The sequence below is a fragment of the Lagopus muta genome, chromosome 1 (assembly GCF_023343835.1).
Source record: "Lagopus muta isolate bLagMut1 chromosome 1, bLagMut1 primary, whole genome shotgun sequence".
In the NCBI taxonomy this organism is placed as follows: domain Eukaryota; kingdom Metazoa; phylum Chordata; class Aves; order Galliformes; family Phasianidae; genus Lagopus; species Lagopus muta.
This window is the reverse complement of record NC_064433.1, coordinates 110,391,622-110,456,083: the sequence shown is the minus strand read 5'-3', so window position 1 is coordinate 110,456,083 and position 64,462 is coordinate 110,391,622. Positions and strand designations below refer to the sequence as shown.

General features: G+C 40.0%; 1 protein-coding gene across 1 annotated transcript; it reads right to left on the bottom strand.

The window, feature by feature from the left end:
• Positions 1 to 7,959: 7,959 nt before the first annotated feature.
• Positions 7,960 to 59,242, bottom strand: LOC125698044 (amine oxidase [flavin-containing] B-like). The gene is made up of 15 exons (XM_048955892.1): positions 59,139 to 59,242; positions 41,710 to 41,804; positions 40,598 to 40,735; positions 27,413 to 27,517; positions 26,314 to 26,405; positions 23,551 to 23,692; positions 22,117 to 22,266; positions 21,296 to 21,455; positions 19,827 to 19,923; positions 18,986 to 19,039; positions 14,625 to 14,682; positions 13,561 to 13,658; positions 12,262 to 12,373; positions 11,096 to 11,158; positions 7,960 to 10,684 (listed from the first exon to the last, which is right to left on the bottom strand). The coding sequence occupies exons 1-15, from the start codon at positions 59,182 to 59,184 to the stop codon at positions 10,529 to 10,531; spliced, it is 1,566 nt and encodes a 521-aa protein (XP_048811849.1). The 5' UTR covers positions 59,185 to 59,242; the 3' UTR covers positions 7,960 to 10,528.
• Positions 59,243 to 64,462: the final 5,220 nt, after the last annotated feature.

Sequence of the window (64,462 nt, the reverse complement as noted above, 5' to 3'; positions counted from 1 at the left end):
ATAAACATCCTCTTTGCATATGTACAAAGGAGACCCAGAGTAATCTGCCATATACCTGTGAGCCAACACCATTCAACTTCACTCTTCACCTCGCTCATGCACGTTTCCATTGCAATTTGCTTGTATTTTGAAGAGCAAGGGCAAACCACCTGAACAAGTAGAAGACGGGGCCTGTGTTGCTCACCGCTTGGGGAAGGGACACATTTCACTGCAAGTGGGAGCAACAATCAGCAAACAAAGGAGGGTGATTAAAAGCGGCATTTCTGAAACTTGTGCGGCTCCCAGGCACTGTGCTTCTACAGGAGAGGGCGGTGTTTGTGGCTGTCAGAAATCACCGACCAGTTTCCATTCTGCTTCTATGCCTCTTTTGATTATCAGAACAATTGCCCGGTTTAAACATTAAATGTCTGGCTTAAATATTAAACATCCAGGCATCTTTCTTAAACCAGTTTTGAAAGAGTATGGAACAGAGTTTATTACCACTGACAGCTCTCAAAGAAACAAGCCGCTGCCATCATGAAAAAGGCTGAAAACAGTGGGAACACCTCTTTCCACGAGAAACAGTGCAGAGTTCTCACCAGGCCACAGGGTGGAAGAGCCTTTGTTTTGCTGCGTTGGAGGTTGGGGTCCAGCTTCATGGACTGTAGTCAGAGAGCCCTGCATCCCCTAGCAGAAGTAGGGGATGTTCTGTTTTCTCAAAGTGAGGGGTGAAGTGGGAGAGGTGGGCACCAATGAGATGGCCAAGGCCCACACTAAGTCCATCCACATCTCGATGGGAACTGAACTGCATTTACAAATTTTTAAGAGCAGGTGTAGGCAGCATCCTTCTATCCGTGCTCCCTGTACTGGGCAAGGAGGAGGTCTGACCAGGTTCCAGGATGCTAATGGCAGAACATCCAGTCTTAGAGACCACGCTGAGCAAACAAATGGTTGCAACCTTCAGTCTGGTCCATTAATGATCATTCATCAGCAATACTTTCCAGTCCATGTTTGATTCAACATCCAGTTTCATGCTGTTTTATCTCCTTTTTTTCAGAACCAAGCATAGCTCCAACCATAGGCACAAATTAGCATCACATACTTGAACAACAATACCACACAGAGGGATGTACTAGTTAACTTTTCACAACGTGTAGGTTTCTCCCTTGCTGGTGCCCACGTGCTATTGATCAGGTATGCTGCCTAACAGCATGTGCTTTTCTCTGGCAAGAAATAATGCCATGGGCAAGCTGGATCCTGGTTTTATGTTCTTTATACAGAGTACAGCTTCCATTTCTTATCAGCAGCACCAACAAATAGAAAAATGGACAAATCCAGTGAGTCCATTGCTATGGGAAAAAAAAAAAAAATTGTTGTTGGCTATCCTATTTTACTTCTAGGCTTTTCCACAGAGATGTTTAAAACAACCGTTTTTGCTCTCTAAATGTTCCCTGCTTAGTTGCTTCCTACAAGTGCACAGAAAGCAAATTTCACCTTGGTGAAAACCCAGAAAGGGAAATTAAATGTGTGCATTGATAGTGAACCACAACTTTTTCTTTGCCTGCTGAGCTCCCACACTTGGCAATCAACATTTCATTTCCAGTTTTATTTGCTGTTTTGCTCTTTATTTGTAACGCTTGGCATCTGAGTTTCTGTTCTCTGTGTGCCTCTCTTTAAATTTTTTTTTCCCTATCTTATGTAGCAGAGAGAGAATAACCTGGGATACATAAGAGTAGCAAGGAATCATAGAATTATAGAATGGCTTAAGTGGGAAGGGAGCTTAAACACCGTCCAGTTCCAACCCCTCTAAGCCATAAGCTTCTTGGGCAGCCTATGCCAGGGCCCCACCGCCCTCTGGGTAAAGAATTTCCTCCTAACATCTGACCTAAATCTCCCCTTTTTTAGTTGAAAACCATTCTCACGTCCTATTACTATTAGACCATGTAAAAAATCAGCCCCCTCCTGGTTATTTTCTTTGGAAAAAAAGTTTCCTAAGAATGAGCACATTTCTTGTTAAAGAAAAAAGCTCCACTGCTATTCACAGTGAAAAAAGATAGCTATTTCTCCGTCTGGGACAGAAAATGAAGGAAAGGATGTAATTATTACTTTTGCTAGGATTTTAACTTCTATGGCCACACAACTCACTTGAAAACTCAGTTATAGCCTGAGCACCATCATTTTCATCTAAATATGAGGTAAATCCAGTCTGACTGAGGTTAGAATATGTGGGAAACAATTCCTCATACATAGCAGCTTCTGACAGGAGTGCCAAGCCTATGGCTGCCCTCTGTACAACAGTACAGCGTGATGGGGAGTGGCACTGAAGTAAAGGCTGCCATCTTCTGGCTGCATGATTTTATCATCTCAGACAAAAGCTGAACACTTGGACTTGCAAAGGTCTCTGGATTTTTCTGTACTGGTTCTTAACAGTCCTTATGGGTAACCAAAATGTATAATTCCAGAATCAAAACACTGATACAAGTTTCCAGCTTCAAAACTTCCCCAAAAGGGACAGCTTAAGTCTTGGCTGATGCTTGGCAGCATGACGAGCCTGAAATAAAAATGTGAGCATAGACCTCAATATTCCTGAACAACTCCCTCCTCTGAAAAAGGATTTCTGTGAGGCATTTTGGTTTATCAAGATTGATAAATCTCTCTACAATGACGGTATGGAGGCTGTAGTGAGATGCGGGGCTAGCCTCTTCTTCCAAGTAACAGTGATAAGATGAGAGCTAATGGTCTCAAATTGCATCAGGGAGAGTCCAGGAGGGATGTTAGGAACCATTTCTTCTCTGAAAGAGCAGTAAGGCAGTGACACAGGCTGCCCATTGAGGTGGTGGAATCACCATCCCTGGAGGTGTTCAAGAGCCGTGTGGATGTGGCACTGAGGGACGTGGGCAGTGGCCATGGTGTGATGGATTGGTGGTGCATCTTGGTGATCTTAGAGGTCTTTTCCAACCTTAATGATTCTATTATTCTATAGAAGCATTAATTCAAATACACTATCTCCAAGAAAGCACTCTGGCCAAGCTCCAGCTCATAAAGAAACAATTGGAAAATAACAGACTTTTTAATTTAGTTTAATATTCTCATTCCATTTGGGGCCGAACATGCTGAAGTAACATCTCTCCTTAATTTTGATTAGGTACAAGCACACACTTTGATTGTTTCAGATAATGACTGCACAGCACGATGGAACTCAGCTCTGGAATAGTAGTTTCCACATCTGAAATTATAATGTAATTTCTGTTAAATGCAACACTGCTGTGCAAAGTGTTTTGTTACAACGTGGAGCATATGCAGATTGTTAGTAAGCAGCCTGAGAGCTGACAAGGATGCCTCAATGCATTACTAATGCCCTTTCCTCCCTTCCTTCCCACCTAAGCATTAGAGAATATACAAATGTGGGGTTGAGTGCCACGAGATGGTAGTACAAGAGCAGACTGAGCTGTCTACAAACCCAACCAAAGGTCAGTGATTCTGCTGGATACTGCTTTATATAATCATGGAATCATTTGAGTTGGAAGGAACATTTAAAAGCAATCTGGTCCAACTCCCCTAGAATGAACAAGGATACCTACGGCTACATCAAGTTGCTCAGTGCCTGGTTCAGTTTGACTTTTAATGTCTCCAGGGATGGGGCATTCATCACCTCCCTGAGCAACCTGTGCCAGTGCTTCACCACCCTCACTGTAAAAAACCTTCCTTTTATCCAGTCTAAATCTCCCTTGTTCTACTTTAAAACTATTTTCCCATGTCCTATCACAACAGACCCTGCTAGAGAGTCTGTCCCCTTCTTTCTTACAGCCCCCTTTAGATACTGAAAGGCTGCTCTCATGTCTCCCTGAAGCCTTTTCTTCTTCAGGATGAACAGACCCAGGTCTCTCAGAGGTGTTCCATCCATTGGATCATTTTTATGACTCTCCTCAGGATGTGCTTCAACAAGTCCATGTTTCTCTTGTACTGAGGACTCCCCATCTGGACGCAGTACTCCAGGTGAGGCATCGCCAGTCCAAGGCAGATAGGCAGGATCACATCCCTCACCCTGCTGGCCACACTTCTTTGGATGCAGCCCAGCATATGATTGGCTTTCTGTGCTGCAAGGGCACATTGCTGGCTTGTGTCCCACCTGCCATCCACCAGTTTACCCCTCGAGTACTTTTTGTCAGGGCTGTGCTCCATCCTTACATTCCCCAGCTTGAATGCTTCATCAAGTCTTGCTGTTCTACAGAAATGGAATCAATTAGACCCCACAAAGATACAATTGGCTTTCAGTGACCAATTGCATCCATATGCAGATGAGACTGGGCTGTATGACTCTGTCCCACTCTGCCATAGGTCAGGTAAACAGATCACTTGAAGATGGATGAGACTTTTTCCCCTGCAAAGCTGGGGTCTGGAGTCTACAGAACTTGCTGATGACAGATGAAATGGGGCTGGATAGGTGGCAATTATTTCACTAGAGCCTTTCCACTACTGGGTGATTATAAAAATTCCTAACAGAAAACTGTTGCTTACCAAAATCAAAACCTGAGTGAAAGTTTAATAGCCCATCACTTCTAAAGTAGAAGAGGTCTCTGTCACGTTCAGTGAAAGCACAGCAAGGCCAACTTTGATCTACAACAGATGTAAGAGCTGAAAACAATTTTGCTTGCCCCTTTTGGCAATGCAAGGAAGAATGGAAAAGCAGTGATGAGCACTGGGTAAGAACCCAACGGACAAGACCTTTAATGTGTATTTTGCAATTTATCACAGTTATTTAAAATTCTTTTTTGAGATTTTCCTAGCCCAGCTTCAGAATATATTACTGCTGCCATCCATATAAATCATGCAAATGAACATCAGCTTGCAAGCCCTCTTACACAGTTGTATTTTTGTACAGCTTAACTTAGCACTCAGCTGCTCACTGACTGCTTTTCCAGCAAGCACAAGTACCCAAACTTACTAGAATACCATGCCTTTGTTTTCCTTTCCAATGACCAACAGAATCATTGCATAACCTTTCTGTGTGAAGGACAGCCATGTGCTAATATCCTGTATGTGTAGCTACCTCTTAGCATACAGTACATTAACTCGCATCATAGAAGATTTACAGGACCCACAGTACGCCTGCTTGCATTTCTCCAAGGCTAAATATCCCAACAAAGCAGTTTGGTGCCTAATTGTCATCAGCATTTAGAGGGAGGTAGAAGCTGCCTTATTTTATATGCACAGCACATTTGTGCCATCTGCATGAGGTTGGTTGGTGACAGTCTCAGGAAGACCTTTGGCCTTCTGACTCAGCATCTGGAGGTGAGACAAGTTGCCCTCAGCTGTCTGAGTGGCACCAGACAACAGTTTCAGTGCCCAAATTGCTCTCTAGGTGGGTAGTTATCACCTGTTCATTGAAAATACCTAACTTGGCTGCTATTAAAGTCTTTGCAGAAGATATGAGACCTCCACAGGCCTCCTGCGGTCTGACGCAGACTGAGGCTTCACCCCATCAAGCTGTGATGCATTGCTGGTTCTGATACATTTCTTCAGGGATATATATATGCTTTATAGTGCATATAGTGGATTAGTGGAGTGTATTTGCCTTCACGGTATTTGTGTTCCTACATAACTTGCTTGTAATTCTGGTGGTTCAGCCTGCAGAAGGAGCACTGCATGCTTTCAATACGTTTCTCACATAGATGGTTAAGCTTTCTCCAGTACTCACAGACTACCTCTCTGTAGCACTGATACAGAGCTGCTGGATAAAATTACACCATTGTTTTAGCCTCTCTTTTCTTCCATTTATTTAGTTAGTTAGTTACATTTACGCCATGCAGTATTTCGCATAAGGATCGTTTCTTCCCACGTTCAGATGGAGACACCCTAAATCCACCTGTAGCAATACAAAATACTTCTGAACTGTGAGATAGCTGGCTACCTATATGTCAGGAAGAATTACAGACAAATGTCATTCTCTTTCTTTGCAGAGAAAAATTAAAGATATCTCACATGAAATGTTATGTTAGTAAGTAATACCCTCCATCACAGCCAAATCTACAGGGAGGTTCTGGGTCTGCAAAAGAAAAGCCTTAAACATTTATGTGACATGACGATATTTATTGATTCTAATTAAGGTTAAAAAAAAGGTTCACAGCTGTCAGATAAAAATATCTGCAGAGCCTACTGAAAAGGGAACTTAAGAAGGAAACCAAGGGAGACAGTCACCACAGAGGCACTTGAGAAAATGCTACAGTTATAAAAGGCACAGACTCATCACGCACACAGCATACATATTCCTGCAAAGCAAAGTCACTTTTTTTTCCTTTTTTTTTTCCAAAACGCAGAGGCAAGCATCACTTCACATCGACCCGCACATGGTCACAAGAGACACACTAGAAGCAGCAGTCTATGACAGAGCCTAAACAATTTCACTGTAGAGATGCTCTGAAAGCAAGTCTGCTTTGGCCATCTCATTTTTATCTCTATTTAAGAATGGATGGTTAGATCAAGGTGATCTTAAGGTGGAGAAGTGAGAGAGAATGTGAATATATTTAAACACAGGTCAGGTTTATTCATGAGCATTTGTAATCTGCAATTTAAGTGGATTTGTTTCATGCCTGAGAGCAGTGGCAGTTTTGTTGTCATTTAATTCTTGGTCCCTTTTGCATCCAAGTACTTCTGTAGCACACACAATTCCTTCTTCCTCAAAAACATTTTGCTTTCACGTCTCAATAAAATAAAATAAAATAAGATCATAAATTCTGGACATTTGTAAAATCAACCTAAAGGAGAAATAGTCCATTGAGGAAAGAGGGAGACTATTTTAATAGAAACCCCTGGCTTCTCCACCAGGTCTTGGGATCCAGTCATGGACAGTGCTTAGACATATACTTAAATGTGATTAATGTATTCGTCTTACTGACAGCAGATACGCTAATTGCAATCAAGAATTGCGTTGAGAAGAAAAATGTAGTAGTTAAAGGAAAGACAAGGGGGTACCTCAGACTGCTCACTTCCCAGTTACTATTGAACAGCCTGTACAATTAACTTCCCAGTACTCTGGTTAACACGGATTTTTATGCCACATCTTGATGTCCTGTGCAGTAAGCAGTTACTATTACAACAGTTGACAAGCAAGTAAACCTTTTTTTTTTTTTTTTTTTTTTTGTAGCAAACTCTAAAGATCCTTAAAATATATACAATTACACAAATTAGTTTATAAGAGACAAATACAGTTGTTTCCATAGTTGTGCCCATAGTGCATCTTACTAAGCTGGTAAACTCTGGAACCTTCATGATTAACAGATTTCTCATCAAACATATTAACAAGAATATAGCATAGCACTACCAGCTGCCTATTAAATGAGACACAATCCCTCTCTTTGAGGGCTGGCATGAAAGAACTTTCAAGGGTACGCTAGTGCTAACGGTTCCCTCTAGCCGTGCGAAAGCAGCTTCATTCTCTACCTGTATTTGTCATCAATGAGTTTTCTCGTCACACTGACATACACAAGGCGCCACATTCATTTTACATGAAAGATGTTGAGGAAACAACAGCAAACACTTCTTATCACACAGTGGCAACAAGTTCCACAGCACAATAGGAAGACGTGGCTATGGAGACAAAGAGACCAGTCCTAATACTTTGGTAGTCTGGGAGGAAGAAATCAAAGACTTTGCTGTGCTAATACACGTGCAGCAAAACAGACCTGCCAGCTCTGTAAGTAATGGCTAGAAACCTCACGGGATCCAAACTTTCAATTTCATGTCAATCCATCTGAAATGCTTTGTGGTTTCTTTTGATGGTGTTTTGTTTTTTGCATTTGTGTTTCATTTTAAAACTAAGAATGAGAAAGCTTTATACCAATACATACTTTTTTTTTTAATGATCAACCTCATGAAAAGCTTTTGTTGTTGTATAATTCAGTTCAAACTACACCTAAATTTGTTTTTTCTTTGACTTTTCTGCTCCTATGGCAGATACAGAGCAATTTCTTGTTAGACTAGAAAAAAAAAGTAACAGATGCAGGAGAAAAAAAGAAAAATGCACATTTTGCACATAAATAAAAACAATTTACCCTCATTAATCTCATAGATTTACTCCCCTTTCCAGCCACGCAGACTATTTCTAGGGCAGAAATCGGACTTGAACTCCAGTGCTGGCAGTGAAATGATCTGCAAAGGTAACTCCTCCTTATATGTTAAGCATTTGTTCACTATACAATGCTTAGAAATATTGGCCAAGACTTCAAGAACATCTCCCCAGATTTAGGTTTCCACACTTATTTTCAGCCCGATAATCATCTGAGTTGCAAAAGCTCTGAACTCACACAGCTCCCATTCTCTGGGTTTCTAATTCATTTCGTAAATAATTCACAGAGAAAGAAAGCCCATGCAGAAACACTCTGTGGTAGGCAAATGTCCTCGCCAATTAGTGCTTGCTGCGATACAACGAGGAAGGCCGTATGTACAGTGCTGCACTGTTCTTCTGACTTAAAGATCTTTATGTCTGAAAAGTTCCCCCGTGTATTTTAAAAGGCTGTTATGAGGATATTCATTTGTGATAAAATCCAAGTTGCTGCTACAAGAAGATTTTTAACTGGCACATCAAGATAAAAAGAATGAAACCTAAGGGCCAGAAACCAATGCACTGCTCACAACTATTACAGCTTTATAGGTAGTTCGGTGGATTTCCATGGGACTATTTGGAGAGCAAAGTACTACTCAGCACAAGCAAGGACATCAGACGCTGGCCCAGAAAGTCTGCGTGAGACTGATGGTAAATTTCCTCTACTGTCTGTTCATTCCCCTTTGCTGAGTATATCATTATACTTTATACTTCTCTTCACAGCTTTTTACTGAAATGCAATTGGACTTTTTTTTTTTTTTTTTTGCAAATAAATTGCCATTGATTGAACGCAGAAGTGCAGCATGGACTCAGAAGAATTCCATCCAATTTTTCTCATGTACCATGCCAAATCCTTTTCTTAATTATAACTCTGACTTCCTCTTTTGTCACGCACAGATGTTAAACAGTAGAAATAGTAGAAATACTGAGATGGCAGGTTGGCATCTAAGGTACTGCTGGGGTTGATGGGTTTGTTTCTCTTCTGGCTTTTTTTTTCCACTTGTTTCTTGCCCTTCTTGCCCCCTTTCTTTTTGTTTCGCATTGTTTGAAAGATGTCAAGCTAGGAAGGGCAGAAGCACTAGTATGTGACTGTCTGACCCATGGTTCCCTTTGATCTTTTCATCATTGAGATCCCTGATTAGTCACCAGCAGCGCGCAGTCAGTACAACACTGCACAGCAGGCAGAAATGGAAGTGCTAATCACGTCAACATGGTTGTTAGGAGAGACTGGAACTCTGAATCAGCTGAGCTGTGTTTAGCATGAAGCAGTGCTGAGGGACAGATAAGGGTATTATTTGTTACGCTAAAACTATATTTCTGAACCCATTGTGCTCTACTAGGCAAGAGCTACCTTCAACGTGTTTGAAGTATAAATTTAAGCAGTTGAAAGAAAAGAAGGAGATAAGAAAAGTGGTAAAAGTGTTGTATGGACAGCTCTACAGCTTTCAGGGATAAGCAGAAGTTGCTTGCTGTCTTGCAGTTCCCTTTAGGGAGCTGAAAAGGTAAGGGAGGCTTGGAGTCAGAAAGAAGTCAGATGGTGACAAAGGTTCAAAATGCTTTGTCTGTATTATCACATTTAACCTAAGGCCCCTGGTTCACACTCAGGCCCAACAGCCTGACCAGCCATGCTGCTCACTATATCGGGTGTTGTCTGGAGTCTGTTGGTTTTCCAGGCCAAGAAGGTCTGATCCTGGACAGGGATGAACTCAGGCACAGATAGGAAGCCTGAAATTCATCTTCACTGCAAGAGGCAGTAGAAACATTCTCCTTCAACTTACTATAGGACAATGACACCATTGGAAATACTAACAACCCGAGGCCACACTTGCATAGCTGGAATGAATGCATTTAGACCACCATTTGAAAAGGTAGCCTGACTTCTTGTTTAGGTACTACCTGGGCTCTGGACATTTGAGAGAGAGAAAAAAAATCACTAAAGGGATTCTCACAAAAAATTTACATTAACTGATCAATTATTCTTTGAGCTATGGATTTATTTTCTCAGTCTACCACAAAGGAGGGCAGAAATGTTTTTTTGGTTTTTTGTTTTTTTCAACTAAAGATGGAAGTGCCAAGAAGACTCATAATTCAGGGTCTGGTTATGATATATGTGTAAAAATCACTGGAAATCTTCTCAAAACAGGTATTATCAAGGCATTCTGTCACCTGTATTCTGAGATCTGGATAAAAATCTCAAGGTGATAATTCTTTGCAAGGTTTCCTAGAAATTAAAAAACAACAAAAAAAATACTGCTAGAAGGAGGCCTGGATTCAAGGGGCTCTTTTTGAATATGGATCCCCTTCATTTACCCTCCCCTCTAGAGTCTTCTCTCTACTGTTTTCTCCTCTTCCCTAATCCTGGCCTGTCTTTGAAGGCAGGGAAGTACATGCCAAAAAAACCTCATAGAAAAAGAAGTGTGAGTGTGAGGCTTTGCACTGGCACATTTTTCAGTTTCGAACCAGAAGTCCCCTTCTGTAGGCAAATAACCCTGCAGCAGCCACAGAGGTGAAGAAAGTGGAAAACCCAATCAGCTTTAGCAGTCCTGGTACAGATGGCAAGTTTCTCTCCCAAAAGGTGGTTGTGATGGGCAAAGCTGGAACATCCTGTAGAGAGAACACATCCATTACCAACATAACGTCTCCATGGTTAGAGGCAGGATACATATAAAAAGATTCTTGAGCAGAAATAGAACTGGGCTGAAGCCATTCATGTTATTAAGAAGTACACAGTATGCAAGTTTTGTACTCAGTTAAAAGGAATAGGAACAGGCGCATTAAAAAGATTAATTGACCAGTTAAGAAGCGCAATTCTTTCTGATCTGATGTTTCAGAGTTGCCAGATGGATGACTTCTCTTAGTTTCTCTTACTTTCCTGTTAGAGAAGAGCAGTTTTGTCAAGTAAAAAAAGATTATTGTGGCTTTGATTTACAAAGCTTAAAAAAAGCCACTATTTTTTTTCTCATCCACAATACCAAAGATTAAATCATAATCCATTTAATCCACATAAAAACTTACAATCGATTCAGGTTCTGGCTTCCAAATTTCAGTGTCTGGGATTTTCCTCATAGCAAACAGTACCTGAAAGTAAATAGAATTTCCTAGTAAGCACCACTTGTTCTTTGAAGGGGAAAAAGGCTGGCTTTCAGTGTTCGTTTTAAAATAGCATGATTAAGACAACAACTCAGCACATAAATCTCTGTGTACTTAAATTTTCAAGAAAATGTGATCTTTTTACAACACATTTCTGGGGAGGCCAAATATTTAATAAGACATCCCTCTTAGTAGAAAACAGAAAACATAACAGAAGAAGCTCTCAGTGTTTAGCTGCTCCATGTCAGATACCTGAACTTGATTAGTCTTATGTGACTAAGGTGATATGAATATGACTAAGAGTTAAGTAAACACTCACAGGAAAGTAAGATGTGCATACACAGATACAACAAGAGCAGCCAATATTGTCTTGAGTGGTTTGTTTATTAAGTTTTACCATGATGTAGGGAGAGGAACACCATCCTATAATGAAACACCACTGCTTTCAGCCAGAAAAAAAGTAAGATTAAACAGGAAACCTTCACAATGAAAAAGTAACCATTCATAGTATCAAAGACACCAGATACAAATAGGAAAGCAAAGACTGTCTGAATTGAGAGTAATAAAAGACAGCAAGATGAACTGCTACAGTAAAATGAAACGGAGGTGGTGATATTAACGTTCTTCCTGTTCCAGTCACTTGTAGATTTAACAAGATTTGCTGTGTTTTACAATACGCTTTTATTCTAGACAAGATTCAGGAATGCTATCAACTTTTCAATAAAATAGAGTGGGAAACATCCCTGTACTGGATTTTAAACTTACTTTCCATCCACAAGTAAATGAGGGAATGAAAAACATCACATTTTTACTGATCAAGCTCTCTTGCCAACTTCTCTGCTACCATCTGTGGAGGTTGTGCTGCAATTCTTACATTAAAGAAGTCATGAAGCACAATCTATGGGGGTTTTCAAAGAGCCTTTCCTAAGCATTCCAAGTCTAATGTTTCTTCATCCTTTTTGCACTCTATCATCTTTTCCAGAATGTCTAAAAATGTTAATGCTCAGGTCCCATTTTGCCTCCAACCAGAATATATTTCATCTTCCATAGAGTATTTGACAGCACCCCCAGTTTTGGGCTTGTGCCTCTACCTCTCTGGCTGCTCTTTCTCCAGCCTGTATGGCCCCCTCCATGTATCCACTCCATTCTGTGGCTGTCTCAGTGCCAGCAAAGTAGATCCTGCCAATGGGCTGTCGAAGAATCCTTGAGGGAAAACAAGCAATAAATCACATCAGCCATATCAGATAAGACAACGGAATCTTAGGATTAACATTAGAATAAATGTGTTTTAAATAATAGCAGTTACTTAGAGATACTAACTTTGAGCGAGTTGAGTTGGATGGGTAGTTGGCATTGCAAGGCATTTCTTAGGGTAAACAAATCAGTGTTCATGTTTTCTAAACTTTCACAACGCAGTTCTTGCAGCGCTATTTCTAGATGTGAATCTAGTGCTTGTGTAGATGTAAAAGACAATTAGTTTGAGATGAGACTTTTTATATCTCATAATTTTATCCAGTGTCTTAAATACCAGGGATTGGTGATACTGGCTCTTCATACTTCACAGTGCAGCATTCTGAAATATATCCCCATAATATCTAAGTAACAACCAGGAAATAAAAGATTTTATGCTGCATTTTTCCATAATTTACAATAATTAGTGTCATTAAAATTACTTTAAAAACTAAGGACCACATATGTTCTTCATTACAGCTGTTTTGTTGGCTTCAGGTTTTTTGTTTGTTTGTTTTAATTGTGAAAACTTATATTTCAAGTAAATTAAGAACTATGTATCTGAAAGCCAATCACTGCTCTGAGCAGCAAACCCTTTTCTTCTTGGTAAATTTTATTTTCATGCAAAAATGTTTGCCCAGGAGGACCATATACAATTGCACACTGTTTAAGGTATTAAGCTTTGCCTGCTAAAAGGAACTGTCCAAAGAAATGACCAGAATGTCATTGTTGATAGGAATTAACTCTCCACAAGTATTTACAAAACACCAGCAAAAGATGGTCTAGAAATGGTAACACTGATCTCAAATACCTGTCTGTTTTGTAAACAGAAGCTGAAGACTTCCTAGTTCACTTCCAAAAATCTACTCAGTTGCATTCACCAAATAACCAAAAGAGGAAAAAGAAATAACAGCAAAAAACAACAACAACAACAAAAAAAAAACAACTCACACAACAACCCTAACGATACTGTAGTCATCCATCATAAAGCCCAACTGAGACAAGTGGAAGGTTATAAGATATATGTAAAATATTCTCTAGCAATCTCAAAGGTATAAAGCCAACAGAGTGACAGAGGATTTATAACCCTTCCTAAGATTATTTATTAACTTGGTCTTATCTTGCTACTCCGAAGCTCACTATAAATAGACACACTGTACCTTCCGTACTGAGTCATTACGCCTGGTGGGAAGTAGGCTGTGTAGCAGCCTCCAGAATACTGCTCTTCACACCAGTTCTTCTCTTCATAATGCACTGGCTGTAAAACAGACATTAATTCACTCAAGGAAAGGATAAAGTCCCAGAGAAGCCAATAAGAGAAAGGAGGAGACAGCAGTGAAAATAGCCTACGATTGTTGCATGACAATGTCTGACAAGATGAATGCATTTAACAAGTCTGTTAATGCAATATGGATCAGACACAATAAACCTTAATTTTAGACACTGCTAGCTGTTTAAAAAAATAGACAATCTGAGCACTGCAGAAGATAATCCTCTTAATCTGGTCCATGTAAATTTATGCTCTGAGCACAGATTTATGCTTTGAGCAATGAAAAGCAAAATTAACCTCTGGTATAAACTGGTGTAATATTTGTAATGTGTACATTGGGTACAAAAGCATAATGTTAAAAAATGCAAAGTGTGGTACTTGCATGGTTTGACCTACAGTATTGCTATGTTTAAAATGATGTAATCTTGAGATTGGTGTCTACAACATTTAGCTCATGTAAAATTGCCCTTGAAGGATAAAGGGCTTTGATCACATAACCTAAGTCAGAGATGACAAAAATCCTATCAGTTATTTACCATTACAGAGAAGAGAATGGAAAGCAAAGACAAAAAGAAAAATATGTGTAGTAGTGGATCTTAGCATCTAGTAAGAGAGAAGAAACATTATGCTCAACATGGATTAAGATGGAATCTCAGAACTGTTGCTATTTATGGTAGTAAACACAATGAATCCCACCCTCAGCAATGCAGAGAATGAGAATATGTTTGTCTTTTTACTGCTTCATGAAAGTATTCATATCCTCTCTGTCACAAAACAAGACTTGCTGTAACATTCTCTCCACTTCTCCAGAGAGAGCAGCAAAACCTCCTGTAACATGAGCCACTTCCCAAATAGTGCTGTGCTCCAACATACTGGTGCATTCCAGTCCCATTCTGCCCTTCCCAATTGCAGCAATACTGATGAGAGACACCAAGATTTAGATTGTGTGCTTACATGTAAAGCTTCCTCTGATCCCAAAACTTTTGCATAGAGTTCACACAGCCTTGTCTTCCTGCAAGAGAAAAAGAACAAAAGGCTTCTGGGTAAGAAAAGAGAAAATACACTGCTCCTAAAATGTTCAAGTTTCAAGATAGTAAGTGTAAGGATTTGCTCAAACTTGAGGTTCCACTTTTGGGATCTATTCTAATTGCTCAGACTCTGGAGCAGCTCACTTTAGGAATATCTTTCACTCAATAAACTTCTGTGCTGCATAAATGCCAATTTTACCAGCAGTTATGCAAGCTGTTCCCTTAAGATAACTCTAGCAGCCCAAGTTCATATATTACCCAAAGGTCCTCTAGGCTGTCAGGAAAAAAAAGAAGTAAGGGATTGCACTTTTTTTCTTGGCACGTAGTCCAAGATAAAATTTGTTCTTACAAAGATGCAGGTATTGATAGCCTGAGGCTCTCAGAGAAACAGTTCTTTATTTCTGTATCTATAAAATCTCCTCCTGTTTTAGTTTATGAGTCTATAAACCCATGAATATAGTTCATTCTGTAGCAAGCCCCAAGTGCAATTAAGTTTGTTCTTATAAGCTTCTGGGTCTTACATTTAGCTGCACTGCACCAATCTCCAAAAAGAAGATGAAAATGAAATAATAGTTAAGCCATTATGAAAACCAAACAGACACAAACACAACACTGAAAAGGTGTTTACTTCTAGAAGCAAACCCTCTGCTCCACAAAAAGCCACGCTGGCCACAAGTCACAGCAATGCAGCAGTCCCAGCTCCGTATCTGCACGGGTCTCATTTCCAACCCTATGAGAGTATGAAAAAATCCTACTGATAGTGCCCTAGGATGCAGCCCAGCTATACCCACAGGCAGCTGAACTCAAGAAATAGTATAAAAAGAGGATGAGAAAAAGAAGAGGAAGGTCTGAAGGCCCTTGAAGAAGGTGTCCTTCTGTGCAAGCTAGGGTAGAGTTGTGGGCACAGGGTGTTGTTGCTGCTGGAAGGCAATGAGCCTAGTGGCAGTAGATGAAAGGGAAGCAACTCCTTTCTGAAGCTTCTGGACAGAAGCAGAAATACAGAGTGACTGGATAGGGGACTTAGAGAGCTGTGGGACCTAAATATGAACATCTCCTTGTAGTCAGGGATCCAGCAACAGCCATAATGAAAGATACCAGTTCCTCTGCCTCTCACTCTCCGAGTGAAGTGACCACCATGCCCTACATTCCACTAGGACCTCTGCAGTGTCTCAACCAAACAAAGCCATTTTAACAGCAGGAACCAGCAAAAGCCCTCTGTTAGGATCTGCTCACCACCCCTCACAAATGCCCACTGGGCTCCTGCTTTTAGGGCAGGTCAATAACACTGCAAGGATCCAGTGAGCATCGCTCAGGGACCCATCTGCTCCTGTTTCTTCCAGCACCATGATGAAGATGAGGAGCACCCCTCAAGATCCATGTGTGCCCTGTCCCTTTTCCACATGTGATGTGTGGACCCTCTCAGGAGCCCAGAAATGGAAGAGCAGAAGGTGGTAAGGATGCTCAGGTATGGACATCTGGAGGGCTCCAGGATGCTGCAAGTTCACTGCTGTTTGCCAACCACATTGCAAACACACATAAATTTAGTTAAAGATAGCTGTGTAAGAGAAAATATTAAGCTTCAGGTCAAGGGTATCTTCAGACTACAAAGAAACTTTGACCTTGGAAGGAATTATTTATCAGTAACACGGTATTCAAAAGAAAGAAAAACCATCACAGGACAGCGCACAGAAAAGTAGTTTCCAAAGGGCTGCAAATGTACCAACAGTAATCTGTTACTGAGATAATTCTCCCTAATAAGAGCAATCCCTGCAGATGCACTGGCCTCTCTGTACCATCTGTCTCCTTTGTTTCTGAATAGTTTAAATAAATTCTTATTTATGAATTTATTGCTAATGCTTGTATGGAACATATGGAATATGCAGCAAATATAATCCTTATTTCTTGGCTTTGGACTCAGCTGTGAAATTGCTACCAGTACTAAATAAGAGGAATGTTATCAGTGGAGCTGTTTAGGTAGGATCCTATCAAGTGACACACAATGATTCTTCCCTGCAGTGAGGATGAAGTGCACGTGCAGACACACAGCTCCTTGCCCTGGCCTTTTATCCCAAGGCTATATGATACCTTTGTTGTGCAGCAATGAAAGGCAAGGTAAAACCTAACATTGTCATTACTCATTGGCACCTGGCCTAGCTGGAAGGAAGTGGTGAGATTCACCCCCTTACATCTGGCTTAAACTGGGAAGCATTTCCCATGCCCTCCCACCACTGGTTTTTACAGCCATGATTTAGGATAGCTGCCACAGACACTATATCCCACTCCTCACATCCAGTACTGAAAACCTGACTCTCTTGATCCTGTGACAAAGCTGGAGCCCAGCTATTGCTCATAGTATCTGTGTGTATAGAAACATTAAGGTTGGAGAAGACCTCTAAGATCATCTAGTCCAACCATCCACCTATCACCTATCACAATATTACTCATTAAACCATGTCCCTCAGTACCCACATACACACATTTCTCAAACACCTCCAGGGATAATGACTTCACCACCTCCCTGGGCAGCCTGTGCCACTGCCTCACCAGTCTTCCAGAGAATAATTTTTTCCTAATATCCAACCTTGAACCTCCCCTGGACAACTTAAGGCCATTACCTCTCATCCTATTGCTGTTACCTGGGAGAAGAGGCTGACTCCTACCTTGCTACAACCTTCTTTCAGGTGATTCAGCAATAAGATCTCACCTGATTCTTCTCCAGATTGAAAAATCCCAGTTCCCTCAGCCACTCTCCGTAGGACTGCACCAGAACATCATAACCTATCTAAATAACATCGTAACATCATAACCTGTATCTAAATAACAGAAACCATTTGCACTATGCCTTCTACTGGACCCCAGTTTCCAGTGGAAGGAGACTTGTGCTGGTGTACAAGGAAGGAGCTACAGTACAAGAGGCTCCTGCCTGGACTGGCTGTGGCCAGGACCACACAGGTCATAGAGGCACACTTGATCCCTGCACCAGGGTGTACCTACAAATACACACACATTTCATGACCATTCTTTACTGAAACAAATTCCTTTCTTCAGTTGTCACTGAAGAATCACTAGAATCATCACTAGAATATCACTAGAATAACCCTTTAGAGAAAAATAATTTGTTCACATGTATTGCTCAGTAATATCTCATAGGCTGACACAGTGTAAGATGTCATTTGGTGTTTACGATGACTGAAAACGCTGGACATGCTGGATTTCAGAACAACTACATTATTTCTATCCACCAAAGCCTGAATCCAATACTGACAAAATGAAGAGAGGCTGTGATTGCAAGCTGTCACTTCAAAAGACTAGGATACTAACAGCCCTAGCTAGATCCATTATCCACAGACTGCTAGACTACCCGCAAAGCCAATTTGAGATGACTACATGTCCTCTAGTTAGGCTAGCCATTACCCTAAAAATATTTGCTTATTTGGGTATGATATTCCTTGTGGTATACTTAAAATACAAATACATTTTCTCTGTGTCAAAATAAAGCTCTTCTCATTTCCACAGTCTACATGTAGCTTTTAATTTAATCTGATCCTGTGAATCAGTGTGATGGAAAAAAAAGTTCATTATTTTGTAAATTTTATTTTCATAATAGACAAAAGAGCAGTTCTGTATGCACACATTTGTTTTCAAGACAGTAACAAAGACCTTCATCTGTGCCTGAAGGGCATTTTGGTCTGCAACTGTGGGAGGAGAGCTGGGGGCAGCTTTTTGACCTCTTTATGATCCTAAGGTCTTCTTCACAGCAGATGCAGCAGCATTAGGGTTCAGCAAAAGACGCTGAAAGGACCCACCAGGATGACTAGCAAAATCAAGCACAGTGGACAGACCTATCCCTTCTGACAAGCTTTGAAACAGCTCAGAGCAGTTGCAGGAAGCTAGACAGGTAGCAGTGGAGGATGAGGCTGCCCTAGATCCTTCCCAGTGAGCTCAGCAGAACATATACACTACTTCATAATCAGCAGCTTACAGCATTTCTTCTATTGGGGACACACAACCACAGCAGCCCTGCTGGAGTTTGAGAACCAGTTCCAGAGTGTTTCCAAAGAGAAGCGACTAGTTGCCATACCAGCTGTCACTTTGGATGAAGGCCCCACAGGATTCCCCCTGTGATTTGTTTTTTACAAATAGGAGAAATTCTTCCTGAAAGTGACACTTCTGCCTATTGCCACAAGGTTACATCCTCCTTCCAATCTGGACACCTTTTCTTGCTCTGGTTGTTTATAACAAAAGCCAGACTCTGAACCCATTCAAATTTCCAACGTTTGTACTCACCTTTCTTCTTTTGTGAGATTGGTCAGTCTTCTACACTTTCGAGCAAGAATGAAACTGCAAAAAAGGAAGACCACAAACAATTTGTTTCCATTATGTTACTACATTTCCTGCATTATTTAAAACACCCAAACTTTTTGATGAGATGATGTGATTAGTAATATTGGCTTTCAAGTCGCTATCCAAAATATCCATTTCACCTCATGTAATGATTTAAGCTTTACTCACTACGGATGGAACTCATAGGTTGTAAGATCTGTATGAGCTGTTTCCCAGTGACCTAAATTTTATACAGCAGTGCATGCAGCGTACAATAACAATAGCTGAAATCTGAGATTGACCAGGAAATCAGTAACTTTTTAAGATTGATCTGACAGATTTAAAATAAAAATAATGAGTGCTAGAGAACATATTTTCATTTAAAGAGCTGCAAATTTTGGGGGAGGAAAATATTTGGAGAAAACATTAAATCTGTGCATTCACTTCACTCCCTTTTTTCCTCCTCCTTTCTTTCTCCTTCTCTACTTTTATATTTTGCAACATGACAAGGCAAAATATGACAGGGAGAAAAAAAGAAGAAATAGTATTTTATATTTTAAAATTTGCTAATAAATCCCAAAGAGAATTTTATTGAAAGTAAGACTCATGAAAAATATTCACCTTACACTGAGATCCAACCCTTTAACTACCACAGAATCATAGAATATCCACAGTTGGAAAGGACCTACGAGGATCAAGGAGCTTATTTTATCAGAGCATTCAAAAGTAGCAGATTTTCTGTTTCAGTTGTTGCTTCTAAGACAAAATAAAAAGGCATGAACTGTACATCTTTTCTGTTTCTTACCCTATTATAGCAGGAAAGCTGCCATCAGGTTTAGTATCATCAAGTGTTAAACTAATTGCAGCATCCTCATCTTCAATCATCATGGTACCACAATACCCTGTAAGCATAAGGGGGAAAAGAAGATAGGATCCATGCATTTGAACACAGCAGTGAGCTTCTGAGATGCTGGGAAATATTCAAAATTTATCTAGAAAAAGCCCTAAACAACCTGATCTAAAAACACACTGCTTTGAGCAATTAACTGAATTAACTGACATCCAGAGTTCCCCTCAAAACATTTAGTTCTCTGATTCTTCAATTCTAATACAAGGATATATGAAAATGAAGGAAAGAAGAAAGAAAAAAAAAAAAAAAAAACCACAAAACATGCAGAGTGATCTCCATCAAGTGACAAAAACTAGCACACATCCCCTGCTGACCTGTAAGGCAGATCGCATTGGCTCATGGAAGTGCTAGATACCAGCCAGAAGGGATCTGCTGACAACAATTTTTGGAAGTGTCATTTAAGAAAAGGCCAATAAAAGAATCTTCTACTCTTGAATTTAAGTTATAAAACTAAATTATTCTGCAACCCAGTTAGTAAGGTTGCACAGAAACTGCAAAGAAACAGATTGTTCTCAGATACTGAAGGTATTCAAATGCCCCTAGCATAATTGTTTCCATATGTGACATTTATGTCAGACCCAGGAGGAGATGTTTGTACATTGTTTTGAAAATGCAGGTGTTCTTAAAAGAACAATCAGAAGAAAAGGAGAGTATGAAAACTATGGATTCTACCAGGAAATGGAGTCAACTCTTGCTAATCCATTCTAAAACCTAATGGCCAGAATATGTCAAAATACAGAACTGTTAAAATCATTCATAGAGATGAAGGGTGTGTGACATTTCTACACAAGTACAAATGGAGACTCATAACCACTGAAGAGAAATGAGTGCTTATTACAGCACAGTTTGTCTGAGAGTAAGTTGCAAAAGAAATCTGAGGAATCAGGACACAAATGGTGCAGGTAAGGATGTCTATGGGAAGATACTCTAAGTGAATGTTTTCCAATGCATCGAGAAGGCAGAGGTTTTGCAGGCTGATAATTGATGAGATAAGACCTGTCTCCATCATATATCACTTGTATCTTTAGATTACTGTACAAGTGGGAGAGACTCATAATCATGAATTTCAAGAATATGAAGGAAAAAGAGAGGACAACAAAGAACAAGGTGCTAAGCAACAGGCAGGAGTGCACTTTGCTTTCCCCCTCACATCTACTCCTCCTCTTCTTTTTCTTCTCCCACCCACTCTCTTTTCTAAACCTTTTTCCCTCAAATTTCTCAAGCAGGGAAAGGCAAAAATGGTATATAAGAAATTTCCTAAGACCCGTAATTCTCTGAACTCATAGTCTGCTGTGCTCCCATGTACCTTCTCCCTCTCTCTGTCACAATTATTATTACTATTCCCTTTAATTAAAACATAGTACCCTTCTTCCTCCAGAAGGTTTCCTTATAGTACACAATACACTTGATGACTGAGCCCATCGGGATTCGGTTGATGAGCTGGTTCCTCATTGGGGGCAAAGGTGGGTTGAAATGAATCTTCAAACCAAGAACTGGGGGAATGGCACTGATCACATATTTGCCCTGGAAAAAAAATTATACGTAAGCCAAATACATTCTCCACTACTTCATCCTAAATATTGCTCTAATGATCTCAGCAGACTTCTAGAGAGGTTGCAGGGTTTATCTTTCAAAAGCAATTTTGGCATTTAGCATAAGAAATGTGAAATCAAACCCTCACAAAATCCTGATTGCCAAAACAACAAACAAGCATTATATAAACAGCCATCTGTTGCAATGATGGGCAGCTGCTCTTTTCCCAGCTCCTGAAAAAATCCAGGGGCGAGATTTTGTATGTTACAAGAGTTGGTTGGTCTTCTTTCCATCTGGTCTCTTTTCTTACAACTTCAAAGCCAAAATGGAAATGCTTTCATAGGAAGTTTATTACCAAGCTACATTGCTGTGTTCACTCCACTACTGCCTGTCTATTCTGAAGGTAACAGAACATAAAATAAAGATGCTTGAGAGGAAGGAATTTCAATATAAACTTTGCTTTTTAGATATCACTTTAAAACCCTGTCATTGATTACTATTAGGCAGGGACAACAAGAAAACATGACTTGTCGTAGTCATTTCAGTCTCTGTTATATTTTTCTACAGTATTTTGGAGAAGTCACAAAGGAAAACTGAAATTTTCTAGCTGTCCAAACAAAAATGGTTGCTGAGATGTAAGAGGTTTCATCACCTCATATAATTCATGATCCAAGGTTTCCACTACGACATTTTCACCCGACTGGTCAATGCGGACTACTGGTTTCTTCAGCTTCACTCGACCTCCCAACCGTTCCATTATTTTCTCACTGATCTGTCCAGAGCCTCCAACAAACTTCCTCTCCTGAAACACAGAAAACAACAACATAGCAGAGAGAAATCAGCAGAACAGTGCCTGCAAAGACTGTATGTATCATGACAAGCCTTTTGCTTGGGATTCAAACCAAACTCTATTCTTCTGTTATTGCCACACCTTTGTAATTAAGTTTAGCAGTTTCACTTGGAAAATGTCTATACATTATTTTTTCTTTCTGTGAACTTCTGCACCTCCCATGTTTGACTACCAGCCAAAACTAGAAGTATCAGTAATGTCACAAGAAAAACTTATTTTCATGCAGTCTCCGAATGGATTCCACAGATATTAGTGAATAAGCAACATTTCCTATAAGGATTTAAACTTTTAAACCTTTCTCTGAGTTCACTGTTTTCATTGCTTAAGTCTGCATGAGAAGTAGAAACCCTGATCTACCTAATAACAAAATTTAAGAAATGAAATAGCTCATACCAAAAGTGTGCAACCTAACTTAACTTAAAAAAAAAAAATCATCTCTAACATACTGGAGAAATACAAATAATATTTTATGAAAAGTGTTTATAATCAAATTATCTACAATTATTGATTTATCTGTGCATATCTACCGATGTATTGTAATATGCTGTAATGAATTCTTCATATTTTTATTTTTAGGTATTTTTTAATGACTAAATAACGTTTCTAAAAATACAATTGTTTCTAACATACTAAATAAAATTTGCATTTCTAAAGTAGACCATTAATAGAGCCTTCACTTTCTTGAAATGCAGAAATAGCACCAATGTGCCAGTTTACAATCATTTTAGAGCAACACTGTACTTCAGCATAGGTGTTCATTTTCTTCAGACTGATTTTAAAATCTTTACAGGCTTAATCCCTGAAAGCTTGTGTTTTCAGGAACTGAGCTCTTGGCTACAGTTCCAGTATCCATTTGGAGTGCTTCTACACACTCTCCCAGTTAGCATTCCCATCTTCATGAAGTAGTTCTGAAGTGGTAAGGCTCGCTTCAGCCCCACAACATTTCAAACTGAATAAACAACATGTTCTGACCAGAGCCCAAAAAAAGAGACAGTCAGGAATTGCTATAAATGTACTGATCCCTAGGTCAATGACTTCAGCACGCAGCCTTCAACACAAGTTTTCCAAGAGTCTGATTACTGTGTAAATGCATGCAAATAGTGCTGTTGCTACTGTGCAATTGGACAAAGTCAGGGGTGTATCAGCTTGCCATCTGAACTTAACTATATATAAATAGAAGAATGGAACTTAAAGAAAGGTCCATCAACAGCTGCAGAAGGTGATGGCTGACAGTACCTGTCCTCCATTGGTTGTTGAGAAAATCCTGGCTGTCCCCCCACATTGCTTCACGTACCACAAAAACCAGAGAGCAGACACCTCATGAGGTTCAGAAGTGACATCCACATTTACAAACAGAGTTGCAAAACTCTTGGCAGCCCTGCAGCAAAGACGAGAAACTGTTGCTTTAAAGACTGAAGAAAGATGTCAATCTTGTTCTTTAGTTGGAGAGATAATGACTTTGTCAACTTTTTTCCTCTGGAGTTGAGGGCAAAGAATTCCTTGATTTCAGATGAAAGAGAAAACAGTAGCAATTGGTTGTATGGAACATTTTTCAAGAAACACTATAAAAAACATTAATCAAATACTGCTGTATTCCAGCAAAATTAGGAAACACAAGAGCCAATGAAAGCTAATGGCATTTTAGGCTACTAATACAAAATCAGCTTGCCACCCCAGACCTGGGATTATGGAAAGGAAGCTTTCCTGTCTTCACAGGACAGCAAAACCATCATGTCCTCCTGGTTCCTGGGTTATATCCAACATCTGCTATTCTGTTTGCACTTGTGAAATGCCTGCCCCTCAAGCACATTGCATACGGATTATTCAATATTTGCCATTTAAAAAGGTTAGGTATCATAGATGTTAATTATCTAAGGTCTCTGGTTAGCACTCCCCCACACTGTTCTCTTCTGTTGTGTTTGGGGGGGCTGCTGCAGCAGGAACATACCAAGGAAAGAAATACTGGGAATCACTGTATAAAATTCTACATCTTGTGTTACTCTAGGACAGTTAATTATGGCTCATTCCTCCTGTTAAAAGTAAATGCTTCTTTTACCCTCATTCTGAGAAAGATTTAAAAATGACATTTGGAACAGGACCACAAGAAGCTCAGCTTAATTGCACCGTGAACAAAAGTGATTGGGCGTCTAAATGCATTTCATATGCTAAGCACCAGATAATGAATGAACTCCAAAGCCAGCACTGAATCCACTGTCAGCTGAACATTTTCCAGCCTTTGAACTTCCAATACAATAAAAAAAAGGAGAAAAGCATAATTCAAACATACTATTCCAAACTCAGTTGCAGTTCTACATAGAAGAAAAAGTCTCCTATCTCTGCTAAAAATGCACACAGCCCTGCTGAAATGAAAAGCTAACCCACTTTCTGAAATGAGTGTATTCTGACTTCATTATTGACCGCTAAAGAATAATACAGAAAATATTTATCATTTTTGTCTGCATAAACAAATACTGTAAAATATGATCAGCACTGAAAGATGTTTTGTTTAATGGGAGAATTAGAGCATGTGTTTACTAATATCTCATAGGCAGAAGCTACTAGACAGTAGTTAAAACCTTATTATTTCTGCTGCTTTCTCCCATTGCTTTTCAGCATTTCAGTTCCCCAGTTTCCTCTAGGTGTTTCACCTAGAAATGGCAGTACGATTTCAGCCAAGGGCACACAGGGCACTTCCAGCACATGAGACTAGCCAAAAGCAAATCTGTACAGTCTGTTAGATGAGGGGAAATAGTAGAAGGCTACCCTTCTGGATCACTACCTTCTCGAATGGGAAGTTTCTAAAGCACGTTATCCAAATCTGGGCAAATCAAGTTGAGATGCACAAATAAAATCTGAAAAGCATCTTGGAATTAAGGGAGCCTGACAGTCATGCCAATACTGAAGTAAAATGTCAAGACTTATTCCATCACAGAGTTTGAAAAATTATGATTGGTAGAGCTATCAGATATTGACTACAGCATGTGGTGTTCTGATAACTTGAATAATTCCTTACCAAAACAGAGTTTAAGATGGCCAGCAGGATGAAAGCATGTACTTCTATTTTGTTTAACCAAGTATAGATGGTGGCACAAATGAGAAAGGCTTTCTTTATAGGTATGCACAATTATAATTCTTGTTGCAAATGAAAACAAAATGACCAGAACACTGAAAATTTTGGACTAGAGCCTGCTGTTGATTAACAAGAACATGTTACCCTCTAAAGACTGGCTGAAACCATAAAAATGCTCCCCAGATGCCACTGCCAGCGTCAGGCTTTTCCACTAAGGTTGTTCAGATGTCCTGCAGCACAGTGTGGGGTGCTTAGAAATTCTGAAGCTGTTGCTGTTGAAATCAATCTCCTCTACAGCAAGGAAGAAATAACGTATTTTTGTTTCAGTGAGAAGAAAAACAATGAAACTGCTCTTGAATGGCAAGTAAAGAAAAATTGCTTTGATGTACACATAAAAAAAAGGAAGCACTCATTCTCAGTTTTTCCCTGGGTGGTATATAGTGCAGCAGTTAAACAACAGAGTGATGGATGTTAGACTGATTTAGGGCCATTTCAAGATAAATGTTATTCTTACAGTACTTTGGTAAAATCAGCTGGTCCAGTGCAGAATAAAGGTGGGCTCTTCCATTAAAGGTGTGATTCAGAAACCTGCTGTAGCCAGAGCATTTTCTCATGAATAGTCAAACACATTTTGACATATATCAGATGAAAAGTACTACCCATGTATTCAGAGGTAATCCCTTACACAAAAACCATTTTCCTTATATCTTCATAGCAGCCTAAAAAGTTATGGAAATATAATATAAACTACTGCATATGCTGATAGATGTTGCAGTCTATCATAAAAATATCTTCTCATCTTATTTTCCTAAAAAGGCTGTATTTTAGTGGTAATTCTATCTGCTTGCAAAGCAGTAGGGCCTATTTGTAGTTCTAAGGTATATAAACATAAACTTTTATATCTATTTCCATATTAAAGAGTTTCTTACTTTGTCCAGCAAATTTTATCTATGAAATCTTGCATAGTCATTCTGTCCCATTCTTCTGCATGTGGAGCCTTCCACGGGGCTTCGTTGGGAATCTAAGGTAACATAAAACAGTGTTCATCAGCAAATAAATGGATGTCAGAAGATAAAAAGTGAACTAATTGTTTTCAGGTTAAAATAAGGAAATCTGGAGTTTTGTTTAGGTCTGTTTTCAAAATAACTTTTATGTAGTGTTTTAATATTCATTTTTAATAATTCATTCTGAATGTGTTATCTTCAGAAGAAATACCATTTGGGGTTAGAATTAAAAGTTTAGGCAAAAAAAAGGAGAGAATTAACATTATAAGCTGAATGACTGCATGAAAGAGAAATATGTAAGATGGAAGGTAAGGAGCAGAACTTCTGTTTTATTGCTAATATTTGCAACATCACCAATATAATCTCATCTTCATAAGATTACTCAGCTTGCAAATTCCTGACGGGTAGTACAGTGAACTTAATTGAATATGCCTTGAGGGTGGTTCATTTTTATGTATTTTTGTAAGATATAACAGAGACTAATTTTAGAGTTAAGAGCTAGAACATAAAGCACAGTACTGAGGGATAACTCTGGTTTATTCTGTGTCTCTTGTTCATCTACGCAAGTTACAGTTGCTTCTTTTCAAAAGTGTGTATCTAAATGGAAATCATGAACTACTGGTGACAAGCTGAAATGGTTGGGTTGAATTTGAGTGTGGAGAAGGATATATGTTACAGGTCGACAAGTCTCTTAAAATGCTAATTCCTCAGTGACTGTGCAAAACGCTAAATCACAAGCATAAACCTGGATGCCAGTATATTAAAAACTGCAAAGGTATGACTGTAGACAGGCTCAGCAGTATGGCTTTCAGAACAAGCTTTCCAGGATGCCATTTACACATGTGTTCTGACTACCAGTGTGGAGCAAAATACACGTACCAAAATATTGTTGCTCCTGCCAGCATTACACACATTCAAGCTAGAGCAGCTTTGCCTATCTGCATCCTGGTTCAATTTTTACTTTACTCCTCTGATCAGACCCTCACAGAGCTGAAGTAGTCAGCTGCAATTCCTCAAGCCATACCTCCTTTCCCATTTCATCCATGGTCCTCCACAGATTGTTGTAGTCCAGGTAAGCCAATGGATTCCACAGAGGAGGGAACGCACCTTTAAAGGGGTAAGATTTACCCTACAAGATGATTAAAAAAAATAAACAATAAGCTAACAAAAACTAAAATCATAATCATAGCTTCTATGTGCAGGACACCACACTAAATGGTTGAATATTCACTAGAAGAACGCACAGATTTAATCACTAAGTCACTAAGGTCAGTCCAAAAATGAGACAGAACAGTATTGCTCAAATGAGATGAGAAACTGGCTGTTTCTGAAAATAAGAAACATATGTTGCACATTTTCCTAAGTGCTCATGAAAAGACAGCATTGGTAATTGCATTTAGTTGTGTTTTTTTCCTTTCAGAATCAGACCAAAGCAGCTGTGATGAGCTCTATCAAGCACTAAAATCATAGCTCAGAGACATTGCTGGAATAAATATAAATTGATTTCAGCTGCAAGAAAACATAGCATTTAATAACAAACCCCCCATTCCTCTCATTCAACAACCACATCTCTGGTAATATAGAGATTCTGGAGAGTGAGCATGGCCAACACCAATGTCCCAGTTATACCATTATACAATTAATAGTTTGATTTTATAAATTTAGCCACTACTATGAATTCAGAAGGTCCAGCATAATTAAGGGCAGAATACGACAGGTAATTGGTAGAGCTATTACATTTATGAGGCATTTCTCTGTCTGACTATAGGAATGGCAACATAATAGTTTTAAAAAGTCACAAAGAATTGCTCATTAGCACTATATGGTTATTTATTTCTTCATAACATGTTCTAGAGTCCGCTGAGTAAATGAATAATTAAGATCAGATTATGTGCCATAGCTTATATTTCAAAACTTACATTAAATTGCATATTTAAGCGGGCAGTGTATTTGCATGAACGTTAGTTGGCAGAAGTACTAACTTTTAAGTGATACTTGATACAGTGCCACAACAACTGATCACAGAAAAAGATTTACTCGGTCTTTCTTCAAGAGAAACACTGCATCATGATCAAGTGTTTAGAAAGAAGTTAAAAATGAAAAAAAACGAGACTATAGCTCATTGAAGATAGCATCCAAAGATCACTTGCATGAAGAAGGGTCGAGCTAGGTTTGATTTAGCCTCTTTATGTGAAAGAAGGACATTCAAAACTGCAGGTATTGCAACATGGTGTTTGTAACATGCCAAAATATGTCAATATAAAAAAAAGTTTTCAACCAGCAGTTTTGTTACAGCTGTAGTTGTTTCCCAGCCACGAGGCAGAGGTATAAAGGTACAAAGCACCTCACTTTCAATCTAAGAATGGACTTTACAGCACACATTCAGAAATACTGCAGAAAATGTCAGGAAAGAACTTTTCATTCAAAGTGGAAAAAAAGTGCATCTCTACAGCTTTCTTGTTCAGTCATATAAAAATACATTACTCCAGAATAATGAAAGACATATTCCTGTAGATGGAGATCATGAATAGTAGTGAGTTTTTCCTTCTCTTGGCTCTGAAACGGACATTTTGACACTATTATGATCACTCTTAATGTGAACTTAATTTGAACTGGGATGCACCCTCATGGTCTATTCACCAGGGGGCATCATAACAGAAGAGCAATAAATCACAAAGTAATCTCCTGTCCCAGCTAGTAAAATCTGAACCTTGTTGGTAATTACCTTTTAGCTTTTTGGTGCACATAAAAATTTCATGCCAGCCAGCAGTCAGCTTTGCTCTGCTTTGTTCTGAGCACTGGAGGTGGAATACTTTGCATAGGTGTTTCAAAAAAAAGACTGCATCAGTTTGGTTTTTAGTACCCAGCATTTCCAGATTGAGATTTATGAAATATGTATACTGGTGTGCTCAAGAAAACCAGGACAACATCAGAATGGGTTATTCCAATTATTGATTTTGTTCTGAGCTTCCTGCCCTGCCACAGGCAATCCTAACTGAGTAATCCCCTCTGAGTTAATTCAACTCTTACAAATTTCCTGTAGTGTTTCTTCATGAGCGCACAGCTAGAAGACATATAAAACATATCTTTGTTTTAGTATTCTTCTATTTCACTGCATTTTAACTGTAGAAAGGGAAAACTTGGCTATACTTCTTCTGTAGAAATCTGGGGTGACAAGTCTCATAGAGCACAAAAGCAAATCTCAACCTGGAAAAATAAAAACAATCACAAAAGAGAGGGAGTCTACTGTAAAAGTTGCATTTAATGGGTCCAAAGGTATTATCTAAGGCCTGATTCTTATTTCCTATACAGACAAAATTCCAGGTGCTGCATGTCAGAATTCTGTTTGCAAAAAGACTGCAAGACCAGGATCTATACAGAAACAAAAAACAGCACTACAGAAAAATTACTTATAGTTCTGAGTATTTTCCAAGAACTAAAACAATTCAGTTCTATAGAGGAATTTGTACTTTTACAAACACGACAAGCTTTTTGATATTTAGGCCATACCTACTGGTGCTGCATAATCTCCAAAGAAAAAAAAAGAAGTGTAGATAAAAGTATGCCTCAAAATGCACAAAACATTTACTTTTCAAATGTTTTTAATACCTAAATCAGATACTAATACCTAAATCAAATACTGCAATAATAACCACCCCTTCTGATCATCTGATGTAATATTTTTACATCACAACTGTAATAATACTCAGAAGTATTCCTTACCTTTTTTTTCTTTTTTTTTGGGGGGGGGGGTGGGGGGGGAGGAGAAGGGCAGGAGTCCACTCAATAGTATTTAATAGAGAACATGCACAGTCTTTAGAAACTGATTCATAATGCAACTTGCAATGCTTCCAACATCAGCATTGGCAGCTGGAGGTCTACCTGCTATTGTACTTGCTGCTTGAAAAGACTGTTGCTGTAGCATGAGCTAAAGCATACTGAAAAAGCTGAAACTAGAGGGAGCAAACTGAATGAAGGAACACAATTGTCTCAGGAATAAACGAACAGAGAAATGAGGAATCCAACTTAAAATGTCAGAACTATTATAATTCCCAACACATTTTCTCATTCATGTTTTGAAGAATGCCACATCAACCAACATTGGGCTTAATTATACTGGACCCACGTAATATAAATGGTATGGAAACAGACTTTCTATGTACACCAGGTCAAGGAGATGACATAACAAGAAATAGGTTACTACTACAGGGTAAAGGAAATATATAACACGACAACTGAGTATTAGCAGCCCCTCGTATTATATCACTCCCAGGACTTGGGAGGCCACAGGGCTGGTCCCACACACTTTCCCTTCAAAGAGTGGCAGTGAGTGAATGGTTAGGGAAGAAAAGACATGCTTTACCAGCAAGTGTCATCAGTACCTCTCTGCACACTGGGATCTCAGAAGACTGCTGCTTTTGCATGCACAATACCCCTTCATGCTCCTCTAAATGTAATGTGCCTAGGTAGAACCTCAGCAGTGTTCAACATCATGACCTGCAGCTCTTTGTCCGGGTTTTATAGCTGGTATAAACATCTTACCAATACAGTCCGCTTTCATTGTAGAAAACGTGACCCTGTGATGCAATCTCTGAATCCATGAATAAGCACAGATACTCCCTCAGCTAAGCCCTCTAAAGCTCACAGTAGCAGCTTCTAACTTCACCAGGATGCCACTCTGCATGTTAATTCAGTTACACAGCTTTGCGGGCATACAGTGCCCTCTGCTGATCTGCAAGCATGGGTACATCACGCACCTTGTTGTCTCAATTTAAAATCATAGAAATATCATTCATGTAAAGCACGGAAACAGCCGCTTTTACCAGGTAACAGCAACAGGACAAGAGCTAATGGCCTCAAGTTGTGCCAAGGGAGTTTGAGATTGGATATTAGGGAACATTTCTTCTTGGGACGAGCAGTAAGGCAGTGGCACAGGCTGCCCAGGGAGGTGGTGGAGTCACTGTCCCTGGAGGTGTTCAGGAGCCGTGTGGATGTGGCACTGACGAACATGGGCAGTGGGCATGGTGGGGATGGGCTGGTGCTTGGACTTGGTGATCTTAAAGGTCCTTTCCAACCATAATGATTGTATGATTTTAAGATATAAAATCCTGAAGAGGAAAATGAGAAATAGCAAGGAATCACATCAGGCTGGAACTCAGTACCTGACTCTCATATTCATTTTCTCACTTGCTATACTGTGGAAAACTGTTCTCCTTGGTTTTTTTTTTCATTTTATTTATCTAATAATATGTGCCTTTGGTACTCAGCCTCCCATGTAATCATAATTCTCATGAAAACTAAAAAACTCATGGCAACTAGTTGCACCAAATGATATCTCTAGCAGCCGAGAAAGGTAAGAAAGCTTACAGAGAAAACTGAGACAGTAAAGTCTTTTCTTTGAGAACCTGTCCTGCTTCTAAGTTCAACTGGTTACTGTGCTGACAGTTATCATAAAGATAAAAAAATACAAAGAAAATACAGAAAATAGAAAATATAGAAATAGAAAATACAAATGCTGTGAAAAAAAAATCTAGATAACTAATGGTGCAAACCTACAATATTAAGGTGTGCCAAAATACCTTCTAATCATATTTCAGTACTCAGTTTGGGATCATAAGCTTTGGATGATGAAGCATCTTGTGAAATTTGATCAGCATAAGTAATTTCATTTTAAATGTAGCATAGCCATACACACTGGCCTGAAATGCATCTTGAAAAAGAAAAGAAGCCAAGTGGGAGCAATTTGTTTCCAATGTATTATAGATGTAAAATTCATCTTCACTCTGCTACCATATCAGTCACACAAAAGCTGAGATACATGTCTTAAATGAAAAAAAAAGCAGAATGAGAAAAAAATATAACACTAAAATATATAGAAAAAAAAGCTTGAGGTTCTGCTATGAATTTAAAAGTGAATATAACTCTTAGATCCAAGCAGTTGAGAAAAGAGTTGACTAAGTCTCCCTCCTACTAGAACCAGATTGTTTATTTAGAGATACTAAGAAACATCTTTACAAACAGTGTTCAGGTACCTTATGAAGCACAGAATTCAAGGGATTGCAGTCTAAACAGTCTCTGAAACTGGGGCTCCAAGGGCTTTCAATACCTGAATTAAACCTGCCAATGAGGAGGATAAAACCAAAAGAAACCTTTTCAGAATATTTTTGGAGTTTGACTTAAAAAATTTCCTTCCTCTCCCAGGAGCTGAGAAGTGGCAAAAATGAAAAACAAACAAACAAACAAACAAAACAGAAGAAAAGAGGAGTGTCATTTTGGAGTTAACTGTGACACCAGCTCTCTACCCACAGAAAAAAGCAACACAAAACCAACCCCTAAACACAAGTGCATCCTTGCCCTCTCAAAATGAAAACACTGTTTAAAGCAGAAGATAACATTAGCATCACTGGTTTTGTTTCTGAGATTCTTGAGGTTTTTACATTTTTTATCTAAAAACTGAAATCTTACATAAAATTTTACAGACATGTGAAACACAGTAGGCTCAGCCAGCTCCTCCAGTATGTATTTAATTCTGCATTTCTGTAGGCCTCAACCAGCTTCCCAAGGGAAACAAAAATCAGTTCTTGTAATCAAATGCAATTGAAGCTTTCCTCCTAGCTGCCTGAATTAAATAAGCTAGGTGGGAGCACAGATCCTTTTCCTTATCTTATAGGAAACAGACCCTGTAGACTGGGAGGGCTGAGGCTGAGGAATTTTCTTTGCATTCAGTTTTAATTAAGAAATGCATATTTTATTTCCAGTTCACTTTCCTTACTGTTTCCTTACTGCTTTCATCTTGGTACTGCCACCAGGTCACAGCTGTCAGCCTTCCAGCCAATTTTCCTGATCAATAAACATCTCTTGTGAGACTCCTCTTTACGGTCCCCTTTGACAGAGATCACTTTGCAGACTTGCAGTACATTCTGACCCTTTTAGACTGCTGTAATACAAATATTATTTTTTTCATTTTATTTTTAAAAAGATCGAATTACAATCTAACTTGCTGCAATTGCTGCCAAGTGACTAGCACTAAAAAAGAAGGGAAAATGGCCATTATTTACAGGGTAGGTACCAAAAGAACAGCCTTCCCTCTACTCCTGCCAGTGGCTGCTTTTCATTCACAGTGTGGAGGACATCCCTTGTGGGTTTGGCAGATGCTCTCACCTACTTCCGCCTGTTCAGTCCTCAGTCTCCCCCGAGGCTCTCAGTCAGGGTGAATAATGACATGGCATTTTGTGACAGGAATGCTTGCATCCCTGTATCTAGGATACATTTTAATCAACGCAGATCTGCATTCCACTAAGAACATAGGAAACTACTATATAGGAAATTACTAGTAATTTCACTGTCTTGGAATTTACATGGCTTCTTTTACAAGGTGCCAGATCCCCAGCTTCTTCATGATTCAGAGGATTCTCTTCAGTTCCCTAAGTTCTTACCTACAAACTGCCAGAGAAAAGGGAAAAATAAAGACATGATGCCATTTTGCCTCACTTAAATTTTTGGTACCTAGTAGCCTCACAGACTTTTCCTTCTCTGATGCACTCTAATTAAGACAAACAAAATAGAAATGGAAGTGCTTTTATCTAGTCATTCAAAATCCATTAAAGCTGTTACATTACATATTATACACTATGCCAGGGGATGCTGGCCTTAGATTTGCAAAGAAGCAGGTCAAAAGCTTAAATAAATCATGTTGCTTTAGTGTATGCATCTGTATGCACAGAATTAACGCCAGTAAATTCCCCAATTATAAGCAATATATATTCTATAAGCAATCACTCTTCCTGCTGCCAGTTAAAGCCTAATAGAACAGGAGCATCACATTTTTATTCATGAACAAGATCACAACAAACTGCATTTTAACAAACACAATAGCGCTGAAAATGAATGACACCTAGGAGGTTGTAAAATTTTTTTTCTGCAGATTCACTGTAGATCAGCATGTAACCTGCTAACATTAGAGCTGATCTGTGGTCCCAGCTAAAGCTATTGTATGTATAAGATTAAACGTTCAACCCAGCAATGCCCTTCAGGCTAGTCCTGTGGCTTAACCTGGCAACAGCTCGGCACCACACAGCTATTCAGTCAAGTACTCCTCTCCAATGGGACAGGGGAAAGGACTGGAAAAAGATAAAAATTGTGGATTGATATAATGATAGTTTATTAGGACAGAAAATGAAAGGAAATATATTCTGTCTGTGCACATATACACAAGAGCTGCTCTGAAAGCAGTGCCTCATATTTTATGAGGTTGGCCCACAAAATCAGAGGCGGATGATGGTGATGTGGCAGTAGAAGCTGAACCTTCCCACCAATATAAAATAAATAAAGACATAGAGATTTTGGAAAGGGTCCAGAGGAGGGCGACTAAGATGATCAGGGGGCTGGAGCACCTCCCCTATCAGGACAGGCTGAGGGAGTTGGGCTTGTTCAGCCTAGAGAAGAGAAGGTTGCAGGGTGACCTCATTGCAGCCTATCAATACCTGAAGGGAACCTACACCCAGGAGGGGAGTAAACTCTTCAAAAGAGCTGACAATAGCAGGACTAGGAGAAATGGATCCAAGTTGAAGGAGGGAAGATTTAGGTTGGATGTTAGGGGGAAGTTCTTTACAAGGAGAGTGGTTAGGCCCTGGAACGGGCTGCCCAGGGAGGTTGTGGATGCCCCGTCCTTGGACGTGTTCAAAGCCAGGTTGGACGGGGTCCTGGGCAACCTGATCTAAATGTGGATGTTTGGTGGCCCTGCTAGGCAGGGGGGTTGGAACTACATGATCCTTGAGGTCCCTTCCAACCCGGGTGATTCTGTGATTCTGTAATATCCCATTATATATTGTGACAGATGGCAGCAGAGGGGCAGTCTGACACAATGGTATCTGATATGGAAGCGAGTATGAAGCAAAGGTGTGTCACTGAATTCCTCCAAGCATAAAAGATGGCACCCGCTGACATTCATCAACACTGAACGTTGATGGAGACCAAGCAGTGGATTTGAGTACAGTGAGGCGGTGGGTGGTGCATTTCAGCAGTGGTGACAGCGACGTGAAAGATAAGCCACATTCCATGCAGTTGTGTGTAGCTGTCACACCATGAAATGAAGAGCATCTTGATCAGGTCTTCTGCATGAACTGTCCGACTATAACCAGGGAACTGTGTATAGAGCTGAATATCAGCTTCAATGCATTGGAAACAGTGTCAGTAATGTTGAAATATCACTAAGTTTGTGCCAGGTTGGTCCCATGAATGCCTTCACAGGAACAGAAAGAGCATTACAAGTTAGTGTGTCAGAACCAATACAAGGCTGATAGTGATAGTTTCCTGGATCACATCATTACCAGTGACAAGATGTGGTATCATCGCTATGAGCCAGAATCAAAACAGCAGTGCATGGAGTGCTGACATATGAATTCTGTGTAAAGAACATGTGAAGACCAGGAGCATACTGTCCTACCATGCTCACCGTATAGTCCAGATTTGGCACCTTCCACCTTCCATCTGTTTGGGCCAATAAAAGATGGCCCGTATGGACAATATTTTCCTAGCAACTATGTCATCATAGCAGCTTTGACACAGTAGGTCACCTCTGCTGGCGCAGATTTTTACAAGTGTGGTATGCCAACTCCTCCCACTTCTACAGTTCAGCTTGATGCCATATGGTACTGGACATCCCTTTGGCCAGTTTGGGTCAGTGTCCTGGTTCTGTTGCCTACCAGCTCCTTGCACACTTTCAACTCCTTACTGGGAAGGCAGCACAAGAAGCTGAGACATGACTCCGGCTTTGTGTAAGCACTGCTCTGCAATAATTAAAACATTAATATACTATCAACATTGTTTTCATCACAAGTCCAAAACACAGCACCACAGCAGCCACTGTGCTGCACTTAGCTCTATCTCAGACAAGAACAGGACAATTGGGTTCACCTTAGCATTCTCCCCAGTTGCCAGATTGTAGATAATTATGAAGGTTGTGCTAACCTTGGAAGGGCATGACATGCATTCAGACACCTCCAGCAAGTGCTGCTGGAAGATGAGTGGGCATGAGGAAAGCCCATCCCCTCACAGGGAGCAGAACTAATGAGGTACAAGCAACTCACTGTCAAGAATCTGCCTGATGACAAGGGAGGAGATGCTTCATGTTTCACCCAGCATTTGAAAGGCCCCTCTGGATGTACGTATTTAATTGCCTGATTTTTTAGTGGTAATGGAACAATTAGCAGGGTTTATATCAATTATCACCACGAGGAATATTACAGCTGCAATACACAATCCCAATAGCTAGCTACCTAGCTAACTGCTAGCACTATCGCCAGTTTGCATCAAGACAACAAGGGATGAAGAAGAATAAATGGACCAGCCAGTTCCCACAATCTGGGAAAATTCCAAGAAGGACCAGGCTATTAATACCCCAACAACAGTTCTGGTGGAAAGAAGATCTGGAAAAAAAGTGACAACAGACACCAACAGACTAATGATTAGATTTTGAGAAACAAGTTTTGTTGGTATCATGTAGTCAGTAAGAGGAGTCTTGTTGACAGTCTGTGCTACCAGATTTCATGTAAGCCTTCCATTAGTGAAAATGGGATCAGTGTGCTCAGCTAGCATCAGACCATGGCAGATGGCAGATCATCCATACCATATATGAAGGAATCAAGTTCTAAAAAGATTGATTTATCAAACCAGACATACAAATAAATGTTTAATTACACAAAGTTATGATAGCAGACCAAACCAAAACTGTACTTACCTTACTTAGCAAAGGTTACACTTACACAGGTACACTGCTACACTTGATAGCAGGGATTTGTGCTTTAAAAGACAAAAAGTTTGCACGGCTATTGGGATTGCACAAAAGTTAAATGCAATTTGGATTAGCCAAGCAAATCTGTTTGCAATTAATCCCATACAACAATTTAAATATTGTTGTATTTCAGCATCTCTCTCCAGAGAGTCTTACATATCAAAAGTAAAAATTATGTGGGCTGTATATGGTTTGGCTTGTTTTTTGAAGACAAAAGCTGTCATTTTAGTGAGAGAAATAAAAGCCAGTGGTGAAAAGCTGCAGACCTACCTATCTCAGATAAGGCCCTGAAAACTCTCTTGAGTAGGTAAGGAAAAACTACCTGATTTTAAGAAGCATTTAGTATCTGCTTATTGGTCCAAAGGGACAACTGTTAGGAGACACTCGTATCTCAGATACTTTTGCTTCTTAGATCTGGATTTATGAACCTAATTTTGATTATGCTACTGAAAAGCAACGGTGTTCAGATAGCAATTTGCCTACCAAATACAATTTGCAGAGCTATACTAATTTTCTCACTGAGACTGATGAAACCGTGCTTACACAAATGAAAAGAGCACACTAATCTCCTTTCAAAAACCATAAAAGAGGATGTTTAACAAGTGTAGGGAAATAAAAAAATATGTAGGGCAAGAAATATAATTTTGAGTTTCTGTGAAGATATCAAACACAATATAAGTGAGCTCAAAAATACACTCATAATAGAGACTGGCATTAAAAAAGATTAAAGGGGAAGAAAACACACAATCCAATCAAGCTGGTAAAGCTTAATTAGCACAGACACACCCAGAGATCAACAAAATGCATTCTTTTCATTTTGTAGTACAAAGAAGCTGCATATATTACTTGTATTAAAAAGCCTGTAAAATGAATTTAATTAACTATGAAAGGCTTGATTTTGCCTTTGGGTACTTGTAAAAACAGCAGCTGATTTTCCAAGATGCACTCTGATGCCTGATAGTGTAGTTAGACAAAAATTAAAACCTTTAGGTTTCATTGCCTCTCTGGATTCAGAGAGAACGTGGTCCAGAATTTAATTAGATTATTAGTCTATAGTCATGAAGCTTCAGTTAGCATGTGAATTTAAATTCACACAGACCTTTGTGTATTTTGGAATCTGTTTTACGAGGTATGACTTGAGAGTATAGCTTGGATTTTATGTAACACACAAGAGTGTTGTCCATTTGCAGGGAAAGTGAGGGCAGCCACATGGCTAAAGTGAGAGATCTGCAAGGACTGTATTGCAGTTACATGAAATGCAAAACTTCAAAGATTAGTGCACCCATTTGTACATGCAATTATGTACGTTTACTATGTAGCATTCATATTCTAACTCTTTAAGATAATATTTTTCCATAGTCGTATAAACACAGCAGTAAAAAAGAAATAAAAGATTAAAAATGAATGAAATTAACAAATTCCGAAGAGGAGCTACTGTCTGTGTGATATTTTCTCTCATTAAGCCTTGCTTGGCTTCCAGAAAGTCCTGGCACACAGTTCTCTCCCTGGCCGCTTCTACCCTGTCTCCCTTCAGGAGCTCTCCCACAAGCAGCAACCACCAAGACATGCAATATCTCTCCTCAGATGATTTTCAGTAATTCACAGGACTGGATATGGCTCTAAGCAGGATTATAAAACTGTGACACAGTGGGGTCTCAAAGGATCCTGCTACTTCCAGGGTCTCTTGTTCCATAGGTCTGTGTAAGTCATGGTGCCAATCTCACACATGCCTGACAACTTCAGACCACCATGGTTCCAAGTATAAAACTACCACATTTGCCACATCTCCCTGGTATATCTAAGAACAAAACTTGCATTCTACCAGCAGGTCACAGCACTACCACATGAGTGTTAGAGTTAGCCCAGGCTTTCAGTCTTCTCGCAGACCTCCCAGGTTCTGTTTGCACCCATAACTCACAGATGCATACCTTAGCCAAAGTGTCAAGTGTCCCATATCCCCAGACTTGGATGGCTTAAATGCCTTCTGGAGAAGAGTGGCTTCTCTCAACTCTGGATCTCTGGACACTAATTGTACAGTTGCATAAATTCCCTTGACTTGAGTCTTAATGCCTGGACAGACACTGCAGGCTCAGCCCTGTGTTTGAGAAGAGCCTTACTGCCACAATGCAAGGCCCTTCCCTTACCCAGACAGAGCCAAGGCACACCCTTTACTGCCTGCCTGGGATACATTCCTGAACACCAGCAAGTTCTGTCAGTGCTGGGTAGGGAGGAAGGCTGCGAGCCTTGACTCACAAGAGCACTCTCAGTCCTGTGCTTAAAGGTGTCTATAGATGATGGCAAAAGGCTGTTTGCAACCCAACCTACCTCTAGCAATCCATGTGTTAAGACACTTGTAGTCAACTGAAAGACAGATTATCTTTGGAAAGAGCCCAAACTTCTACTTCTGTAGAAGTTTCCCTCACTCTAGAGGTCTGTTGGAAAACAAAAGGTCATTTCAACCAGCACACTAACACCAGCATCCTTCCCAACAAGTTGGCTCCTAAAGATCTGAAAAGAAAATGGGATCTGGCCTACAAAACAAGCAACCATGCTTGTGGTGGTTGCTAACAGATGAGGTCCCCATATAAATTCCAGCTTTGGCAATACCAAGTATGTTTCAGTGACTTCTGACAGTATTTTGGAACACACCATGCTAGGAGAGCAAGGTTATCCTGACAGTTGATCATGCAGATCAGCCATGTCAATTGTCTTCTACCACGAACTTCCCCCTCACAGTGATTTCCTGCTACAATTGAGGAGACCCTGAAAGCAAAATAGTATGAAAATGCTTTGAGAACACACTTCTTTTTCATAACAATTGAATGGGAAAGATACTTCAAAACATATTAGAACTTTTTTTCTCTATTGCTGTCAGTTTAAATACATCAACATTTTCTTTAACCTTTGATCATACACCAACTATCATCATGTCTTTTCATAAGCGTATAGTGAATCTCAATGTTAATTTCCTCAGAACTAACACAGAATGTTGCTCTTCTATGTGAGTGCAACACTAGTGTAGAATAGTATCAAGCAGTATAAAGAAAGGAGAAAAGAATTTAGGAACCTTACTCTGAGAAACTTTCAGTCTGACTCCAGATACTCCCACTTTCCAGACTTCTGAAAAGGCCTTTCAGACGCCTCATGCAGAATATATAAGAGAGCTGGCACATATAGAACAATTGCAGTTGTACTGTTTGGAAACCGTGAAACTTTTTGAGAGCTTTTAACTATGAGCTCAGACGTGAACCAAAGCATCAGTTGCCAGGATGCATCTACAAGGGTACACATGCAGATATGCATGCATATAGTGATTTGTATCAGTTCTTCATTACCAGTATACTTATTTTTCTTCAGGTAACTCAGAGGATGCATAAAACTTGCCTGTCTACAGCAACAAACTTGAGAGCATCTTACCTTGACATGATGTATCAGCTGCTCAACTTCATTCACTTTATATGTCTCTATTCCTAACTCTTTAGATAATCGTAGAAGGCGATTCTGCGTTGGCCCCACATAGGCTCCTCCAAGGTCCACATATTTAACTTGTTTATTCTAGTATATCACACACACATACACATACACACACACACAAAAGATTAAAAAAAGAGATGTGACTTTTGCAAACACCACACAAATTAAAAGAGCAATTTAGACAAATTATTCAAGCATTCTAGTGAAGATTCCTCTCCCCATAGAAAATTCTATTTGTCTTGGTTAAGTTCAGGGTTCAGGAGTAGCACTTACTAAGAATCTCATATGCGGATTTCATAAGCAGCTTAAGGCTGTAAAGGAACAGACCTCCCAACAAGCATGAGAAGAAAGACCTTAACAAAGAAGATGGAGTCAGAGAGGTCTGCACAGTTCTTATCTGGTTGGACATCTCACCAGAAACTAGCTCAATACAGAGTACACTAGGGAACAGCACAGGTAAGGTTTTTTGATGATCAGAGTACATGGGGATCTCCTGGGTCAAGAGAGCACGTCATAAAGGAGTGAACAACACTGGTCCCCAGTCACCTTTGCCATTCCTGTAATCTATATTATTCTTCACAGGGCTTGTTAAAAGTTCAGCTCAAGGATTTTTATCACGCAATTGGTCTTTATGGGTGTTTTTAAATAGCAATTTCTCCTGAATCGCTCCATGGGAAATGACTTTAAAACTTAGCTAATCATTTTCTCCTTCCCAGAGGAAAAGATTAATGACTCCAGTGCCTGCAGATAACATGGAAACATTCTGTCCCCATCATTCTGCCAGTTTTTTCCTATTCTTGTTTGTATGGTATCAGGAGACTTCCCTTCTGCTACCACTCTGGCAGTTTTCCCACAAGGGCATCCTTGTGCAGGTAAGTTAAATAAATATGCATAAATACATAAATGCATTAATACATAATATTCATATAGTGTATGCATAATGTATATACATACATGTCATGCATATGCATTAATCATCAATTTCATATTATACATGTATATAATATAAAATATGTGTGTTTATACATTGCATAAGGGGGTTTGGAGACAATTACCTTTACAGTGAAGGTTCTTCCACCAACCCTGTCATTGGCTTCCAGCAACACAACATTCAAGCCCGACTCAGTCAATAGTTTGGCAGCTGAGAGACCTGAAAGATAAGAAAAAGAAACAAAGCAAAAGTGAACTAGGAACTAGCTTCATTCCATAAAAATTTTCTTTATATATTTTTTCTTCATTTTGCTTTTCTTAAAGCTGAGACACCAAGAAAGGGAGCAATTGGAACACAGGAAAGAACATCTCATTTTAGTTCTGATGCCATAAATCCTCACAAATGCAGAGAAAATATCAGTCAGTCTCTCCAGCAAGTGCGTCAAGCCATTATGGGAATTAAGGGAAATACAAAGGTTGGATAAGACAAAGGGAGCGCAACTTGCAATTTTAGCTTTTTAGGATCACCATTGCCTTACATTTCAGAATGAATAAACTGAGATTTGTATAATCTGAGGTTCTTATTTTGGTCACATGTAGCTGAACTTCCAGTGGGACAGCAAGCAACATACTCTGAAGGGCAGCGTGGTCTTCTTGCATGATAGAATGTGCTGAATTAAGCTGAGCACACAATAGACTAGAAACCACACTCACACATACAATTTTCTTACCCATTCTGGCTCGCTATCTTGCCACCATTGGAAAGCAATCAGTTGCCTCTTGATGTTTAGTACACGCAATTTTTGAGGAGGAGGGAAATGAAGGGTCAAAGGAGATTGTTCCAAGTATAAGTCAGCCATGGAAGAAATGCCAAAAACACCGGCAGGAAAAACAGATGGCTAAAGCTAGCATGGCAAAACTGAATGAAATGACAATGATGCTTTACAAAGCAGTCCTGAACAGAAAGAGTATTAATGAGAGCTACTAAAGGCACTACAGAACATCCTGATGGTAAACTATTAGCCTGGGACCAGGAGACCCAGTTCTTGCTCCCAGAAGATAAGCAGCTGAACAGTGCTGGTTAAACAAATTAAGCTCTTCATTTCCCAGTGTCTAAAAAGAGATGATGCACACCTATTTTAAAAGGACTTAGGCATTTCCTGGATAATAAATAAATAAATAAAGTAGGAGGAGCTTTCGTTAAAAGGTCATATTGTCCTGCTTTTACTTCCGGCTTCATGAGCTTAATTTATCTTAAGTTTTCATGTAAGTGCTGATGAGTAGAGAAAACCATCAATGATACTGGTATTTCCATACTTCCTTATCAAGAAAATTATGTTATAAAAACATTCAGCTGGCTCAGCAGCCTTGACTACTCTCACAAATATTTAAGGAAGCCAAGGAGAACAGCATACAGAAAACAGTTGTAGTGTGCAAACATGGCCCAGATTTCCAAGCAACTTTTAAGAACAGATCGGTTCTAGGAGGAAAAATAGACAAAAAATTCCCTAAACAAACACAGTTTACCATGCAAAGAGAAAAAAAAAAAAAGAAAAAAAATGTTGCTCTTGAGCAAAGACAAATATTTGATCAGCTGGGACAAGTTCAATAGTATCTATTAATAATTTACAGATGAATATATGATCTCAAAGCTGCTTTCAGGGAAGATTTCTGCTGGCTTATCACGCTAACAGATATTGACTTATCAATTAATACTACTCAGTAACCAACACTGATTAAGTAATATGAGATCTGACTTTCTTAACGAAAATCTAATGAATAAACATCTCAGTCCAGCTGGGAAAAGAGCAAGCTTATTCTCAGGAGCTGAACAGACAGAGAAGCCTCTGAAGAGATGGCTCCCAAGACTCAAGCGGAAGGCAGCTGGTTTCACAGGGCTCAGCATGGACACCACCATGTCATTTGCCTACGCACATCTCAGCCACACTACCACACTCATCTCTCAGCTATCCAGTGCTCACTCTCTATTATTTATCTGGGGGCAGATGTCACTTGCCTTTTCCTTATGTTCATAGATGTACCTTCTGAGGATGGATCAGTCTTTTCTGATGCATAAATAAAAAATAAAAATCAGTGTCAGGGTGTCATGCTGGAATGGGCTGCTCAGGGAGGTGGTGGAATCACTGTTCCTGGAGGTGCTCAAGAAACGTTTAGATGTTGTACTAAGGGACACGGTTTCATGGCGAAATATTGGATGATAGGATTGGATGATCTTGGAGGTCTTTTCCAACCTTTGTGATTCTATGATTCTACAAAGGAGAAAGACCAAGCAGAGCCTCGCTCTCTACTGACATTGCACTGTCCCATGACAATTTCCGGCAGATTGGATCTCTGTAAAGACAGGGATCCTTGGGGCTTAGTGACAGTTGCAGGCTACAGGCACCATCTGACTATTTACTTCTTATCAATAGCTAATAGTCCACCTCCTTCTCTCTTGTATATACCAGCTCCAGAATGGTCCAAAATTTTGCTGGAGAAATGATGCAAAGGTGGGGAATGTAGACACCCTCCAACTGCCCTGCCTCAGTAATAACAGAAATCTAACACTGGGGAAGAATTTCTGGGATTGTTTAGTCTAGAAGAGACTTATCTCTACAATTACTTGAAAGGAAGTTGCAGTGAGGTGGGGATTGGCCTCTTCTCCTAGTTAACAGTGACAGGATGAGCGGTAATGGCCTTAAGTTGCATCAGGAGAGGTTCAAGGTTGGATATTAGAAAAAACTTCTCAGAAAGATCAGTGAAGCACTGACACAGGCTGCTCAGGGAGGTGGTGGAGTCACTGTCCCTGGAGATGTTCAAGAACCATGTAGATGTGGCACTGAGGAATGTGGTTAATGGAGATGGGTTGATGGTTGGACTAGATGGTCTTAGTGGTCTTTTTCAATTGTGATTCTATGATTCTAAGAAGTGAAGGCAGAAGTTCAAGATCCAGATGGCACTGCTGAGAACCAGATCAGGTCTTGTAGCACAGACAGGACAGGATAAGGCAAGACTGCTGTTGCAAATATCACATTTTAGCACAGTATCAATACCTAAGAATTTTGCTGTTCTTTGTATCTCACATATTTGACATCTCAGCACTGGCACAGTACAGCCACATCACCCCTTACCATTCTCTCCCTGGAGCTGGATCTCAGGCCCCCGGAAGGGCTCTTGGGGTAACACTGCAATAACAGTGAGAGGATTGGATGATGCAGAGAGCTCTTGGCCACAGTGATACAAGGACAGATAGGGTGCCAGAACAGCAACAAATAGATCTTAATATTAGTACACAAGTATCGGGCACAAAGCTGGGGTGTGCTTTCAGAATTAAAGAATTGGGAAACTCCTACAAATTACAATCTCTTTTCTGGCTAAGAGACAGAGGCTGAGCAAGAGGCTTCTCTGTGATTAACATTCCATAAAGCATTCCATAAAGTATGCACAGAGACTGGCTGAGAAGTTTAACCTCTCACATCTCAGAATTCTTCCCAGCTTACCTATTCATCTTTCACATCACTAGGCAAGAGGCAGATTTTCACTGTTGCTCAAAAGGGAAGCAACCAACCATATTCAAACACAAAGTTCATCCAAAAATGTGGCTAGTGCTGTTGTTACTCCCATTTCTTAAACAATGTTTGTCATACAGCAACATCTTGCCCTTCTCTCCAGGAATATTTCTACTAAAACTGAGATAAACTACAGTGTTCAAAATATGAATATATGAATTGCAATCTGAGACACTTTAACCACTTGGGGACAGGAATTTAGGACAGCATCCCTTGCAAGACACTTACAGAAGTACCACAGAATATATATATGCATGCATACTTTTATATATATGTGTGTGTGTGTACACATATATATAAATGGCTAAGCAGCCCCACCTGCAGTTCCTCTCAGTGAACTGACTCACAGACAATTAGTGCAACAACAAAGAAGCAGAGATGCTAGGTTTTATCTGAAACCTCAGACTGAAAGCACCATTGTGCTTAGATTATGGTAAAGCAGGCAAGCCTTCATCAGTTACCATGGCAACCCGTTATCTAAATGCAGCCACTTGGAGATGTTGGTAGGAGATTGCTTTCCAGGGGATGCTATAATGTAAGTTCAAGCCACAGAAATTGTTTTTCCATCGCGCAGCACTTTACATGCACACAGATTTTACTCGGACATAATAATCAGAAGAATCATTTAACATTACTTCGAACTTCTTTCTTCCCTGTTTGATATCTATGTGCCTATTAAGCACCCTAATGCACCATTTGATGAAAGGGTTTTATCACCCGCTCATGTCCTAACCTTCAAATTTTCCTTATATTAAGAGAACAATCAATATGTGTTTATTTTTTAATGGTAATCTCGAATTTCTATTCTAGGGCATGATCCATACTCACATTTGCACTGATAGGTGTGATGAGTCACATTTTTCCAAGCATTACAGACTACAGTGAAGCCCTAGAGTAAAAGAAATCTGATTATTCAAAAGATTTCTAAGCACAATTTTTGAAAACTGACCTCAATTTTGTGACACTGGATTGAGTCCAGAGGAAAGCCACTAAGATGGTCAGAGGGCTGGAGCACCTCTCCTATGAAGAAAGGTTGAGGGAACTGGGCTTGTTTAGCTTGGAGAAGGCTCCAAGGAGACCTCGTTGTGGCCTTCCAGTACTTGAAGGGAGTATATAAACAGGAGGAGGAATAGCTGTTTACAAGGGTGGATAGTGATAGGACAAGGAGGAATGGTTTTAAACTGTGGCAGGGAGGTTGGAACTTGATGATTCTTGGGGTCCATTTCATTCCAAACCATTCTATGATATGATTCTCTCTTTATCTACTTGCTTGTTTTGGCGCCAAAGGTATGTTTCTGACATGCTAGGCAGGGTAGTTGTAATATCTGTACTATGTGCCAGACACATGGAGCTGTATACAAATGCTGGTTGTATAGACAGGCCTACAGGCAGGCACATCCCTGGAGGTATTTAAGAGATGTATGGACGTGGCAATAAGGTTGTGGTTTAGCGATGGACTATGATTATATGACCTTTGGAATAGGCAAGTAGCTGACCAGAGGGGCCAGAAATGCAATTTCTTTTCTTAACGAAAGTAATAAGTTTCACATAATCACAAATCTTGAAGTAGCTAGTATCAGTGATTGGAAGCGAGGAAATATCATCAAATTCTGTCAGGGGAGGTTTAGATTGGACATCAGGAAGAACTTCTTCATAGGAAGGGTGGTGAGAAACTGGAACAGACTGCCCATAAAGGTGGCAGAGTTCCTGTCCCTGGAAGCATTCAAGAAATGTATAGATGTGGCACCGAGGGACATGGCTTAGTGGTGAGTTTGATATTGTCAGGTTGATAGTCAGACATGATCTTATGGGTCTTTTCCAATTGGAAAATTGGAATTGCATTGTACCCAGTAAAACAAAATACACCCGTCTGCCAAAATACACAGCAGAAGACAGTTCAAGAGAACCCCTTTGCTCATGGCTAACACAACTGTTATGTTTGGCTGAGAGCAATAGGAAGAAACAAAGATGAATATGTACTAAGAAGTTGAGGTAAATCTAAGGGGAAGCAGAGAAGCACTCCTTCAACAAGGAAACCCTCTGTGCAAGTTCCTAGCATCTAAAAATTAGTTCAGTTAAAGGAAAAAATCCATTTGCTGTTGTTTAGACCAAATTACTCTGAAATTCAAATACAAAGCCTCTGTGCTTATACTCAGGACTCAGCCCTCTGACCTCCTTTTCAAAGCTGTCATGTAAGTCACCTGGCACCTGTGCCAGAAGCACAAGACAGCATATCACTGCAATGTTGAAGCAAAAGGAGGGATGGGGAGCAGAACCAGAGGAAAGACATTTTCCTGCCTGTATCTGAGCAGCCATTTGGCACCTGTGAGTTTTCTCCTTGAAATCTTCCATGTTTTTTTTTACTGCATTATTGTATTAGAAACAGCAATTTAATAGCACTCTTTTTGTTTGTGTTGACCTCTCTAATGAACAAAATCCAATTACTGCTCTGCTGCTGTGAGATTGAACCTGGCATTGGTCACCTTTACCTCTGTCACTTGTGATCATAATTAAGTTAAAATATTTTAATTGAGATAATGGTTTCAGACAATAATGCCTGCAAATCATTGTAAGTAAGGACTGAAAGCAAAGAAAAGACAAAAGAAAACAGTAGCCTGGGGTCTGGGTGAGATAAGGTGGTACAGCCATTTTTTGCACCTTCCTGCTCATTATAAAATAGCCAAGCAATTTTTGCTCTCATGAAGAATACTTTTCCTTTGTAAATTCAGGAGACATGCTCAGAATTGTCTAGGGAGCCCTACAGTAGAAACAGCCAGGACTACACAGCTTGAAACTCAGCTCACATCAGACTGTCCAGGTGTTTTCTAAAATGATGGCATGCATAAGAAAATAATAGTGAGTTTTCCTTCTTCACTGCATCCTTAGTCCTTTGCAATATAATGTTTGCAGCATCAAAATTGCTCCAGGAGTTCTAGATGTCAAAAAAGCCAAAAAGGGATGAAATGCAAAGGGCTACACGGACAGTGAGATACTGCGACCCAACAGTATCTTTTATTAAACCAGCTCTTCACTTAGATGTTTTTGAATATGAATGTACTCTTTTAACCTCTACAATTTGAGTCACCCTACAAAAGTACTTTAGGTACTTTACTAAATCTCATGGAAGAAAGACAAAAGACAAAATCAATACGGTGTAGAGCTGCATCTAGAAATTGTTGCCTTGGTTATTTTCAATACCTTACCTCCATGCACTGAACAGCACAGTGAAAGGTATCAGGGCAACACGTAGTTTCAGTGTAAGGGGAGACAATCTCTCTTTCTAAGCCACATTACTGTGCAGTGATGAATGCCACCTACAGTGCCTGAGAATTTAAAAAAGCAACAGTTTCTGAAATCCCAGTGAACAAATAAACGTTATCATTCTGCCTGTCTAAAAGGTGCATTTATTTAAAATACTGGTACATAGAGCATAACATTTCTGCCTAGGATCCAGAACTTTATGAGCAAATATAACATTTGTTAACGTTAACATTTCATTGTTGAGCTGAGGCAGTGAGTTTTTCCATCCTGTGAGCTGGCTCCATAACCTTGTCACTAAGGTCAGGATGAACATCCCAGTGAGTTAATGCAACTTTACAAGAGCATCAGTTCTAGTCCCAGCCCTTCAGCCTCATGTGATCTTTCCTTTCTGGCAATGTTTCTAGATGATTCATCCATAGTGCAGGGAGGTGTATTTATTAAGCAGCCTAAATTTGTCCAAGGCTTCACACTTTGGAAGCAATACAGAGTCTGGTTAACAATGAGTAAGACAAACAAACTGGTAGCACCTTAGCTCAAATTCTTCTATATGTGGCATGAAGACAGCTTGTTGCACTTCTGTGGAAAACCACTGTCTTCCACACAGTTCTGCCTCAGCTCAAGCACTGAAACCACAGCTGTCCTGCCCTTGACCAGGGCTCCTGTTTAGTTTTTGTTGTATTTTTACACTTGAGGTTTCCAATGAAGCTTCAGAGTGACAAACTGGACACTCCAGCATTTTAAAGGATGAATACTTCTAGTATCAATCATTTACTGTATGCTTTGTTTGTTCTAAGGAATTCTAGTATCTTACACATGGAGCGATAGATCTGTTCAGTGCCCAACTCACACTTGGTCTCATGCTTAAAAGAGTCAGAAGTTATTTTGTATGCTCCAGTGAGGTAAATATATATATATATATATATATATATATATATATATATACACACACATGTATATATGTACATATGCATATATATATACACACACATACAGATATATATATATATATATATATATATATATATATATATGCATATATTCCCTACAGGAAAGCTGGGGAGGGATTTTTTTATAACGACAGGTAGTGACAGGATGAGGGGAAATGACTTTAAACTGGAAGAGGGTAGATTTAGACTAGATATTATGAAGACATTCTTTACTATGAGGGTGGTGAGACACTGGAACAGGTTGCTCAGTGAGGTTGTGGATGCCCCTCCCTGGAAGCACTCAAGGCCAGGCTGGATGGGGCTTTGAGCAACCTGGTCTAGAGAGAGATGTCCCTGCCTATAGCAGGAACTAGATGATCTTAAATGTCCTTTCCAACCTAAACCATTCAATGATTCTATGATATGGTGAAGAGTTAACATTGCATTCCTATTATTATTATTACCTCTACTGCAATATTATCCAACAGTTTCAATCTCAGGGCCTCCTTCAGCTTGAATAATCCTAATCCTTTTCCTGCTACTTTACAACTTATGCTGCCTCAAAATGCAACAAGCAGAGGAAAGAACCAAAGCAGACAGAGATAACTGAAAGACAAGGTAGCACTACATCAAACATATCATGGCATTAGAACAAACAAAGCTTAGCACAATGATTTGGAGCATGAGTCAGCCCCTTCCTGGCTGAGGCCCTACAAGGGCAGCTTACTAAAAGCATCCTTTTAGGCATTACTGTTACATAAATATATAAAAACAAATAAAATGCCAGGCAGATTTACTCTTAAAATGAGTTTTTCTTTCTACGCTGTAAGGTGGGGAGAAAAAAAGACTCAGTTAAGTTTGGAAAATTTTGCAAAATTATGCAGCACTTGTCTTAGAAGAGAAATGTTCATTTCTCTTCTATTTTTAATAAACCTTGCATGTTCTTAAACACATCATTATTTCTTCTTTATTTGTAAGCCTCCTAAAGAGAAAAGTAAATATAACATCAAATACATTTAAACTTACTAAAAATAAAAAATAAAATCACCAGACTATCACTCTCATATCTTGACATTAAGGAACACGTGTAATTTCTCACATTTCTCCAGTTATTCACAGACATACATCTAGAGATGGTCACTTCACAGGAAACTATCAAAGCCCCCAGCTAAGCAACAACGTCCTCCTCATCCTACGGTTGTTCATTTTAGTTTACCTTTTGCTTGATCTTCCCCTAATTATTTTCATCCAGTTGCATCAGTTAGTTACAGATTTACATTGCCAGGGCTTGTCTGGACATCACTTTCAAATATCCACCATATCATTCTCTGGTGATTCCCTGAGAACTTGTGCTACATGTATGTAAACACTGCATGCATACAAGTAGGTACAAACACGTTACATGCACAAGCTAAGTACTGATAACTTGTGCAGCTTACAAAGATTTGTGAACTCTGTCTCCACTTGAATAACTGAAAAAGTGTTCTGCTGCCCAGTATCCTGAATAATCAACTGAATAATCATACATGTCTGACAGCTTTTTGTTGATCACTGCATTTCTTGATAGTTGGCTCAAGATGAAGGATTGCCTAGCAGAATAAGACATCAGCTGGGCTGAGACGCCCAAAGCTGCGGACGTAGATGTCACCCAGAGAAGCTCAAAAGAGAACACCGAAGATTTCCAATTGACTGTCTTCCTTCTATCTCTAATTACAGGCAAGAGAAAGCATATAAAATCATTAAAGCATATAAAATCATTCCAAAATCATTGGAAAAGACTAAGACCATCTAGTCCCACCACTAACCCATCCCCACTATGCCCACTAACCATGTCACTCAGTGCCACACATTCATGTTTCTTGAACACCTCCAAGGACAGTGTCCCCACCACCTTTACGGGTAGCCTGTTCCACTGCAACACCACTCTTAGCCATATGAGCTAAGCAGCTTATTTAACGCGTTATGAGAAAAGAAACACATTACCACTGCATTTGCCTCATTCTGACAGAATGTGTGGAGGAAAAAGAAGGTGAAGGAAGCACAGAGGAAAAAGGAAGCATCCAAACTGTAAAACAAAATAATTTACACTCTTTCCTTTCCTCATTCTGCTCATTACTTAGCATGACTCACTGATTCAGCCTCTAATGAAGCTAGTGTCATACTATTAACTCATAGTGGAACAAAAGATGTGTCTTGGTCCAATATTCAATGATTCAAACACAGATCTATCACTTGAGCAAACAGAGTGCAAGTTTATATGCAAACTATCCAGGCCACCAGGATATTACATAGTATAAACTGGCTGTTTGATCAGCTGTTCCTGTGTGCAGTCCACCATGAAGACTGTATTCAGTGTTCTACCTTGATGGCATAGTTCATCTACGAAAACTAGCTGGCTGAGAGGCAAAAGGCTATAGAGGCATATTTGAGGTATTTTTTGCTTTTCACTCCCAGTTGAGTCATGTTGTAGAAACAGGAAAACACAGTGTAGTTGAATAATAGAGACATGATGTAGTAGAATGTAAAGTAATAGTACAGACATAAATAATAAATAGAGAGGCTGTGAGTGAATTAAAACTTCGTGGAACTCTCGGATCACTTGAAGCAAGGGATATCAAACAGAGGTCATTATCCTAATTGTTGCGATTGCAAGATACCAGAGGCCCTAATAAACCACAGCCAGACTCTTCATTCACTGCTAAGCACAAAGTACACAGAGCAGAGGCAAAGTGCTGAGGGAATGGTAAAAAACAGCTGCACGCCCACTTGGCTCAGGCATAATGAAAGACGGCATAATTTCAGCATCAACATAATTCCTCAAAATTAATTTTATTTTAAATAAAACAAGAAGTAGCTGAGGAAGACTCAGATAGAAATCACCCAAGCTTATTCAGAGACTCTTCAGCTCACCAAGACAGCTGCCTGTTTACCAGGTCTATATAAATTCTCAGGTGGGTACATTTTACTGGCAGCAAGGGTAGCATGGAAAGAGGTAAGGAAGAAAAGAACAGATGGAGGAAAAGATGAACTGACTTCCTTCAAGCAGATTTGTCCCTAAAAATACTTTACTTTTGTTCTTCTTGGAAGCCTGCTCTACCCATAAGTAGCAACATCACTGTTTATTGACTTTAAAGTCAAGGCAACATTGGTGTGGCTTGGTAGGCACTTTCCAATCTTTTTGCTAAGCCACTCAGCTTGGAATCTCCTCAGCTGAGATACTGAAAACTGACAGGAAAGAAGAAGCTGGGCAAAATACAAATGCACAGATGAGTTATTGAGACATTCACGGTTCAAGTAACAAGGTACTGTAGCGTGTTCTTACTGACCACTGAAATCAGAAAAATGTATCTTCAAACGAGGATCCTACATAAACTTTAAACACGTCAGCTTCTACAAAGACTAGTGGATCAGATGAATGATCACATTTTAACAAACCATCTCATAAAGTAAGAACCTGACATAAGTTTACAAGGATAAAATAGGTTATCAGCCCTGGAGGAAGCTCATATTAAGTTCAAAGACAATAACATAAAAATTAAATGATTGAAACTATAATGACATGAATGCAATTTCCTCATGTAATTAAAGCCCAACTAAATGATGACTGATTTCAGAAACAGTATAACTGAGTGCTTTATAAATACATCAAGATAAATCCTCTGTAAAAGAAAACTAAAGAAAGGTTTTTTAATCCACCATGGCACTGCTTAGAAAACTTTTATAACCAACATAAATTTCACCACTGTACCACTCTATGAAGTAGCTGCTAAGAAAGGGAGACAAAACACAAAGGCAAGCTCCTCCTGTTCTTGAAAAGAGCAGTGAAACAATATTGCTTTTTGTCTTTAATTAACAGAACTATTTAACTATAGCTGTTGGTTGCGCTACAGAGAAGCAAAATGCATCAGTGGGAAGCATGCCAAGATCACACAGACTGTTTACACACAGGATAGTAGCTTCTGAAGAAGAGAAGCCTTCTCAGTTGACTGAATTATGTGTAAGACCTAATTCATTGTCATTAGCTGCTGTGTGAGATGTATAAACAGAGCCAACTCTCTGCTGGTTTATGATACTACACGCAGTGCTAGAAGTTTACTTCTGGGACAATCAGGCTGTCTAAGCTTGCATTGCTCAGGCTGTCTACTAAAGGCATCAATACAAACAGGCCCACTTATCTTTTTGCCACAGCTCTCCAACTTTAGAAAGACTAACACCACTCACCAGCTCTCTTTAAGTCCTTGGATACTCTTGAGATCACATCAGATGCCCTGAACAAACCAAGAATGGAGCCAGAGGAATGGGCTGCTCCTCACCGCCTCTAGTGCTTTGGGAAACAGAGTTTGACCTGGATTTGTGTCATAGTGGTGAATATCTCTGCCATTTGGTGGAGACTGATGCTACAGCCACGCTGGGAGGAGCATGCTGGATTGTGTGACTTTAAAATTACTCCTATCCTTACTGAAGACAAAGAGTAACATACATACAAAACTTACCTTTCCACAATGTACTGACGCTACAAGACAATTATAGAAAGAAAGAATAAAACTAGGGAAGGAGAGGACATAGAGGATGGAGACAAGGGATGCAGGTGCATATCTGCCATCAGGGTAGCACAGCAAATTATTTTTGACTCCACCTCCATAGAAGACGAACACAAAAATGGAAAGTTTACTCCTTCCATGCTACTACCTTTGAACCGTGTAACTAAAAGTATTCCAAGACAGCAAATTTGCAGTGTTTATGCTAGCAAATATTGCAGAACAGGAGATCTGCAGAGCAAAACAACTGTACCTTGAATATCCCACATCATGTATGCGAAAGGTGCTTTATTTCAGACTAGTTCTTATATCCTACAGACTGAACATCCTATTCAGGGGTTGGAGCTCAAATGGCGAGCTCCTAGAGCGTGACTTCTCAAGGAAAAATTAATGCAGTGTGTATGCTTTGAGACTGCTCCGTGATACACACCATAGAGCAGTAAATAAGATCAATCAGGAGATCTGCTTAAGGTACACACCTGCTCTGAACCAACACACTAATGCACATTAGTATCTAGTATTACCCCCGGTGTTCTTAAGGTGGTAGTTCAGTGCTAAACGAGATTATGACCAATCTAATGAATTATAAGTATCACAGCAGGAGGTTCCCAAGCAAACAACACACTGAACTTTCTAACAAAGGAGCTCCATCCTCTCCTATGTTTAATCTTGTTTGTCAAAAATACATAATTCATCAGTAAATACAAAAATACATAATTCATCAGACAAGAAAACAACAGTGAACTTTGCAGTCTGTAATACTAACATGAACTGCCATGCAAACTTGCATTTTCCAGCAGTTATTTCTGTAACAGCTACTCAGGAATCTCTTGCAGAAAGTTTGAGTATTCCAACTTATCTTTTTTGTTGCTCCTGAGATGTTTTTCTTGTTTTGCTGTCTGCATGTGATGAACTTTCCCTAGCACCAGCCTTTCATAACAGTTAAATAAGGTAATGGAAAAGCTTTGCTTAATGATGCATTGCTTCGAGCCTTGGGAGATGAGATTGCTCCTTCAGACAGAAGGGAAAGCTTCTTATCAAATCAACTTTCAGTTCAATTAGGAGATATCACTGAGTGACTTACAACTACTGTCCCTGCTGCCTAGACTACCATCCTATCTCACAGCATTACACAGCTGCTTTCTGCACTGTTTGTTATGTATTGCCAAGGTTTGTGTGAAAAATCTAAGTCAGTTGGCAGGCTCCACTTAATTGCTTTGTGTTCCTTCACATAGCTATGAACACAGTTGAAAACAGAAGGAAGAACTGATGGCAGAGACAGCAATTGAAAATGTGAACAAAGAGCTTCAATCAATAGAGAAATGTCCAACATTCTCTTTGCCTGCTGCATCCTATTGAGAGTGGTACCCCTCTTGGAGATGGTCACAGTCCTCCGTCAGAGGGCCCAATCCACTGTAAATAGCCACCAGGGAGAAAAAGGAAAACACCAATAAGCAAGCAGAAGTTATGCATCAAAATGCATTTTTTTTTCAAAAACTGATTTTGCCCTCTGCTTCAGTCTATTTTAAAACAAATTGAACATCTTCAGATAATGGTCCCCAGAACACCTGACCTGTTTTGTTTTGTGTTCTTTTCTAAGTAAATTGAAATTGACTTACAAATGGAGTGAGAGAGACTGTAATCATACAGTGCACTAAACCTTCACACAAATGAAGAGAAAGACTTGAAAAGTACAATCACATCTCAACACCACAATGACAGGAGTGTAAATATTTTATAAATCTACCATTTCAATAGAAATATTTTTGTTATGGCAGGTTTTCAGTCAGGAACATACAGAAACACATCAGGTTGCTTGTGAACAAGAAAGCACTAAGCATACTTCAAATGACATTCGCTGTATGTCAAAAAAGACTTTGCCTTTCACAAAGAATTGATTAATCTCACTTTGATTGCAAAATCTATGCACTACTAACTTATGAGTAGCATTTTCTTAAATATGACTGAGTATGACTAAGGTATGAGCAACTCCAGGTTAAAATCTGGTCTTTTGAAAAAAAGGAAAGAAGTCTTCACAGCAAAAGCAGCAACAGGGAGGCAGTTTTGAAAACACATGGAGAAAGTTTTTAAGTGAAACCTCTGAACAGCTTCCCAAATTTGATTTAAGAAAATTTCTTAAGTTTTCCAATGCCTCTGAACAATCAGAAGATCCTGTCACTGCGCGCGTTTTGAAATCTCCACGGAACTAATTACTCCCTTACATTTCCAATCTAAGTATTCCTCAGCATCAAGTATATTCCATACAGTCTGTGGCTAAGTCTTTTCATACATATAGGCACTTCTTTTTAATCTACACCACCCACAGAAATGTAAAGACTGCAGCAGTTTTGTACATAAAACAGAACCTGCTGTTCAATAAATCCTCCTGGTGCTGTTCCTTGTCCTATTACATAGGACAAGTTTTACATATCCCTGTAAAAATTCTCTGCCTACCCCTCTCGTAGGCCCCCTTTAATTACTGGAAGGCCATAATGAGGTCGCTCAGGAGCCTTCTCTTCTCCAAACTGAACAAGCCCAGCTCTGTCTGTCTTCAAAGGAGAGGTGCTCCAGCCCTCTGATCATCTTCAAGGCCCCCTCTGAATCTGCTCCAACAGCTCCGCACCTTTTTGTGTTGGGGGGCCTTAAGCCTAGATGCACTATCTCTGCACAGAGGAGCATGATCACACCCTCTCCATGCTGGCAACCCCTCTTTTGATGCAGCCTAGAAAACAGCTGGTTTTCTGGGCTGCAAGCATGCACTATGTGCTAATGCATAATTTTTCATCTGTCAGTACCTCCAAGTCCTTCTTCACAAGGCTTCTCTCAATTCATTCATCACTCAGCCTGCATTTCTGTTTGGGATTGTTCCAACCCAAGTACAACACTTTGCATTTGGCCTTGCTGATCTTCACAAAGTTCACAGTTCCACTTCTCCAGCCTGTCCAGGTCCCTCTGGATGGAATCCCTTATCTCTGTCCTCTCAACTGTACCACTTGGTGTTGCCTCCAGACTTGCTGAGAGTGCAATTAATATCAAACTGTGGCAGTATTCAAATGGACAGTTTGCATTCCCTTAAAAAAAGTAACTAGAAAACAGAGAGCTGAACGTTGTCCCTGCAATGTTTGTTCGCATTTCTCCATCAGTACAACAGCTTTTTGTTTCTTCATTGATCAGCTTCTGTGTTCACTGTTCTATCAGCCAAGTCAACAACACAGCCTGAAAGACAGGGGAGCACTCTGCTGTTTTACATCAGCACACCTACCAATGCCTGCCCTCTCTACAGGCAGAACGGCTAATCTCTGTCAGCTGCTCCTGGAACAGCTCAGAAACAGTGACTTTCTGAAGAAAATTAAACCTAGAGCAGTAGGAAAGCTAGTTTCCAAAGAGCGACCCATTTCAAAAATCAAAAGCTTCATTCTCCAGTCAACAGGTGACCAGGTCTATGCAGCAGTTTAGCATGGCATGGGCAGTTTTCAATAAGATATAAAAGCATGCTGTTATATGCACTTGGGTGCAAGTCCAGTGATTTACTAAAAGCATACAGATAAAAGACAGGTAAATCTGGAGTAGTAAATAACAGCTAAAATAAACAGCTAAAACAGCTATAAAGTGACTGAAGTGAGTCACTAGTAATTTTTGTGTTTTATGTTTCAAGCCTCTGTGTGGGAGCTGGAGAAAAGCTGCTACAGCACAAGAACAGAGCACTTTGGAGTAATCTGGTGTAGAAAAAAGTAAATGGAAAACCGGTTTCTTACAACCACACACCACTTGCTTCTGTTTGCAGGTAGAAAAGAGCGAAGCACATAAGTGAACATAACACAGCACTGCTGCTCTGCTACAAGAGAAAACATATGAAGTCTGTGCAAGCTTGCCATGATAATATTCCCATAGCAACAATGAAAAGCGAGGACATATTAAAATCTGTTACAGTAACTCTGATTCCAACTCATTAAAGAGAAGGAACCTGTAGCACTGCTTCTGCACAAAAACATGCCACTGAGGCTTTAGAAGACATGAATAGATAACAGTGGTTAATTTTCTGTAATGTTTTCATTATGAAACAAGGTTTAAGTTAAAAATTAGCCATAACAGTGTGTTTGTAATCAATTCTGTTTCATAAAACAGTGATTTTTGCTAACCACATAAACACAGTTCAAACATTTAATAATTATTCAGCAGTTTCTTATCACAACACCATCCTTAGGAAAAGATATGAGAGTCTAAAGGCCCAGGCAGCTTACGGAAATAATCAGCTCTGAGGCACCAATGGTGGGTAAGCCCTGTGGAACGAGCATACCATTTATCCACTGCATATTTTACACCTTCCTTCTACGGTGCACACCTCAGCATAGTGGTTATGCAAAAAATTAATACACCTTATATGAATAAGTAGGGGAAATTAAAAGCCACATTAAATAAAAAAGGAAGGATGATCTTACTGGGCTTTCCAACCTCAATGATTGTATGATTCTATATGTTTTGTGACATATCTTGATTAATTTGTTTGCAACCCAAGAGATGCTGTTTGGATCTGTGGACACGTGTACTCATTATGCACTACTGGGACTAACAGGTCATTAGCAGAAGAACTACCACACTGCATACCTTCCAACATGCACAGCCCAAATAGCAGCTGTTTCATATGTCAAAGGCGAGAAGAAAAACTAAAATAATCCGTCACACATAACGCAATTTAATTGGGCCCGTGCATCTCAGGACAAAATGCACAGGCAAGATTCATTCCGGGCATGCACAGCACTCTTCCAGCAGGATTAGGCTAAAAAGCAGATTGCCACTAAGTGCAACAAAGCTCCCAGGCCTGCTGCTGCTTTCTGCAAGCTGCTGGTCTCACCTCCATCACACCTGTGCTGAGAGGGACGAGAGACTGGGGAAATGACCCAGCTGCTTTCTGACATCGTTCCTTTATGCTTTTACTTGCTCTAAACAGAAGACATGCTAACACATCAGTCATTTGCGACCGAGGGCCTCTACGTGACATCCCTAGACTCAACCTAGAGGCAACAGAGTGCATACCCCTCATCTGTCCCAAACTTCCAGGGGTAGGAACGACGTCGGTTTGGAGGATATTGGGGCAGAACATAAGTCTCACAACGCATCACACCCCGAATTACGGACACTTTACGCTTAAAGACTCGTAAGCTGAGATACCAGCGCTGCCTTCCCCAGGCTGTCCCCGGCAGCGCCCAGCTCCTGGGGCGAGGACCCCCGCAAGACACCATCCCGGAGACGCCGGACCCACCTGATATGCCGCCCCCGACCACGACCACGTCGCATTTCTGTGCCATGGCGCTGCGTCCCACCCTGTCGCGGCGACGGCTCCGGACCGGCTCCGGTGGGCGGGCAGCACAGCCCCGCCCAGCCGCCGGGCACCGCCTCTCGTCGCCCCGGCTGCAAGGGAGCCCGCCTGGGGAGGCGGCAGGGGTGAGGCCGGTGCAGGGGATCACGGCACCTTGTTCTCGCCTACCTCCCGCAGGGTTGAGCCCCTGTGTGAAAGGAGAGAAAAAGACTGGCTTTTCTAGAAACAAGTGTCAACACCTTCACCTTCGGTCTTCAGGCTGGTTCCATACAAACCCAGCACGGTTTTCCATCTCTTGGATTTCTACTTTACTATAAGTGAGGCTCCAGGAGTCTGGAGATGGTACATGTGTGCTAACATGTTTTCTCAGACGTAGACTGTGGGATCCCATCTCTGGAAGTGCTCAAATACGGGGCTTTGAGCAGCCTGAGGTGGTGCGGGGCAGCCCTGCCCATGGCTGGGGGTTTGAAATAAATGATCTTTAATGTCCCTTTCATCCTAAGCCTAAGTTCTGTGTCTCTATCCATACAGCTTATATCTAGTAGCTATGTTAGTCATACCTGACCTTCCCCAAGCAGCTAGCTCAAGGCAGAAGGGATGCAGCTCCAAGAACCTTCTGAACCAAGGCACTTGTTAGTCTATGCCCTTCTCCGCTTCCTGGAGTCATACATTGCAAGAAACAGCCTGGATAGAATTCTCTCTTCCATAATAACTCAAATGATAGTTTCTGGTGTTCAGTGACAGGGAGAAGCTGTGACAGGAGTCACAAATATTGACTACAGCAGGTGCAGTCTTGTCTTTTCAAGGAGAATGGAAGGAAGGAAAATGTAGGAGTTAGGAGGAGGTAAAGATGGGTCTAGATCAACTGCCTGCAACGTTTATCACTTTGAACTCATCTCTTTTTTTCTTGTTGCCTTTGTGTTTATTGTTTGACATAGTGTTTTGGGATGGCTGAGGATGAACTGCGTCTTAATGTTGCTAGAGGCAGTGAAAACAGGCATGTATGTGTTTCAGAGAGATGCTGGGAGATGATTGCTGCTGATCACCAGATCTGCAGAGCCGTGTCACTTCCACACAGCCTATGGAAGGCCTTGGGAGTTTTCCATTCTTGGTCAGTTGTCTCTGAGATTTTCCATCATTGTGGATGTGGATAGCAGTAACCGTAGAATCATGGAACATCCTCCATTATAAGAGACCTGTAAGGATTACCAAGTCCTACTCCTGACTTCATACAGGACTGTCTAAAAATCAGACCATGTGTCTGAGAGCATTGTCCTGATAAGGACATTTGCCTCATTAAAAGCATCATAAATATCTCCCTCTGAAAACAGTTTTTCTGAGTGTTACCAGCCCTGCCTCAAACAGTTCCACCTGACTGATTACTTACAGGGAGAAGTTCCTTATTTTTGAGGAAAGTAGTTAACACTGAGGAGATAAATAGGTAGGCAACTTGAATAAAAAAAAGTTATTGGGAGGCTGCTGAGGCTGAATTAACAGAAGGTGCAATTTTTGCAATTCTTGTCAGAAATACATGTTCTTAATCCAATTATAAGAGAATCTGACTCATTCAAGCAGATTAAATCAAACTCCAAGACCTCTTCATAGTGAGGGACACACAATTATTAAATGGCTGCCAGAAATAACAGTTGTAAATATTTTTTTTCAAATCCCATGTGAAATACTGAATGCGGAGGAAAGCTGTTCCAAAAGCAGAAGAAAGTCATTTTGTTTGGGCAGTTATCACAGATAGCTATGGTTACAGATGGTTATCATCCACCTTACTTAGGTTTGAGATTATCCTGGTCCCTGTCTTCCTCCTGGTGGCCTAAGGAATGATCAATTTTTTTAAATATGAGTGAAATAAAGAAGGTTGTAGGCTGTATTGTCTGCACTGGATGACTAGAAGGTCATTTGAATCATTTGAAGGTCCACAGGAGTGTTTGAAGGCAAGAAACCCTCAAAGAGCTGTTGAGGTGCAATTAAGTGAACATCTGGGTCATTAAGTCTGGTTTCCTGACACTGAGAACACATAATCCTTCTGGTGAATAAATCTAGCTCTATCTAGAGCAAGCCAATCTCTCCTAAAGCCAGATGGGTTGTTTTTCCTCCTCTCTCTTGCAATAAATCCATTTCAAAGTTTTTCGTCTCAGGTTCTTCTGCTTCAAAAATGTTTACACAATGGTGCATTTAAACAGAGATCATATTCCCCCTTCTGCTTTCCTATTCACAAGGTTAACACTAATCAAGTCCTTTAGCATCCACCTGTGCAAGGAGGCACATTTACTGATCCTAATAGGTCCTTTCCACACCTGTCTTAGTAAAAGTGTGTTTATCTGCAATGTGTAGATGTAATCCTAACAAAGCCGCTTTGATGGAAAAAAGATTTGCTTATGCCTGGAAACATCTAATTATATTAGGATTCTGTTTCTGTTTTATAACGGTCCCATTACTTCTCACATCCCATGTGGTTCCATCTAATTTAGCAGACAAAAGACTTTCCTACCCAGATTTTGGTACATTATCCTTTGAATGCACATTGTTGCAAGCAAAGCAAATTTCTGAGAAAACAGAGCAACTGAGAGCCTCCACATTTTATCAGCTTGGAAGGGAACTCGCCTGAGACCTGTACAAGTGTATTGTTTCCATAAATTTTCTTAGACACTTAGACACTGTGGTAATAAGATAGCATAAATAGCTATACTGTCTGGCAGAAAATGTACTGACAGCTGTGGACTATCTTTTGAGAAATTACGGGAAAGTTGATGGAGTAGGGGTCAAAGCCAAAGATCTCCAAACTTATGAAGACTAAGGGGTAGAATTCAGGCTCGTGATTCATGATTGTCTGGCCAGTGGTTGGTAAAAACACTGCACAGCATTCTAAATTGCACATCTTCTCAGCTTCTGCTCCTTATATAGCAGTGCTTTTAATGAGCAGGCTTTCTGTTGTTTATGTTACTGTCTCTCTTCATCATATTCAGCTGGAATGTATCCACTTAGGAAAAGATGGTTTTCACTGCTGAAATTTCCTACTGGTATGTAATACACACTGACATCGACTTTAATCAAAGTGGCAGAGTGGATTCCTCCGTTAGCAGCAAGCTGTTTTAGCACCTGCATCACCAAGGTGCTTCAGCAAGAGCAATATGATCAGAACCAAGAATCCTGTGTCCAGATACCAACTCTCACTGCATTAGGTCCATATCAGCAAGCCTTGGGCACTCATGCTGTCTCCCACCCTTCCTTATCTGCGCCACCATCCCTTACTGCATAAGAAGGCAGCCCAAGCACACAGGCTAGAATGGCACAGCTCCCAGACCTTCATAACTATAGTTGGGATACAAAAACTACTAGATTTTAGTCTGTCTGAATGTCAGATGGTCAGGCTCAGGAGCACAGTTTCAAAGTCTAGAAACAACCTTAAGGAGTCACAGTCACATGTGGAAAATGTAAGCAAAGAGAAAGATGACAGATTGGAAAAGGCACCTGGTGAATTTGATGTTTGTGCTTCATTATTTCTGATGGAGAATTCTTTGAAGGCAAATTGGACACTGCCTGTTACCTTTATTCTGTAGCCACATCATGCAGCTCTTCCAATTAGCATTTTAGTTCCTGTTGAATATTGACATTACAGAAGATAGGCATACAGTTTTACATAATTTCAATTTCTCTGAAACAATTGGTGCATAAATTGTGAAAGCACATGTCAGTGCTTTTGAAATACAGTGCAATTAAATGAGCATAGGCTTCATGGCTGGCTTTCCAATAAATCAAAACTCCTGCAAGGAGTTCAGGAGGTTGTCTAATCAATTCCTTTGCCCTAAAGCAACATCAGCCAAGATCAAAATGTATCTTGATTAACCTGAGAGCCTAAATGTTAGCAGCCAAGATTTTGAATCCAGCATAAAATAGTCTGACATTAATCTAGAACTAATAAGCAAAACCTGGATTTTATCAGCCAAATTCCTTTCCAAGTAGGACTGATTATTAAATCTAAAACCTACAAGATTAAGCCCACTAGTAAACTTGTTGTGTAAATACAAACATGCTTCCCTTGAGCACAAAGAGCTGTAGTGCAAGACCAGAACAAGGGTCTGAGTAGCAAGACTGTAGAATCGTAGAATGCCTTGAGTTGGAATGGATCTCAAAGTTCATCTAGTTCCAACCCCCTGCCATAGGCAGAGTTACCACCCCCTGAAGATGGCAAGGATGGTCGCTGCCTTGGGCCTGGACCACAGAGGCTCCCCAGGGTTTTGGTCGGGCAGAATCTGGTAGCCAGGACCTGTCCACCAGGAACAGGACTCTAGGGATTCCAGGGCAGCCCCATTCCCTGGCTTCTCCCTTGGGGCAAGCCAAGGCTGGGCCAGGACGTGAGCCTATGGATAGGTCCAGCTGGACAGGGGCCATGACAAAGGGCAGACGGAGCTCAGAGAATATAAGGAAATAAAATACTTTATCCATTATGCTATATTCTCATTGTCTAGTTATGTCTTCTCCACAGTGTGTCTTTTAATGCCTAATTCCCTAGCAGTTAGCAGCAGTGAAATAATCCATATCACTATTATAAGTCATCTTCTTCTTCTGAAAAATAAAAACAAAAAGAAAAGCAACCATATATATATATATATATATATAGGAAGAAGCTCTAGAATCCCCTAAGGTACAATCTCAGAAAAGAGTTGAAGAACAGACTATCTATCAGTATGAGGTTTATTATCACTGAGGAAGCTATTATGTATGTATTATGTATATAAGATATACCAGACATCTGTATAGTATTGCTGCTGTGACTACTTGGGGAGATGCTGTTCAAACTTCTGTGGACACTTCCTAAGCCCAAGAAAGTACTGCAAATTGAAGTAGCTTTGGTGAAGAACTCTGAAAATAATTAATGGTTTGGATAATATGTGTTCTAGTGAAAAATCTAAATGTAAAGAAAAAAGTCTAAATGTAAAGGAGAAGATTAAGAAGTTATAGCTTTTACAAGTAGAATTCATTTTGACTTATGCTGACCATCTACACTGGCCAACAAACACTTTATCTGGGAAGTGGAAGGGATAAGTAGGTCTAGAGACTACTAAAATAGCTAATCAAGAGAGATGGAACAGATTTCCTCTCAAGATACCTCTCTCCATTGACCATCAAGGACATCTAGTTAGTTGACTAGGTAAAGTTTTAGAAAATTAAAACTAGTAAAGTAAGTCCCACTCCAAATATGCAATTCAGAAGTAGAGTCTTCAGGGAAGGCAGTAGAAGTGTTAATTGATATT

Bases quoted from the DNA above. Each gene is read 5' to 3' on its own strand.
- LOC125698044 (XM_048955892.1), bottom strand. From the start codon at position 59,184: ATGGCACAGAAATGCGACGTGGTCGTGGTCGGGGGCGGCATATCAG. The intron at 14,683-18,985 runs GTGAGTACAAAC...TTTCTCTTGCAG, and splicing joins AATCTCACAAAAGAAGAAAG to GAAGACAAGGCTGTGTGAAC. The intron at 10,685-11,095 runs GTAAGTTTTTAT...TTCTCTCTACAG, and splicing joins AGCCAGAACCTGAATCGATT to GATGTTCCAGCTTTGCCCAT.